General features: G+C 45.7%; 1 long non-coding RNA gene across 1 annotated transcript; it reads left to right on the top strand.

The window, feature by feature from the left end:
• The first annotated feature begins 30,738 nt into the window (after nucleotides 1–30,738).
• On the top strand, nucleotides 30,739–55,629 carry LOC119003232 (uncharacterized). The gene is made up of 3 exons (XR_005069908.1): nucleotides 30,739–30,839; nucleotides 53,767–53,780; nucleotides 55,619–55,629. It is a non-coding gene; the product is annotated as an uncharacterized LOC119003232 (long non-coding RNA).
• The last annotated feature ends 16,460 nt before the right edge of the window (nucleotides 55,630–72,089 follow it).

A 72,089-nucleotide genomic window follows, 5' to 3' on the forward strand; every position in this document is an offset into this window, starting at 1 on the left:
AATGACGTCACAGTGCACCTGCCAGTCTGACCAACTTCTCGAAAACTGGGCACGTAAAGCAACGACAGTCTTCATCACAGGAAAGGCTCCGTCTGTCCTACTCCTGAACCTCATTAACTAAGTCACGTACACAGATGTGGGCTGTAACATTGCCTCCCTGCAGACCTCTTACCGACCCACTCCTCACCTTCGGGGACTGGTGACAAATGTCTGTATTTTTTTCCCAACAACTTTCTGGAATGTAATATTTGAAAATTAAAGTTAACTGAAAACTATTTTCAGAATTTAGTCATCCAGAAAAGGAAAAGAGGATATCACTAAAAATACCTCCCGGATATTGTCAGATTCGGGGCTTAGTATCGCTGTGCTGACTCAGAGGACAGAGGTACACACGAGACACAAAGCCACTCTCTCAAAAGTTAACGACTTTAGACAACAGCAATCTACATAATCATATGGAAAAGTTCCAGACTGAGATAACAAATGTGGCTTTCGAAGGCACGACACAAACAGTAATGGTGTGTGACAGAGAGAAAGAAAGTTGGAGGGGGCTGAATTTGAGAACTGTTTGGGGACATCACAGCGTGGGGCCCAGAAGGAGGCAAGGACAGATCCGTTTACAATGATTTAAAGACACTTCGCAAATGGCACGGGAAGCATGATCGCATCGGTCCACCTTGGCCTTCCACAGGGCTGGACTCACAAAATTAGGAAACATCACCCTGTTACAGGGAAGTTTGGCTTACCACCGAAGTCTGGGTAGAACTAAACCGGATTACTCAAAACTCAAGTCAGCGAAAGCAAAATGCCATCGAAGGAGATGGCCGGAGTGACTGGGAAACTTTCACACAAGTCGTATTAGACAAGGGACTGGGAATCATTTTGGGGGGGGGCTACTTAAGTTTTCTACTCTTTCAAATTCTGTTGCTATTTAATCAGTTTCTACAAACAATGTGCTAGCCATGCTTCCAGTCAAGAACTCCGTCCTTACCAGAGCTGGCCCGTCTGCTCGTGACCTTGCTGGGCATCCCAGGGAAGCCAGCCATTGCCACAACTGGCCCAGACCCACCTCCCCCAGCCTCTGTGTTAGAGCCACATTCCCTGCTTTCGTCTCATTGGCCCTTTGATGCTCTGGCTTCTGCAGCTCAAGACTGGGCTCCAAGCTCACCACTCTGGAGATCTTCCTCCCATGAACCCTCCCCTGGCTCTCACCGTTACATTCCCTTGTTTAACGGGGCCCCTCTGCTGAGCCACCCTCCGGCCCCCAGCATATTCCTGATGCATCCGTACCCCCTGGGCTGGCCTCAGCCTGGCTCTTACAGTCAGGGGAAAGGATGGCTTATCAGATGGCATCCCTTATCAGATGCCCATGTGATCTTTCTGTCATCAACTCCATGATGTAGCAGGCTCTGTTTTAACAATTTAACAAGACATGAAAATCATATGAGTGAGGGAAACATGTAGCAAACAAGTAAGCTAATAATAAAGATGGTTTCGTGTTTTATCACAATGTGAAAGCAGCCACTATGAATACTGGATAATAATAATGCCTGTATGAATTGAATGGTTTTCATGCACTGTCCTAAACACTTTATGTGGATTGAATCTTCAGAACAATCCTACAGAATAGGGACAAAGGGACAATCAGGATCCCCACTTCCCACGAGGAAACGGAGGCTCAGGAATGGGAAGGCACTTCCCCAAGGCCTCACATCTGCTGGGGGCTGAGGCCAGGATTTGAACACAGGCAATCTGGCTCTGGCACCTATGCCCTCAGCCCACCAGGGGGAGCAGGTCTGGCTTGGAGGGGCTCGATCTGGACGGAGACATGACTGAGGTACAGTCAAGAGCTCAAAAGCTTTTAGCTTTTCTATGTCAAGTAGCATCTTGACACCCAAAGGAACCCCAAAAGTCATGGACATGGAGACCCTTTCTCTCCTCCAAGTCTGCTTAAGCCCCTCCTCCAGGTGGGATTGTTCCTACACTTGGCAAGTCTTGGGGTCTCAGTAAGTCTCCCTCCCACAGAGCACAGGTCCTACATGTCCAGGCTGAGGGTGTGGGCTCTGAGGGACCCTCCAAGAGCTGCGCGGGAACAGAGAGTTTCCTCCTCTCTTCTCTGCCTGGGAGGGTCTCTGGGGGCGACCACATGGCTCTTCTTTCTGCTCTTTCTTAGACTGGAGCAGTGAAAACCCACATCATTTCGTTCTCTGTTTGCAAACTTATATAAGCTTGTGACGCTGATTTTGGAAAATGCAGAATAATACAAAGAAAATAAAGTTGCTCAGTTCCATCATCCAGAAGAAGTCTTCATTCCTCCTGCTGTGCGTTTCCTTCCTTTATAAATGTGAATATGTACGGAGCTCACACTGCCCATTTCACACAGTACGTAACCTCGTAAGTCACACTTTCTCCTTGTCGAAGCACATTTAAAAGGTGTGTAATATTCCACAATGCGGAGTACAGATAATTCCCTCTGTGCTGGACTCTCCGATTGCTTTCATTCCGTACTAATATAAACAACAAAGAAGTGAACATCTCGGTGTATAAAACTGGCTCTACTTCAGATGCTTTCCTTAGGATAAATTCCCAAAGGTAGAATTCTGGGGTGAAATGGGTGAATGCAATAAGCCTATTGATGCATATTGTGAAAATGCTTTCCAGGAAGATCATGCAAACCTACACTACCACCAGCCTGCAGGCCACTGCCCGGGAGACCGTCATGCCTAGCACGGGAGATTTAGGAAGGAAACTGGGCAGGTCTGAGGAAAGTTTCCCCTAGTTTGTCATTTTTCTCCAGGCCCAGGCTCGAACCACCTATCACGGAAGTTCCATCTAGAGGCCTTGGAGTGAAGCAGAAGAGGGGTGTGGTTGGCTAGACAGCAATCCTGAGACTGGGCGAGTGGTCAGGGTCAGTCCACCGAGGGGGTCTGCAACAAGAAGAGCACTGACCCCTGGAATTTGGAGGAGTACATAGGCCCCCAAAGAAACCAAACATAAAGCAACAATATACAACCACTCGCCAATACAACCAACTCAAAATAAATCCCCGGATTATAGCGCTTTTCCCCCAAATACTTTGTTATATTACCTCGGGATGGTTTGACGCATCCCATCAACTTGTCTTCAGTTGTTTTCCATCTCTAAATCTTCTTCTAAATGTGCTTCTCCTCTGAGCCCTGGCCCCATGGAGCTGCTGTGATTAAAGGAGAATGAGGATGATCTTGGAGCTGGAGGCCTTTAGTCACTGCTGAAGATTTTCTTTAATGTGCTAATGCCCCGCAGATCCAGGCAAGATTTAGAAAAGGCCAGAAATATGGTTATCTCTGCTGAAGCAAACATCTTTATTTATTTTGCCCTTGGCAGCAAGACAAGTATATTTAATAACTACATAATTTATCACCGACTTTGAGATTAAGAACACCTGAAAATATCTCTGTTGCTTGTTCTCTGAATTAGCCAAGGGCAAATCAGGGATTTTGCTAAACGAGGCCCTGAGAGGGTGAAAAAAAAAATCTACTGGAAAATCATAAGGCTGTGGGTGAGTCAAATTAAAACCATTCCATTGTCCTCATAAATAATTTTGAAAATGAAATGAAATCGTTACCACTGTGCTGAGCCATGACAAGCTCTCCAAAAATTTGGAAGGCAAAATGCCAGAATCTGAATCACTCACGAGGGGAAGCAAGAAAAAGGCAAGGCCCAGCCAAGGCAGAAGAGAAACCGAGAATCACACCGGAGGAGGTGAGGAGGGAGAGCTCAAGGCCTTCTGACCACCCCCTCCGCCTCTAGGAAGAGCCAAGTTCTCAGAAGACATGAAGTTCCCAACGAGACTGGCCAGGAGGTAATGGCCTTGACAAAGGTCTACCATGGAAGGTCAGCCATCTACCTATACAGTGAAGGAGATGTTTTTCTTCAGGGACTAGAGTCCTGTGGTCACCAGGGTGGCCATAGGCCTTGGACCGAACCACAAACTAGTATTTTAACTTTTGATCTTGTAAAAAATGTGAAAAGAGGTCATGTTAGTATTATATTTTAATACAGTGCTTTTAAGGTCCTCATTTTAAGCTAGGCTCTAGACCTCAATATTTCTAAAAGTTTGATGACTGAAGGGAAGGACAAAAGGGCTATTCAAAAATTGCCAGGAACCCTCCCACACCCCCACCCTTTGCCTGTGAAAATGGACACAGGAATTCCCGGTAGGATAGCCTCTTCAGTTGCTTCAATGAGAACTCTTGGTCAATAAAGTTGTCATTATCCTCAATAACACCTCTGGGCTTCACTAAAGTACTCCAGATGCAAGTTTTCCTCTGATGATGTTGTGTTTTGTTTACTAACATGCCATGGGGGACGGGGTTCTGCAGAAAACTTGCCCCACAGTGCTAGCCAGAGGTCACGTATGAGAGCCCTAGTCCCCCATGTGGCTGTAAGCAGGACCCACCCGTGGAGAGGAGCTGAACAGGAAGTCAGCATTGATAGGCAGGGTGGAGAGACGAGACAGGTTGGAAAGCCCAGACAGGTGGCTGGGATGCAGACTAAACAAAAGAAGTCAAAGAAAATAAAAGTAATCTCGGATAGCTTGGGATCTGTGACAACGTGGTTTTTCTGGACTTTATCCTTTTGAGTTGTATTAGATTTTCATCTGAGGCAATTTGTGAGAAAATGGTAATATCACCCCAATTCAGACGGCACTGGCTCAAAATGAATAGGAATTGAAGGCCAAGGTCATGTTCAAAGATAGCACTTGGGAAATCCTCAGATCTCCGTGTGTAACTGGAAATTCACCCAAACGCACTCTGTTAAAATGGATTGCTTCAGAAATCAAGAATTCTTTCCATAGGTTTTCATAACTTTCACACCACAGTTGATTATGAATTATAAACATTTCATTTTCTTTTTTTGACTAAATAGCATCCATATTAGTATTTATGCATTATCTGTTGACTGGCTAGTAACTGAAATGATACCCAATTTATTTCAAAACTTTGTAAAATACAGACTGGCTACTAAATCACACCATTCTTTCCCAGGCTAAAACCTCTACCTACCAAGACAGCTACTGTCACTTTAAAACCCCATGCATCAGTCATTCTTTTAAGATTAAGGATTTTTTTAAAGGTTCCCTTTGTTTTAAATCTTTAAACTACTGTAAACTACTAATATTTCAAACAAATCATGGACCTAATCACCGACTTTATTCCCAAAGAAGTGCTTCTCACACTCCCTTAGACAAGTCTTCCAAGCCTGAAAAAGCCCTAACCAACCACAACCACATTCTGGCGATGTGTGCATAGGGCAGAGCGGTGAGTGGTGGCAGATTTTGAATCTGAAAGACCCGGGTTCCAGTCCCAGCTCTGCCATTTACAAGGTTCAGACCTTGGAAACTCTGCTAACGTCTCTGTGCCTCAGTTTCCCCATCTGGAAAACAAAGATGGTAACAGTACCAATCCCAGAGGCTCATTGAAAAGGACACAGGAGAAAGTCTGTGTAACTTGCGCAGCCAATGCTCCCGAGCAGTTCGTTATTCTTTTCTCACTGTGCATCTCCCATCAGGGCATCCTGGGGCCATTACTTGTTATTCATCATTTCAGCCACGAGATACGCACTGTCTTCCCCAGCTTTCCGGTCTCCTGAGGACACGCTCACAGATCTTCAGGATGTGGTTGGCGGGTCTTGCTTTCCTGCCTTTTGGCCTCTTTGCCTGACCTCTGGATCCCCACAGAAATCCAGGCTGGATCTGGTCAGGGCAGCACGATATGCAGACTGGTCCGTGGTACAGAGAGTGGGGCCTGGTAATCGCCGCCTTGAACTTCAGTTCTCCCACTGAAGGACAGAAATAACAGTGCACACACCTGGGGGTTAGGAATGAGAAGATCCGAGAACCAAGTGCTGTAGGGACGTAGGTGTTTATTATTATTTACGCGCAATACCCTCGTCAGTGAACCGTAGCAGGCTTGTGCTAGCTCTGATGTACAATAATAGCATAATTATGTAATAATAGGTTCCATATTTGGCTTATTATATGTCAGACTCAGAAATCTGTTTGTCACATGTGCCCATGGTCAATTATCCCTGTGTGTCAACGCAGTCCCCTTGACTCTGTTCCCATTCGCCACATGTGAACAAATCGCTCTCAATATCGCAGGACACAATTCTCTCTCCTTAATCTCCCCCCACAAGGCACAGCACGGTATTGAGATGGCACCGCTTCCTTCTATTTTGTTTGTTCTTCTTTAGGGGACCCCTCCTTCCAGTCCTTGTCTGTCAGTTTTATTGCCTAGTGCAAGTATGTCTCAGGTCCACTCAACAGTTCCCTCATTAATGAATGAGCCATCTCTAGGTTAAGAGGAGGCCTGTTCCAGACTCCTCAGGGGTCTTGCAAGAAGCCCGACTGTGTCCCCCGATTCGGCTCAATGCCATGGTGCGGAGGCTGCACTGCAGTTGAACTTGTTCACTTCCGTTCTTTTGCATCCTTCAATGTCTTTTCCCAGGGGCATGGCTGATGCTCCTTATTAGTTGTACGTGGGTCGCCCAACACAGAGCAGGATCCCGGGTCCAAATGTCCAAACTGAACCACTGAACCATTTTCTTATCAGAGAAGACAGTGAGAATTGGTCAGGGGAAATTGGTAAAGGCTTTTGAAGGGACCGGAAGGATTATGGAGCAGCTTTTCAAGGGGATGCTAGGCTTTGTCTAGTGTACCCTTCCAGGTTTACGATTCTATGAGTTCTGCACTTTTCATGGCCTTGGAGCTATTTTTTTTTGTTTTTTTAATTATTGTATTTTACTGTTTAGGTTATTATAGTTGTCCCAAATTTTTCCCCTTTGTTTCCCCCACCATTCTATATGTTTTAGAAAACTGGCATCCATGTAAATTATTCTTTTCTATAGAAATTCAAGTGAGTTTTGTTCTGTGAGGGTGAAATTGATACAACCTTGTGTCTGTGTCATAAGCTGATTTTGTATCTATTATACAAACTCATTTCACCCTCCCGGATTGCCTCTATATATGTGTCTGTTCTTTACATTTTACTTTGTACAAGTTTTTAACACCTTACTCATTCCCCCATTAACTAATGAGGTAATGAGACCTTTAACATGTGTTCGTTTTACGTTGGTATGAAAGTCAGAGCTTACCGCTTTTTCATAAATAAATGATCGTTTAGTAATTCTGTTTATTTTTTGTTTTCCTGTGGGTAACCACAGGACCCCCAGCTCTTCCTCAGGCGACCTACTCTGGCCTCAGTTACATCTATGTGGCTCCCAAGTTTCATCCTCAGTCGGCTTCTCTCTAAATTTGCAAAAATACCAAGGGAGGGGCTTGACTCTGCCCACTTGAACTTGACTCCGCCTACTTGAACTTGACTCTGCCCTCTTGAACTCATCTAAACATGGCTAAATTCTCAAGTTGCCATCTTTAAATTGCCACTTTGATCATCCTGAAATGGCCAGAGAAGCGCTCTTACGACTCTCCTACACGTATCCATCTCCCGTTCTGTTAATATCAATATTCATGTTTCGGATTAATTAACTGATAACATTTAGAAAGATCCACAGTATCTAATTCTACAAGATGGAGTCCGATACTGGGCAAACTCCAGGGAGGGAATCCTGTGAGTGGCAGTCTGGGAAAGGAGAGAAGCAGAGAGGACCGTCTGCAGGGCTTGCCCCAGAGGGCGCACTGGGTCTCTGGCAGCAGGAGACGGGCAGGGTGTACTCGGCTTTTCCTGTCTGCCTTTCCAAACGGCCTGTAACATCCAGGTGAGAGGAAACTAAGTCAATCAAGTTCATTACTATCTCCTTGGCACTTGACTCAGTACTGGAACCCAAGCGCTTTGTAAATATGAGTCAAAGTAATCAATGAAGCAATGAGTCAAAGAAAACAGACTGTGAGACAAGCGGGGATACCATTTTCGTGGGTAATCCAAGGGCACCCTAGTTTTCCAATGGGAGGGTCTCTTGGTCTACCACTTCCGAGTTCTGCAACCGTGGGCACGTCCCTCTTGTGAGCGCTCATGACTTGGCCTGGAGATGGGGGTCCTGGAGAGGCAGAGTGTCATTCGAAGCTGCACAATGACTGGATAATGACTCGTGAAGGTGGAAGCACCATCACAGATGAATGTGGCGAACAGAAGAAGGGCCATGGGCTCCTGTAGGAGGAGGAGCTTGAGTGTGACTCATTCTGCACAAATGAAGGTTCAAGGGAAGAGGGGCGTGGCTGAGCAGCCCCACTGAGTAGGCAGTGTGATCCGGGCCCATGAAAGGAGGGAAGTTGTCTCTGGAGTCAAGTTCCTTTTGAGATGGGATGGCACTCCCTTCCCCCTGTCCTTACACAGTCTTACAGAGGGCCTGCCCATATTCTGGCTGAGGGATTAAATCTGCCTGAATATGTCCACCTGACATCTAGCACCTTCCATAATACTGGCATCCAATCACAGCTCTCATCACTTATGACTCTCCTACACGTATCCTCTAATTCAATCACATTCAACTTCTTCCTGTTTCCACACTTGCCCAGCATTTTCCCCACCAACGTGCTTTCTATGCACATTGTACCTTCGTTTGAACACCTTCCCACCCCTCTTGACCATTTCAGACACAGAACCCCAACATATTCTTTAACTGTAACGCAAACTCCAATACGAATCCTTCTACTAGGTCAGTCCCCCAAGGGGGCCATCGCTCATATTTTCACCCCTGAACTGGGTACAGCTTCTGCTGTTTATCTCACTGTAACAGGTATTATTGTACTATCAGGCACTTGTGGAATCTCCCCTCCCAAGTGTGGAATAAGATCTTCCAGGGCAAGGACAACCTCACGTCTCTGCCCCTGCAAGTGCTGAGACCATTTTCTCAAACCCAGGAGGCTCTCTGCGAACCCGTCTCGACTTAATGAACAATACATGAACAAATGGACAACCCCATACCGTTAACTGCTGCAATTATCCCCGCCAGATGTAGAGGAGCAAATTTAGACCGTTACTAGAATTTCACAGATTGAGACAAACTTCAAAGGCCTCGGAGGAAACTGACGCTGAAGACCCAGACTTGCTTGTTCCTGGGAGTTTAGCCCTTGAGCTCTTTCTTTCCTGTTTATTTATTTTTTTTAACATTTCAATTCTCTCTGTTTTACTGCTGCTACACATGCAAGTCTTCAAAGACCTTGCGTAGGGTCTTCGAGAGACACGCCGTTGAAAAGAGCCTGCTCCCCCTTTTTGACCTCCGCCAGCAAGACTGCTGTAGCCAGTCACACGCTCCGGGGCCACCAGCCCCACGTGCTCCGCCCCGCTGGGTGGTGGTTTACAAAATGCTGTGAAGAATTTGGGGACGACGGTATTAGAACATTAAAGATGAGCTCGTTTCTTGGGCCACGTGAAGAATGAATGGGCTTATTTCTCAGTAAGGTCATTTATTTTTTAAAAAAAACCCTTAGTTTAAAGAATTACAATATTGGAAATGAAGGACACAAGTTCTTTGCTTCTCCCTCTCAGAACAACACACTTTCAGATTGCTTGCCATGCTTATTTTCACTATAGTTGTGACTGGACCATCAGGAAAGAGCACGTGGAGATTCAGAGACCCTACAACTATGGAACAGCATAGCCTGCCCCCCCCCCAGGCTGCTAAAGTGGAGAAGCCCCTCGCCATAGTGACAAGGCAGGGCTCCCACTTGCAATGGGACCACACCCTCAATTTTGCTGGAGCCTCTCTCTTCGTTGACTTAGAGTTGAAATGGTCCACACTGCAAGGGAACTGGTTGCTTCTATGCTATTTTAATCTGCTTTGAACAATAGCCAGACCTGCATTACCTCATCAGCTGTGTTATTTGTTACACCTGTCACCTTAGGAGAATATAAGTCACAAAGAAGCTTGGAGACGCAGGTGACATCCATGACTGCCAACACCCACTTGGAAAAGCCACCCAGCTTCTCTGGCACAAGATGCCCAGCACAGCACTCCTAGCAATGCTCTGCCTTCCCCGTTTCCAAACCTACTGGGTGCAAATGTGTCAGGACTCTGGCTTTTCAGGGAGCCAGACCAGGCACAGGACACCCAATGTGGGGGCTGCTGCAAGCCACCTTCCTGGCTTAGAAAACTCAGGGGGCAAGCAAAACCCATCTATAAAGGCCTTTTAATTCTTAACATAAGCTTCAGCTTGAGTTATAAAGTGGATCTCATCGGTCATCTTGATCTGAAGTCCACTCCATTCCCTAAATTTGCCATGTGTGACTGCCACAGCTGCTGAGCCTTTGGCAGCTGCAGGGGACCCCTGAGAGGGCTCTGCAGACTGATGGTTTTATAGGCAGGGAGCCTCATTGGCAAACATTTCCAGATTTGTTTTTCAAATAAGTGTATGTCAAGGGAAAAAAAAAGATGTCAGTGAGCCAGAGAAAGTTTCATTGTTTCAAAGGAGCCTCATGAGAAACCTGTCATACAGCCTCTGATTCAGAAAAGCAAAGAGCAACAGATCGACCTCGATCTAAGTGAGAGGCAGAGAGACACGGCAGACCACCATCTGCAATGTGCATCATACCCACATTCAAACCAAGGACCCTTCCAGTTGTCAGGTTGTTTCTAACAAAGAAGCACTTCTTCGTGTGGAGGCTGAGCCTCAGAAGTTGCTTTGGAGGCCAGAGCATCTCTGAAGTACAGGCGGTATGTCTGCCGACTGCGTTAAATCTCAGCAGGCTGTAAAAATCATGTGAAGGCAGGACGGGATTAGCAGAGCCGAGTCTGGAGCTACATTCTGCTGAGACGTGGCACCGGGGGCCTCCATTTCTGCTTCCTACACAGTTGTCACATGGGTTGGTAATAGGACTTCAGATTGGTGGCCCAAATGAGCAGATGCTGAGACCAAGGCTCTGCAGCAACGGGCATCCCAGCCATGGCTGCCACCACAGAGGAGGGAGGAAGGAGGAACATTCTACGCCTGGACAGCACGCAGCACGTAAACACATCTGCTGCTCTCCAACGCAGCCTTTCCCAGCAGCACACAGGATGCCTAAGCGAACTTTCTGGTAGTTTCCAAGGGTAAGAGGTCACTACGCTGTTCTCCCTTTATTCTTCCCAAATGTCCATGGCTGCTTATCTCACATACAGGGGCCCCTTGAGAGAGTTTGATGAAATAAACTAATATTATGAGTTTTTTTTCCATTTTGAAATTTCTATGTTAAAAAAATTGAGGCTATATTATGGAGTCAAATAGAAAAATTAGCGGGTTTTTGGTGACAAAGAGGATCCATTGAAGATTTTAGATCTTCCTTAGAAGGAGAGGCAAACCCAGCTTTGAAAGCCCAAGTTCCTTCAGCCACGGCTGTGACTCAATGCCTAGGAAGCAGATGGCAGCACTGCTAAACTCTTCCCTGCATTCTCGGCACCGACCTCCACGTCCATCTTTAGTAGGTGAAAGATGTAGTAATCCTCACATTGCAGGCGTGCACTCCTGCACACTTTCAGTTGGGGGCCACGCAGCGGAGTGTGCTCTGTCCCAATCACGTTACACAAGTCTCTTACCCACTTACACTCAGTTTTCTCATCTCTAAAATGGCTTTCCTGGCCTGCTTGCCTTTGAGGTTAAGGAAGATGAGGTGAGCTCCATCATCTGTCCTCTACGGGACACTGCGGTCGAGCCTGTGCCCCTCCCACAGAGCAGGCTGAGTGGAAGACTGGTCTGATGCTTCCTGACGTCCATACAGCAGAACACACTTGGGACGGACAGCAGCCTCAGCTGGATTTCTGCACACCCAGTCTCTATGCGATAAGCTTTTAGTGAGCTTACCCTTACGATTTACCTAATGCTGTATGAGGGCCGGAGTCCCCTGTGCTGTGAGCCCCCCTTCCTCCCACCAGTCCCCCATCGCCTCACAGGGGAGCCCACTTGTGAGCTGGTCGTCCCCAAGGTGCGCCCTCGATGCTGCTGATGCATCCTTTCGCTGAGCACAGTGAGTGTTCTGTGGGGGACGAAGCTCACAGCAGCTTGAAGTTGAGTCTAAAAGTCTGAAGGATCCTATTTTATCACTGATGTCAAGGTGAGGTTTCCACTTGACTCCATGGGTTTGTATAGCATGACTTTGTAAAACAAAAATTTCAAAGTGGGAAAATAAATCTTTGAGTAATATTGTGGGGTTTTTTTTAAACAAAATGAACCACATTTATGCTGTAGGTATCTCCTCCTCCTCCCCTCCCCTCCCCACAGCCCCTTAGAGCCCAAGGGTATCTTTTATAAGAATTAATTCTCAATATTATATCTTTCATCAGGGGCCTTGCAGTTCAATAAAAACTCTCGATGCCAAAATTTTAGAAAATGATGCAGGCGGGTTGGGAAGAGACTAAGACTTCATGCTTCCTCCCACCCGTGGGCATGCTCCCTGGGCAACTCACTCTCAGACTCAGTCTAGCCACTTTCTTGGGGGAGGCCGGAAAGCAGCTGTCTGTCTTTCCTGACCGTAAGGGACCCACAATGTGGCATTGCATCTCTGAAATGCAGCCTCCCACTGAGAGACGTTTCTGGTCAGCCCTGCCCACAGGAGAGGTGCCTAAGTGCAACCCCAGCTTCGCACAACAAATTCCTCGCTCCCCAAGGTAGAGTAGAGACTGGAGAGTCCCCAGACGTGCCCTTGGTCAGAAGGGGGCAGGGTGCCAGGTGCTCACAGCTCAGGCCTGCCTAGTGCCTCGGCAGATAAAGCAGCCCAACGTCTAACCATGGAGGAGTCACACGTGGTCTCTTCACATGCAAGAACTGGCCACGTGCAAGGTGAAGGCCGGCCCCCACCTCCCACGGAGGCACCACAGCCTGGGTCTGCCTGCACAATCCATCTCCAGGGCCTGGCAGGGGGGCGGGAAATTTGGTAATGCGAAACATTAAAAGTGCAGCTGAAATCCAGAACTGCAATTGCAAATGGCCCTTAACCAACACCAGGCCTCATCTGCCGGGAGTGTTTGAAGTCTGCAGACAGGCCTGGGCCGGCCCCTCTAACTCCTTGTGCTGGAGCCCATCAGCATGGAATGAGGGGAGACCTCTGGCTGGGGTCTGCTGTCGGGCATCAGGGCCAGGTCCATGGGATGTGACCTGGTGACCCAACTGTGTCCTGGGGGCAGGAGAGTCATAAGGCAATTGGTAGTGGTTCCTACTCAGGGGAGGGCTGTGACTCACCCATGCGTCAGGTGGTGAAATGCAGGCCAGGCCGTGAAGAGGGGAGACAGTGCCTTATGAGGACTCAGCGATGTCCCTAGAGCTCCAGCCCTCTGAGCGGAAGGGAGTCATTGTGTGCACGGAGAGGAACAGGCGAGCTTGGTGTCTGAGGGTGCACGCAGTGTCGTCTTCCTCCAGGGTCCTCTCTTGGGAAGCCGAGATCAGTCGGAAGGCTGCTCCTGCTGTCAGAGAACAGCACCTACCGCCTTTGCTTTTCTGCATCTCCAGAACTTCAGGAGCTCCAGTTCCTGGAGGAGCCTTAAAAACCGAGGCCTCCTGAAGTGACAGGCAATTAACACCAAGGTTTGACCCAAGCCCAGACCTGGACCAAATACCAAACCACAAGGGCCCCACGTCTTCCCCACGAACTCTGGATCGATCTTTTCTCATTCCCTCTTCAAGAACTTTCCGGTCCTGAGTACGACAAAGTCGCATTCAGATTTTCTCCTGTGGTATTATTTATAGATACACAGGGGACTCCTTCCATGCCCAGGATCAGGAAAATTAACCCTTAGGCAAATCCAACAAAATGTCTGTGATATTCACTGTACAACATCCAGCCCTTACTTGACCTTCTGGATTATTCCATGAATTTGGGAGAGAGGTTCTTTCATTTTCAGCCACTATTTCTTCCATTTAACAATTATTTATTGAGACCTACTATGTGTCAGTTCTGTCCCCACTGCAGATCAATGCCTGCAGTAAAGTAGGTTTTTTTTTTTCAGAGAGCGGTGTGTTTTTCAACAACCAGAACCTCAGCTCATTCACTACGAGCAATTCTCAATAAAGAACTAGGAAATTTACACGCTCCCACTACACACTCACTTCCTGAAAAAAGTTCATTGAACAAATAACCCATTTGTTTTTAGCCATTCTGTTTACCACACAAATTAAGGGCTTCTGGTCCAAGCAAGATGGTGTAGACCTGTTTCTCTCCACTGTTTCCCACTAAATGCCACAGCACCCTTAAAAACCATTCAAGGCACCAGAGCTTCCGAAGTGAATGTGCCATTGGAACCACGGCCCACGGAATAGGCCAGATCTGCATGCCAAACCGAAAAATGGGCAGAGGACTCGCATAGATGTTTTTCCAAGGAAGCTATAGAAACGATCAATAAGGATGCGAAAAGATACTGAACATCACTAGTCATCAGGGAAATGCAAATTAAACACAGGAAGGTACACTAATGAGGACGGCTATTATCGAAAGGGGAAAATAGTGAGGATGTAGAGAAACTGGAGCCCTCTCGCACTCCTGGTGGGACAATGCAGCTGCTGTGCAGCAGCCTGGGGGCCCCTCCAAAAGTCCAACAGAATCGCAGTTCCACATGCAGTGTCAGGACGCTGAAAACAGGACTCCGGTACCTACACATCAATGTTCACGGCAACACGGTTCACACAAGTCAGACAACCCAAATGTCCGTCAAGGAATGGAGAGGAATAGGTAACAAAGTCTGGATACGTGTGTGTGTGTGTGTGTGTGTGTGTACAAACAAAATATGATTCGGCCTTAAAAAGAACAAAAATTCTGATACATGCTGCAACATGGATGAACCATGATGACATGGATGAACCGTGACAACAGGGATGAACCGTGACAACACTATCTAAGTGAAAGAAGCCAGACACGAAAAGGACAAGCACTTGCGTGGTTCTGTGATTTCGCTTACGTGAGAAAGAAAGCAGAATGGAGGTTACCAGGGCCTGGGGAGGAAGGAATGAGGGGCTATTTCTCCCTGCGCACAGAGTTTCTCCTTGGAACCATAAAGAAGGAGTTCTGGAACTGGGTCGTGGTGATGGCTGAGCAGCACCGAATGTACCCATCGCCACTACACAGCACGCTTAAAAATGCTTAAAGGGGCAAGCTTTACGGTATGTGCATTTTACCATAACAAAAAGAGAGAAGAACATCCGCAGTGAGCGACCACTGCACACCTATTAAGTGGCTAAGTCATACGCCTGGAAATCACAAGTGTTGGTGAGGGTGTGGAGCAGATGGAACTCCGGTGGAAGGGGAAACGGTGCTGTCCTGTAAACCTGTTCGACAGTATCGTACAACGTCAAATGTATGCTGAGCCCTCCTTGGTCTTTACTGAAGGGAAATAAAAGCACATGTCCACTCAAGGACTTTTACAAGCATTTTTATAACAGTATTACTCATAACACCCCAAATGAAAACAACCCAACTATCCACCAACGGATGACAGGACGCATATTCATTCCTTGGAATACCGCCCAGCAATAAAAAGGAACAAGGTACTGGTCCATGGTACAACACGAGAATCTCAAAATCATTATGGTTAAGTGAAGAAGTCCGTTAGTAGTAGTAGTAGTAGTAATAATAATAATAATAATAATAAGTGCTCTGTGGTTCCATTTATGTGTGATTCTACAAATAGGCAAACCCCAGTGATAAAGGCCAGTCTTTGGTTGCTAGGCCTGGGAGTCGGGGGTACTGGATGGGGCTGGAGGGCACTTTTTGACATAAAAGAACTGTTCTATATATTGGTTATAGTGGTGGTATTCTCTGAAATACTAGAATTATAGTATTTCTTTTTATGGTAAAAGCCTTCTACTTTCAAACAAAGATAGTAATAAAAAATAAACCCATTTCACACAACGGCATAAAACTACAGAAATTCCTTCAACTGGATACTTTTAAACAGATAAACAAAATCACTCACCATTCCGGTGCCATATTAAGAACCCTGGACTCCAGAACGCCATGGCCACCTCCCACCCTCAGAGTCCTGGCAAGGTCACGGTCAATGTCGGCCTTTCTTACTTCCCTCTACTCAAACTTCCTAGCCTGCATGGATTTCCCTAACGGCCTACAGTATTTCTCTGAAACACCAGAAAAATGATAGTATTTCTTTTTATGGTAAAAACCTTCCACTTTCAAACAAAGATAGTCATAAATAATAAAACCATTTCATTTTGCCTTTGGCCCACCCTCACCCCCGACCCACTACTGCTTCTTCGAAAGCCCTGAAAACAAGGAAGATGCCCTGCCTGCGCCCCCTGCCTGCGCCCTGCCCCAGCCCACGCTAAGTTCCACAACTGTTATATAATGCCTGTCATCAGACGGTCTTTAACTAAGTCATGAACACATTATCCAGCCATGTTTAGCAACAAAAGGAAAATGGCTTCTAATTTTCCTGTGTCCAGCTTGGCTAGCAAAGAACAAGTTGAGGGTCAAGTAAAAGTGGGAAGTCTGGAGGAAGAAATTGTGCAGAATTATATGAAGCAATGTAGTCTCCACCATAGCATGCGTCCTAATATTTCTTTAGAGGATACCCATAATAATCGACACTCTCCCTGAAGAGCCGCAACACCTGCTACTGATTTCTCCTCGTCTCCAGTTGGAAATCGTTGGTGGAATTCCACAAACGCAGAGAACTCTGGCCGTTGCTTCGAGGCAGCTGGGAAATGTGCTTTCAAGATGTCCACGGGCACCCAGATGGGAGCCGGGACCCAGAGACAGTGGGGGAGGCAGGCCAGGGGACACAGACAAAACCGGCACAGAGAGGGACAGAAACGGAGAGAGACCTGGAAAGGAGGGGTGAGGCTGGGGGTCGGAGAACACAGTCCAGACTCAGTTTCTCAGGGCAATCTGTGCTATTAGCTTCCTTTACTGACTCTCCCACCGCGGACCTTCCAGTTCGGATTTTATAAAGCCCCAGTAAGCCTTTGGCTCCAAGAACCCTTTTGTGCTTAATTGTTAAACTCATATGCAATTGGAAGGAAATAGGATCCATGTGTTTCTGCTCATTTACACTTAAATCACTCAAATATGGTGTTTTAACCCCAATTTGTCATTCACAGCAACTTGAGAGAGACTTAAATAAGTCTCTGGAGATTTGTTCCAACCCTTCTCCCCACCCTCGTCCCCTTTGTGGTCCTCAAAATAAATACATACATTTGCATTTGAGAGTTGAGAATAAGTACAGGGAGTTGCAGGAAGTTTCAAAACAAAGTTTTCCTCCCTTTGTTGGTCCCCTCCAGCCTCTGGTGAAGAGTCCTTCTCAGATTCCTTTGCTGGCCCTTCCTTCTCTGTGCAAACTCTTAAAGATGGATGCTCCAGGGCTCATTCGTGGTCATTTTCTTCTTTAGCTCCACTCTCTCTCTCCCCTAGATTATTATCTCCTGCTGCCCCTGGGTCTATTGCCATCCATGTTAATATCAAGCCTAGCTCTGGGACCGACAGCCCCCAACCTTGGGCTTCTGTCTTTTATGTCCTGGTTTCTGTCAGATCTCTGCACTCGGAAGAATTCATCCAAGCCTTCCCATCTAACTTCCCGAAATGACACACAGACGGCCAACAGGCCCATGGAAAGATGCTTGACCTCACTCACCAGCAGGGAAACGCAAATCGAAACCACAAAGGGCTGTCAGCTCACCGCTGTCAGGATTGCTGTCATCGGGAAGACAGGAGAGAGCCAGTGTGGCCGGGGACCCGGAGGAAAGTGAACCATGGCGCACCGTCGGTGGGACAGTATGTTGGTGCAGCGGCTCTGGAAAACAGCACAGAAGTGCCTCAACAAATTAAAAATGGAACTAGCTTGTCTTGTCATCTACCAATCCCATTTCTGGGACTACGTCCAAAGGAAAGGATATCAGGATCTCAAAGAAATAGCTACATTCCCATGTCTATTGCAGCACTAATCTCAGTAGAATAATGGAAGCAACTTAAGTGTGTCCATCGATGGGTGAATGGGTAAAGTTCTGGTATATACATACATATATATATATATGCACACACACACACAATGAAATATTATTCAGCCATTAAGATAAGGAAATCTTGTCATTTTATGACAGACAACTTGGGTGAACTTTGAGAACATTACTGTAAGTCAGACAGAGAAAGACATAGAGTGCATGATTTCATTTACATGCAGGACCTTAAAGAAAAACCCTCAACTCATAGAAACAGACAGTAGAACGGTGAGTGCCAGGGGCTGGAAGGTGGCGGGGAATGAGGAGATGTCAGTCAAAGGGTACTAACTTCTAGGTGTAAGATGTATAAGTTCTGGGGGTGCAACACTCAGCATGATGACTACAGTTAACAATACTGTTATATATTTGAAAGTTGCTAACAGAGTAAATCTTACATATTCTCACCACAAAGATCATCTATAATTACGTGAGGTGATGGATATGTTAACTAGGCTTATCATGGTAATCAATTTACAATGGATACCTGTATCAGATCATCGCATTTTACACTAGAAACTTACGCAGCAGCCCATGTTAATTACAGCTCGATAAAGCTGGAAACAGATAAATACCCACTTTTGTACTTAACTTCATATTTGTAGTTCTGCTTTCTTTCTCCTAGAACTGGTCCCCCAATTTTACAAACTTCAGAACCCCCAAATAGCTACACTTACCCCTGCCTCTGCCTACCTCTCCAACCATATCTTGGATCGTGTCTTGCCTTACTAACTGGACGCCAGCCACATGGATTCTTATGTTGTTTTTTGATCAGCCAAGTTCCTTCCCACCACGGGGTCTTTGCACTTCCTGTTTCCTGTGCCTGAAAGGCTCTTCCCCTCTGCTCTTTGCAGGGCTGGCTTGGTCTCCATAGTCAGGTCTCAGCTTAAATCCAATATCCCTTCTAGCCCTGCCTCCTGCATTTAACATCTCTGTTCTGTCACGTGGTTCGTTTCTTTTACAGGGCATGGCACTCTCTAAAATCACCTTTTTCGTGATTGTCTCACCCCCAACCACAACCGCCCCCCCAAACCCTTTCAGCAAGGCTTGTGCTTTGGAAGTGGGGAGATCTCATTCAGTGGAGCTTGCCAGGGCCTGCAACAAGGAGCAGACACTGCTCAGCAGACACTAGAATCGGTGTGTCCCGTTAGAACTGATTCCCACAGCAAGGACTTTTTCCTGGGAGTCTCTACGGGCGGACACGGGATCAGGGAGTCTGGGGCTCTGGCTTGCATCTCTCTCCCACATTCTAGAGAGACAGTCTTGGCAAAGGAACAGAGATAGGAAAAAACATCAACAAGCGCTGTATAAATAAATGAAGTCACGTGCGTTCCCCTTTCCACCCTCACCTTGTGCTCTGCCTTCTTGTTCTCAATGCGGCAAACATTTTTCCTCCTGCCCTGTGGCCTTAGACAACTCTAAGCAAACCTTCCGGTTCCTTTCTATCCACATGCATCTCCAAGCAGCCAGTCCCCACCTCTGCAGGGCAGTACCCAGGCAATGTGGAGGCAATCATTTCTTTCAGAATTTTTTCACAGGTAGAGCCTGATTTTATCTTTATAAAATAACTACTTTCTATGTCTAAAACAATATGTATGAGTTCACAGACTATCAAAAAGGTTCTGTAATAAAAGGGAAACACATCTTTTTAAAGACCATTAGTTTAAATCCTCATTGCTCCTTTCGATCTATCTTCTGGTAAAGGAAGGGAAGCAAAGGTGTATTCTTTTACTAATTTTTCCCTGTTCATTTTTCTCCCTAAAACTAGGAAGTCAGCTAGAATGAGGCTCACAGAGATGTGTCCAGAGTCAACGTCTGCACCACATGGTGCCCGGGGACCCACGCACCTCCTTTGACAAGTCTCTTTCTGAAATGCACCGCATCTGGGAAATTTACTCCTTTAGTCTCACAAAACAAAATGATTCCCTCGTGTTCCTTCGAGAAAGTTCTCTGTGTGTGTGTGTGTTCAACAGCCCTTTGTCAGGGCCTGCTGTTTCCATCTATAAATCGGCACAGTTGCCATCCGATTGTAAGTCCTCCCGGGTTTGCATATGGTAGGTGGGTAATCGTTTTTACGACAGGTGCCTTCTGACAGTCAGCTGTCATGCCCTCAAAGCATCCTGCCTACTGACCTTCCTCAGTGCACTGTCTTCTAAAATCAGCTCCCTTCCAATGTCCTATCTCGGGCCTGATACCACGTTTAACTTTATTACTGAACCATTTGACACAGAGCAAGAAAAGATCACTTGTCACACATTTTGCAGCCTTTGCAGACTGTCACACAGAGGCATGGGTGTGTCTGGGCACTCAATAATGCTCATCGATTCCACGAGCAATCTGCAAGGAAATGCTTGAGTTTCTCTTTATCCACTTGCTCATCAGCTAGCCAGTGTGACCCTTCGGAATGTTGCAAATTCTTTAGCCTCAGTGATGACTAGCTGTTGATTAGGAAGATTAGGCAAGTTAGACAATACTGACTGCGGAGTCACATTTGGGAACTTTCTGTCAATTCCTAACCCTCTTCTTAGAAAACAATAGATTTTTATACAGCCCTAACTTGCCTGAACTGATCTGCAATGGGGAAGGGGAGAGAGTGGATTACATTTAATCGGCCATCGTCATTTAGTGAATTTCCACGTCATTCAAATCCTGGAGTCAGGTTCCATCCTGCCCTCTGGGTTAGGGAGACTATGGCAGTGTGGGGACTGAGGTGTCCACAGACACACCTGCAAACAGACTGGCCTTTCCAGCTTGACTGTAGGAGGAGGCTCTACTGTTTCTCCATGGACCAGGTTCTAAACGGAGCCTTCGAAACCTCTATTTTGAGCCAAAGCTGGATTTGACGGAAGTTTGTTCACAGTCTGACACAGCCAACTAGACAGAGAAATCTGGATTTCCATTTTGTGCCGTGGAAGCGGGGCTGCGCTGCATCACCACACACCGCACATGCGGTTGGGGCGGAGTAAGAAAAGCAAATACTTGCAGAGGACTGTGGGTTCGCCAGGACCTTGTGGGCGGGGCAGGGATCAGGAAAAGGGCTCCCAGGACTTTCTCCTACATGGGTTCACTTTCCACACAGCTTGGATGGTTACTAACGAACCCCCAATTGTTACTGCCAGGGGGAATGAGTGGATACCTAGACAGGCATCAGGAATCCGCAAATCAATATGCTCGGGGCTAAATAGCATCACTCAACGCCTGCACTTGCCTCTCGTCGTCGATGTTGTTTACAAGATCAACTCACACTGCTTCACCGTCATTCCAGCCCGGCTCCCAAAGCCTCTGAGGAACCGAAGTTTCAACATATGCAACATTATGCTTTTACTTTTAAAATGTCATTTACGTTAAAAGTTCCAAAGGGACATGGTAAAATTCTATTTTATCTCTGTTTACTAAAATGGTCAAATGGTCCATGTCACATTGTGTGAGTGAAATCTGGGTGATAAGTGACATTGGGCAATAGTAATAGACGTGACTTTCCCGCCCTTTAGTCCCCCATGTATATGTCTGCCAGGTGATCTTAACTCATCTTTTGTTTCCAGGCTGCTGCGTTTCGCTCTCTTTGCAATCCCACTCTGCTTTCTGCTTACCACCACTAAATGTATTGCTGTATGGGGCTAGAATCATTGCAATCGTTCATTTACATCTCTGCCCTCCTGTTGTGCACAGAGGGCATTAAGTGTGGCTTTTGCCAACTTACCCATAACCCCTAGCAGAGTTCCTGGCCCCCAAATCGACTCAAGCTGAAGTGTTTGTTAAATTTGCAAAGCACTTGTATGTATTTGATGTCATCTCATAACATCTACTACTACCTGAGGCAAGTATTACTGTCCCCCAGTTATAGATGGGGACATGAAGGCCTAGGGAGACTGAGTGACTGGGACAAGGGTGTGCAGTGAGCAAACGCCATGCAATTGACCCTCGCCAAGCTCTTCTAAATGCCGAAGTCCACGTTCTTTCCAAAATGCCACAGTTGCCTTTTGAGATGCCGTTTCTCTCTCCTCTGAGGACAAGACCATTATCACCATTTTGCAGGTTGAGAAATGCAGAACCGGACACTCTGCCAGCAATTCTCTGGCAGCGGCGGGAACCAAGAATGGGAAACGAGCATTACCACTCTCTGCCTCGCAGCCAACTCATTTGCATGTAATTAACACCATCTGTCCCTGGATCTAATGAGCCTCCAAACAAGATGAACACGGACCCGCACACTAGCCCAAATGCTCCTCACAGTTGGCAGGATGTAGTAACAAGCTGGACATAGAAGAAGTACTAATAGGAAGTATTACTTCCTTTTCCTTTTTACCTAGCACACTTAGGAAAGTGCCAATCACATCTTATAATCGCATCTCACGCCACGATATATCCATTCTCTCTCCATCATCTCCACTAACTCTACTTTCATATTCTTTTCATCTGGGCACAACCGGGCATGAGGAATCCCACCCTGAACTTCCAAACCTCTGAAACTAGCTTCTGAACTCCTTCATTCTGGGCTCAGAACTGGATTGGCAGCAAAGGCAGGTGCATTCCATTCAGTTCCTCGGCTGGGAGATTCAGAGGCAAATACTCGGGCATCCTGAAATAGTGAGGATGGGGTGCATTTTGTTTCTATCTAAACCCCCTGAGAGCCTTCCTAGGTAAGCCAGAATCCCCCCCGCCCCGGGATCCTCCAGAACCCAGGACCACCTTGAGTCCACTCTCACCTTAACTTTCTTAGCCCACCAGCAGTTCTGGCACTTGTCCTTTGTAGCCTGTCCCCAGGCTCACTGATCACAGAGGGCTGGTCCCGTTTCAGCTTACACAATGGCCCAGGGGGATCAGCCCCAGTCACTGCTCTGACGGTCTGCAAGAAACATAGGAGGCGCATGGTCCCACTAACAGTTACACATTGTAGCCAAAAGTTGTCTCACACACCTAAGATTCTATTTTGGAAATTAGACATTGATTCACCTCTGTTTCCGAAGAATCTGTTGGGCTTTGGCGTCAGAGAATCACCAGTGAAATTTGAGATGTGGTTTTCAAAACATAAGATACCTGAGTTACTAGTTATCATTTTGCAATAACAAGTTAATAAACACTGGCAAAGATTAGCCAGAATCTGGTAAGAAGGAAGAGAGAGAGCTGAGGAATAATACCATGTCCAACCTAAGAAAGAACAAGAGGTCATCCTGACCACGACGCTACATTTCACCAAAGACATTGCAGGAATCCTGGAATCCACTAGAAGTTTTATAATTCCCAAAATAGAAAGATTTGAGATTTGACCAAGAATAAAGTGACGGACAAAGACAGAAGACAGTCGACGAGTGCCCGGAGACTTTCTTCCCTGGGTGATGTAATTCAGAGTGAGATTATGATACTTTGAATGGGATGGGTGTGTTTCAGCGTGCCTCTTCTCTCTCCACCTTGGGACTGGCCAACACCAACGAAGATACGCTCATGTCCTGGCTGAGCTGCCGTTACTCAGAAGGCTGCTCAGGACGATGACTAGTCCTCGGAACAGAGCTGGTTCAGACGAGCCAGCTCCCAAACAGCACCTGTGCCCCTGGGGCCCGGCTGCGTGTGGCCAGCACTATCCATCATTCATCCCGAGAAGCCTCCCTCCACCACCAGGTTGGAAAACGAATCACCATTGCGATGTTGCCACTGATGAAAATACACCAGCAGGACTGACGAGTCCATCTAAATTTGCCTCCATTAAATTCACATGTGCAGCAACGCAGCTGGCGCCTCGTATCGGTTACACCATATGGACTTTGGAAAGTGAGAGCGCAGCGAAGGAAGGGGGCGGGTCATTGTAAATCGTCTTTGTGAGCAGCCCTAAACCACCAAGGAGAATTATTGCCCCACTGGGAATGTGTGCATGGGTGCAAATTCTCTTGTCGTCCCCCAGCCCTCCAAAAATTGTGTCTTTTACCTCCATCCTCAGAAAAAAATATATATAAAGGCAATGGTTTTTTTTTCCTTCCATTGTCTCTTCAGTTCAAAGATCCAAAGTGGTGTCATAGGGCAGGGAGGGACCCTCAGCACGAAATGAAAGATTCTGCTTTCCTGATGGTGACAACTGTCTCCACGAATGCTTAGGTGGTTGGTTAACTGATCCCCACTGTGTCAGCATGGAATTTCGCTTATGTCCTCTCCCCAGACCCTCATCGCCAGAAAACTATTCTATGTAATTGGTCCTGTTTTCATGAAGCCTAGAAACATGTACTTGTCTCACACTAAAAGAGAGGGCTGGTTGTGGTATGCATCAACAAGAAAAACAAATGCACCTACTCAAAAGGCCAAACGGTCCCCAGGTTTTCAGACCCTTGACCAAGAATCAGAAAATCCTGGTGACATGGGTGGAAACATGCTCATGGAGGTGAAAGGGACCCTGAGATGACTCTGAATTCGTCACCACTGTTAGTATATGTTTTATGTCCTCAATCTCAGAAACTATCTTCTCATTCAGTGTTCATCTTTCTGTCAATTCAATCCTTGTACATATCATAAAACATCAACATGATTAATAATAAAGGCACATTATTTCGAGCGTTTTGTGTATGTAAAACCCCATCGCTGTCATTCAACCGCACATTATCTCGGAATCTTCCCACTAACCCCATAAAGTAGATGTAATGGTCAACGTCTCACAGACCAGAGACATGAGGCTCAGACAAGCAGCCCTCCTCCGGCCGCACAGCTAGCAAAACAGAGATCAAATTTGGGTGCACAAATTTCCACCTGCAGAGGCTATGCTATTACCTACTGGGCAATTCTACCTATAAACACGTTCCCTAATGATTTGTGGTTGATCGCATATAGCAATATAGCACAGAAACAGTCAAAAGTTTGAAAGGGACGCAGCCCAGGCTGCAGCCGGGGCGTGGGTACCATGACCTCTGGCTCCATGATGACATGGTGACAGGCCGCTGTCAACCCCAAGGAAAGAGACTGGCCCCGTGCCGAGTGTCTGGGTCTGAAACTCTGGGGAGGAAACTGGCCAAAGAATCAAAAGGCAGGAACAGTCTGAAACCAAGCAGTTCGTTTCGAGTGTGTCACCCCTTCCCAAGGACCATCTCCCGGCTTGGGGTCACTTCCTCCGAGCAACAGGCCCACGCTCTTGTGACACCCGTTTCAAATGGCAAACCACCACTATCTGCCCCCACGCACTGACCCCAGAAAGCGAGTCACCCAAGGAATCTAAGCTTTGACCTCACTCACACTCCTCCTCAGAGGCTGGTTGCTTTGGTGTTGGCAGAAACTGGAGGCATTTCACAATTGGGCAAAGGCAGAGGAGTCATGAACGAAGATGGAAGCTGAACACACCTACTATTTAAATAGCCAGAGCCTGTATTTGTAACAAAGGCGCTGTCGGCACATGTTTTGTGTGTATATGTTTGGGGGTGGGCCGCAGGGGGTCGGTGCATTTTCTTGGTAGGGCAGGACTGGAATAGTTCCATCATTAGGCTGTGGCCAGAGGCAGCCAGGATCCACCGGAGAAATGTGAAGACCCAGGCAGGCACAGAGAAGGCCGAAGAAAGAGACGTGTATAAGCAGTTGGGACCGACTCCCAGTTCCCCAGCTTGTTGACGGAAAAATCAGTCAAACGACTCTCTGTTGACCTAGTATTTGAGAGGGAGGGATTAGGTGGCAGTTATTTCTAAAAAGAGGTCACTCTTAAAGATCAGGCGAGGCAGCTGGTTGAGTCATTATCCACTGTGGTTTCAGAGCCTTGGTATTAACACACAAAGCCTGGTGCTTCTCTCAAATGTAACCCAGAGTTCTAGGAAAGACTAAACAGTCTCTGGACAAAGTGAGAAGGTCCCGGCTGAAGAGCTACATCATCACAAATACGAAGGACGTTTTTTGCCGATGACAACTGTCAGCCAAGCAGCTCACAGAATATGCTTCTAGTTCACTGTCTTTGAGTACTTCTGAGCAGTTGGTAGCAGGCACGTCTGGTCTATGGAAGAAACTGTAACTCTAAAATAACTCTCTGTATCTCTTGGTGACTAAAGGATGCTCCTAGAAATGGCTACTGTGTCACACACAGGGCTTGTGGTGTCTACAAGAAGCAATCTTGATTTTGAACAGGAAGAAAAGTTTAAAAAATATTTTTGTTGAACATGAAACAAGCTTTGAACTCATTTTACATGTTGAACGGCCCCCAAGAGACAGCACCCATGAAAGAACTGAACGGGATGGGCCGGGCCGCTGTCATTCCCACACTGGTCCCTGGTTCCCCAGCACACTGACATGTCAGGAGAATCTTAGCTTTTTTCTGGATCTTGACACCAGAAAAAAAAATGGAGTGCCACACGGGGAACAGAGTCAAAATGGGGCGGTCAGAATGGAAAGAACTAATAACGTCTGGATCTGGAACCAACACCCTTGTGTTTAGGAGAAGGAAGAAAGATGAAGAGAATGGAGCACTCGGCCCACATTGGGACTTAATGAAAGGGGCAGTGGCCTCGTTTGCTGATGTCGCTGATCCCCAGCCCCAAACTGGGGATCGTTCCACATTTCATTTGTGAAATGACCCAAAATTCATACTGTGTGTGAGATAGGACAATTATTCCTGCCATGCCCGCCCCGTTTCAGCCCATGAAGGAACAGTGGTTCTCTGCCCCGCCCACTCCAAACCACCAAGGTGAGTTTTGGCAACAAGGTGGGGAGGGCGGCTGTTCCCTGAGAGCCTGAGCCCTCACTGAGACCCCTTCCAGCCTCCCAGAGAAGCCGCTAGAGATGGAGCACAGCCCCAGGCAAGTCCCCTGGGAGCCTTGTGGCCTCCAGGGTTTATAACTTGTTGTTTGTGTATCCTAGCTATTTTTCAAAGCCCTAACCCTTAGGCCACGGGCCAAACTGATTCATCCTGCCAGGGTAGAGCTTGTGAGAGAACAGTCCCTACAGCCAGAAAGGGGAGGGGCTGCTGCTGGTTACAACGTGGGGAGGCTTTTAACCTCGCTTCACTCTCTGCTGTAATCTCCATCCCACCACAAGAATGTGCTGGCTTTGATCCTCTGATGTCATCTCATCTCTCTCCCTCTCTCACTCCCTCTCATGCTCTCAGGAAGGAGCTTTCAGTTCTGCAGCCTTCAAGCAGCAGGGCTGGCTGCCCACCAGAGTGAGGTTTCGGTCCCCTTCTCTGTGCCCCACACCAGCCCCCTGATCCTGAGGTCTCCTTCAAAGCTTTCTGCACTCTGCCCAACCGCACTGCCTGGTAGACAAGGGCGAGGGCCGTGGGAATCTGCAGAGCCCTCCCTGAGCTCCAGAACCCACTGTTTCCCACCAAAGTTCTCTGTCGTGGAGGTCATGGGTCCATCGTGTTCCCTGCACTAGATGGGGACCATAGTAAGACAGGCCCATTTCCCCAGGCAAGAGCTGCTTCCAGGAAGAAAAGCAAAAGCAAAAGTGTCTGTATTTGGGAACTATTCCCCATTCAGACACCTGCTTCCCTGCTTGGGCTCGGGAGTGGTTTCTCTTCCCCTGGGAAGGCTGCCCTGCAGGCTGCCGGGGGCACAGGCAGTGGCAACCCCGGTTACAGAGGCCGGGGATCAGGACCGAGCAACACCCAGAGCCCATGTGCTCCTTGGTCTGTTAAAAGGGTGTTTTCCAATGGAATAAAAATGCCTGTCTTCCTTCCTTCCTTTTTTCCTTCCTTCCCTCCTCTCTTCCTCCCTCCCAACCTTCTTTCTTTTTCCCTCTTTTCTTCCCTCTCTTTAATTTTTTAAATAATTGCCACAAACCTGCGGAGCCCAAGTCTGACCAAGTATTCAAGAAACCCTCCCCCACCCCAGGAAAGCTAGCCCTGGAGTCTTAGCTGTTTGTCCAAATACTTGACACTGACTTCCTCTCGGCATGGACCCTATCTCAAAGAGAAGGAAAAAATAAACAAAATAGTTTGTTGCTTATAAGTTGGTAGGAAAAGGCCTTCCCATGATAAGCCTGGGCTTCTATTTTAAGGCTTTATTTTTCCAAATAAATCCATACAAACAAGGGTTTTGAAATCCCAACTAGTCACTGAAACGCTGGCTGAAGCCCAGGCTGGGGTTCCCTGGGCGGGATCCCAATGAGACAGGCTGTGAGCTGCAGGAAAGAACCAAAGCTGGGGTCCCTGTCTCCTCTCCCTGTCTCCTCGCTCTGGACGCTCCCCTCGGGCTGGCACAGAAGGCTAACTGAGCAAGAACGGAGGGGGTCTCGGATCTTTTCTTTGTGGATGTTGGTTCTGCACGAGACAGGGTGTGTGTGGCGGGGGCGGGGAACGGACGAAACGTGGGTTTCCAGAAAGACATCAATGAGGCATCCTGTAAGAGCGTGTTTACGGCATGGGAAAATATCCATGCTCACATATCTCTTTTAGTTCTTCCCTCCCTCCTCCCCCTGCCTCCTCACTCCTGTGAAGCTTTTAAGAATTTAGTTTGGGGAGTGACAATAACACAAGTGAGAAAACAATTCTTGTCTTCGCCCACTGACCTGTAAGGCTCCAAGGTGGCTTCGCTGCTTTCTAAAATCTGTGTTCATAAAGACATTTGCAAAAACTGACTCTTAAAATAAAATGGCAATTATCTGAGCCTTTTGAAATAGCATTGCCCTTGAGAACTGCCATCAAGGAGCTTGTCATCTTTTTAAAAAATTTATTACTTTTCATTATTACTTTTTTAAAACCATGTCCCAGGCACCTCACATGCATGTACTCATTCCATGTCCTCCACAGCCTCCCAGGCTCGTTGTCACATCATCAGAGGAAACTAAAGATGAGAGCGTGCAAGTCACTTGTTCAACATTACTCAGCTAGGACTCAAAGAAGCCTGAACCTCAAAACCACAGCTGTCTAGTTCCAAAGCCTATATTTTAATATTTTTAATCATGAGAAAATATACCTACATTTCATCACAATACTTATTTTGAAGTATAGAGTTCAGATTGTGGTGCAATTGTCTCCAGAACTTTTCGTCTTCCCAAACTGCAACTCTACTTATCGGGAACAAGTCCTGTCCCCCTGCGCCCGGCCCCGTGACCACGCTTCTGCTCTCTGTCCCTAGGAGTTCGACTACTCGAGGTACCGCCTACAAGCGGAGTTATAGGCTCTTTGCCTGTTTGTGACTTGCTGATTTCACTTGACATGACGTCTACAAGATTTATACATGTTGGGGCATGTGTCATACATATCATATGTGATGTTGCAAGTGTATACATGTTAACATATATTTATAATTATTTGATGCTTTTGTCTTCTAAGTCCTATGTAACAACAGAAAGTGCAGTTATAATCAAAGTTAAAACACAGGTTTTTATATTTGCCTATATATTCATCTTTGCCACAAAACTCTATATGTTGTACGGCTTTGAGTTACAGTCTAGCATCTTTTTGTTTCAACTTGAAGGACTCCCTTTAACATTTCTTCTAAGGCAGGTTTAATGGTAACAAACCACCCCAGCTTCTTAAAAAAATATGGGAATATCTTCATTTCTCCTTCATCTCTGAAGGACAGTTCTCCCAGACAGTAGAATAAATTTATTTGTTCTTTCAGCACTTTAAATATATCATCCCATTGCCTTACAGCCTCCAAGGTGTCTGCTGAGAAATCTTACTGGGTCTCCTCATTGGTTGCTCTTCTCTGACTACTTTCAAGATTTCCCTTTTTGACTTTGGCTTTCAACAGTTTGACCATCCTGTGTCTGTGTGGATCTCTTTGGACTTAACCTACTTGGCATTTGTTGAACTTCTTGTATTATTCACACCTTTCCTCAATTTGGGGGAGTTTCGGGCCATTGTCTCTTTAAATACACTCTGTCCTTTCTCCTTCTCTTCTCCAACTGGGACTCTCATAATAGGCATATGGGTCTGTTGGATGCTGTCCCCTAAGTCCCTTAGGCTCTCTTCACTTTCTCCGCCATTTTTCCGTTTATTTTCTTTTTGTTCTTCAGGCTCAATAATTTCAAACAATCTGCCTTCAAGTTCATTTATTCTTTCTTCCTCATGTTCCAGTCTCATGCTGAACCACTCCAGTGAAAAGTTTCAATTCCGTTATTAGTTTTCAGCTCCAGAATTTTGATTTGGATATCATTTGTATCATTTCTATCTGTTTGTTGATAATATCATTTTGTTCATGTGCCATTTTAATGGTGCCTTCTAGTTATCTGTCCACGTTTTCCTGTAGCTCACTGAGCCTATTTCAGACAGTCTTGTTTCTTTGTTTGCCTTGTTTCTTCAAATGCCTTGTGATGTTTTGTTAACACTTGGGCCTTGGAAAAAGCAGTCGTGACTCCCAGTCTTTGTAGACGTCCTCTGTGCAGAAGGACACCTGGTGTGATGCGTGCAAGTCTTCCTAGGCCTTGTCTGGGGACAGGGCTTCCCTGGGCCACCTACATGTGTTTTTTAGCCTCCCTTCCCCAGTCCCCTGCACAGGTGGTTGCTTTTAAATGTCTTTTTTAAATTCTTGTATAATTATTTTTATATAATATATTTTACTGATTATGCCATTACAGTTGTCCCATTCCCCCCTTCATTCCCCTCCACCCTGCACCCCCCCTCCCCCACCCACATGCCCCCTTTAGTTCATGTCCATGTGTCGTAAGTTCTTCAGCTTTTATATTTCCCACACTACTCTTGCCCTCCACGTCTATTTTCTCCCCACCATCTATGCTACTTATTCCCTGTACCTTCTTCCCCCTTCTCCTCCTCCCACTCCCCTGTTGCTAACCCTCCATGTGATCCCCATTTCTGTGGCTCCGCTCCTGATCTAGCTGTCCACTTAGTTTGCTTCTGTTTTAGGTGTGGTTGTTAATAACTGTGAGTTTGCTGTCCTTCCACTGTTCATATTTTTTATCTTCTTTTTCTTAGATAAGTCCCTTTAACATTTCATATAATAAGGGCTTGGTGATGATGAACTCCTTGAACTTGACCTTATCTGAGAAGCGCTGTATCTGCCCTTTCATTATAAATGTCTTAATTTCCCTGAAAGCCTCAGCCCTGCTTATGCCCAGGGTCTTGGATGCGATATTGTATTTCTCTGCCTGTAATCTCGTGATCCCAGGCACCCACAGATCTGTGGTCCCCCTTCAGTACTCAGGTGCCACAGCACCCACCGTGGCTTTCCGCAGCCTCCAATGTGGCACCTAATGTGACTACGCCACTGTTCCCATCAGCACTCTGAGTCGGGCAAAAGAGAACCCAGTCCCTTGGGCAGCTTCTAGACCAGCAAGAACACTGTTAAAAAGTTCCATTCCCTTCCTGCCACCCTGAAGGAAAAAATTGGGACTCTGGGTGACTTTCTCCTGACTGTGGTGCTGTGCGGGGGAAAAGGTGGCGCAAGAACGAGCCACAAGCCACAACATTTTCTACCCTTTTGAATGTATGGGTTTTTGGTTGTTAGTTTTTGCAGGGAAGTCAGGATTTGCTTGGTTGGTAACACACATGTGCATCCCTCAAGATAAATGTTTATTGCTGAGGATCTTCCATAAAAGAAGAAACCCCGAGTCTCCAGATCCTTCTAGGCTAATTCTGAAACATTCGACTGAGAGGAAAGGAAATGAGGAAAATGAGGAAAGGAAATTGGTTTGACCGTAATGAAGAACGGGACCGAGTTGTTTGTTGTTTTGCTTTTGTAGCCTGACAACTGATACCCAGAGGCAAGGTCTGGGGTCATTAGTACCTGTAAGGAAAATAACCCTTATGAAAACCATCACTCACTGTGCAAGAAGTGCTGTCATTACAGAGGCATGAGTGGCTGCCTTGTTGCTGCCTGGCGAATTTCCCAAGCCTGGATACCCTGCCTGGACTAAGGCTGGGCTGACATTTGGAGATGGAGAGGGAGCTGCGGTCAGAGTTTCATCGCTAGTGCAAAAGGCTTGTGTTTTACTTCACGTTGTTTTTCATTGTTCCTCTTCCCAGATGTGTGTCGCTGGATCCCTTCCCACAAAAGCAGGGGAACTCCTTTTGAAAACCTGCATGGCTCAGCTCCCTCTGGGCCAAAGGTTTTAGACTAAACTAAATAAGACAGGGAGGGAAAAGGTGCTTGCAATGCGTTTGAAGATTCTGAAGAAATCCTCTCTACAAAAACAACAAAGGCGGGACCAGGAAACAAAGTATTAATTTCACGTCCCCCCATTAGCTTACCACCTGTTCGTTCTGATCGTTACTCAGCAAGGAGAGGGGAAAAGGCTAATCTGTAGCACATTTATATCAACAAACTTGCACAGAACTCGGCCTAATTATCCCCTTGAACCTGTGTCCTCTCAATGGAAGGCAGTTTCCCGGCCTGGCTGAGAGCCAGCAGGGACAAGCTGGTGTCCATAAGCGTGGCTAACGACAGTCCGCACTCACTCCGGAACGCCATAATTGCCCAGAACAGTTTACAGGTCCATTACTTCACGGCCATATTTCAGAAGGAGAAATTGGGGCTGGGCAGAGTGGGAGTTCTGGGAGGAGTGTCAGCGTATGGGACCAACTTCGCTCTGGACCCCAGAGCATTTCCTGGTGAAAACCGCAGAGGCTTTTATACCCCAAATACTAGCTTTTCTGATACAAATCTATCCAGGAGCCAGGGAGATGGGGAGGTAGTGGGATAAAAAGAGCACTGGACAAGGAGTCAGACCCCCTGGCTGCCCCTCACCACCAGCCCTACACAACCTGGACCAGCCACAGAATCACAGGGCTCAGCAGCTTGCTGACTCCCCCACCTGCCCTTCCGCGGGCCATGATCCTCCTGGGTGAGGGACCTGCTAAGCAGATGCGCCACAAACATGTCTTGGGAAGTCCATTAGGCGCCAAGATCTCCATGGCCAGACTACAACCGGAAATAACACAGATAAAGTCCCTGTCACTCACGGAGCACAGAATCTCAACAGACCATCAATAAACATACACGTACACGCCAAGTACCATAGTGCTTACGTCACTAGTGATGTAAGAAAAAATAAAGGAGACTTAGGAAAGAGTAGGGAGAGGGGAGGGGGGGTGCTATTTTGTACACTCCTATGCGGAACACCTCCGGAAGCAATGTTTGCACAGAGACCCAAATGAAGGGCGGATGGAGCTGCTTGACGACACTAAGCGAGAGTGTTGTGGCAAAGGGAACCGCCTGCACGTGCGACGCCCAGCAAAGGGATCGGCGTGGCCGGAGCGGAGTGACCAGGGAGAGCGGTGGGGTGAGAGGGCAGGGAGCTGGGAGTAGGGCTTCCTAAGGCATTTTCGGAACTTCGGATCTACTGACTCGAAGATGGGGCCGCGGCAGGACCCTGAACAGGAGGATCCCACAGCTCTTACCTTGGCCGTGCAGTTTTACACTAGCCGCTGAGCGGGCTTAGATCACAGGGCGGGGCAGGAATGGCAGACTGAGTCCAGGAGGGTCTGGCTGGGCCGAGAGGCCCAACAGGATGTGAAAGGGCTGGGACCGTGGCCATAACCTTGGAGATAGAGAAACAACACGTGACACTAGTAATGGTGTCTAAAGCCACCAGAAACCCCTCCCATTATGCCAGGCAGCCTGGTTTTCTCTAACACGCTCTGCCCTTCTTAGGTTTAAAATTATTCAGGCGAAGGTAAAGCCATTTGTCTTTTAGCTGATTCTTAGCAGATGGATGCCTTGCCTTTTCCTCCTGGATTTTATAGAGATGCCAACTGAATCACCCCAGGTCCCTGACCCCCGGTATCTGTGGTCACAGTCACTTACCTGTTTTGCTTTTCCCCAGGAGCTGGCAGGGGATGGCAGGGGGATGGCAGGCAGCATGGTGGTTGGGGGTCTAGCGGCTGAAAGCCTGAGTTAAAAGTCTGGGCTACAACAATGTCCTCACCTGTAAAATGGAGATTAACAATAGTGCGCTCCTCCTTGGGTTTTGTAGTGAGGGCTCAGCAAAATCACATTTTATCTTACAAACTACCATAGTCATATTTCACACACGTGCGAGAGTCTTGAAAGGGCCTTAGGAACACAGCACATCTCAACAAATATTAACTATTGTTCTCATAAAATGAATGATTTTTCTGCACAAAGTCAGGCTCTGGTACCTCTGATCTTAGACACAAGGGAACAAGCCCAGTAAGTAGCCTTCCTGATACAGCCCTACAGTTTAATATCATGCACCAAATATAACACACCGAAGTCTTGATTTCCCCTGGCACCCATGAGAAATCCATTCTTCACTCATAAATACAGGTCAGCTTTTCTTCAAGGTGAGGTTAACATTCTGTAGGATGTTAGTCCGAGTTTGAGTAAAAGGCATTCTTTCATCAAATGAGTGCAGAAAAGGTAGGGTTAAGCCAAGTTAAATGTCTTTCTTTTCCCTGAGATAGCTCAGAGCCTATAACACCGTAATGCGGATTATAACTGCCCAAGAGTCAGATACCCGTGCAGAGTTTTCTAAACTTGTAGGACCATGGAAACTGCTTTTCTTGCTTTCTGTTAATAAATACCAGGTTAATGCTTTTAGAAAACACTTTTAGTAAAACAGTAACACCAATTACATCCAACATATTTTTTTAGCCTGTGTCCCTTTGAATTATAATTCATTTTAAAAGCTAATCGTGGCCCTGGCTGGTGTAGCTCAGGGGATTGAGCACGGGCCTGCAAATCAAAGGATCACAGTTCGATTCCCAGTCAGGGCATATGCCTGGGTTGCAGGCCAGTTCCCAGCAGGGGACACACGAGAAGCAACCATACATTGATATTTCTCTCCTCTCTCTTTCGTTTCCCTTCTAAAGATAAATACAATCTAAAAAATAAATAAATAAAATTATTTTTTTTAAAAAAGCTAATCGTGCTTGCTCTGCGGAAAAAGAATAAACCTATAAGATAATATTTAAAAGTAATAACTGTAAAGTACACTGATTGTTATTAGCCCCTCAAATTCTAGCGGGTGCCTCCTAATGCAGTTCCTTGAACATCACAGGAATTATTCATGTTCACTCTCTCCCAATACTTAACCCCTCATCCTATTTTGTCTTTCCCAATACACACAGTCAGTCTTTCCATTTTGTGCCGAGATGACGTTGTCTCCTAAATGCTTCCCATCCCCACTCTCACGAGAGCTCAGTGTTCTCCACACGCTTCCCAGACGCTTGAGACCATGTTGCCCAATTCCTGCCCAGTCATCAGAGAGGAAGATCTTATGGCCAGCAAAATCTGGGTCAGCAAAACTGCCACCCTGTGCTCTTTGTCACGAGTTGAAAGGAATGAGAAAACGAGGGTGTAGAGTCTGTGCCAGGGAAGCCGAAACCACCGGAAGCTGCTACCCTACTCTGGATGCGTGGGTCACATCCACGCCGTGGGAAAGGAGGGCAGTTTGACGCTTGGGCATTCGTCTTGGCATGTCAGGATGCGTCTGTGTTCTCTCCTGGTGACCTGGCTTCACAACGACATGTATTTGCAGATGTCTGTGCAGGTCCAGGGGCTGGGCACACAGCACTCATATCACCTGGAGAGTATGCACAACCCAGGACCTGTCGCCTCACAGTAGCAAACAGGACGGTTGGTCCGAAGCTTCGCTTCCCCTCTCCTGCCCCGATACTCTTTCCATCTATGGCTAATGGTCCTTGAATTGTTCAAGAAAATAAATCCAGGTTTCAGGGGTGTGTGTGTGTGGCAGGGGGGTCACTAATTCTTCTGGTGTCCACTGGGAACAAGCTCCACCCTCCCGCCCTTCAAGCTCCCCAGGTCATGGAGACTCACAGCTTCTCGCAGGAAGAAACAAGAAACATATCCTGTCCCAGGCTTGTGGATGTAGTCAGGGTGACTTGCTTTCTTTCTCTGGGGTCCAAAGATCATGAACCCGAGGTTCAAAGGAAGAGCTGAATCAGGAAGGCAGGGAAGAGTTTTTACAAAATAGGAAGTTGCTTTCTTAAGGTAACCCCCAACCTGTCACAACCTGTGTCCAGAAAGGAGAAACACAAAATACAAGGACCCCAATGGTTGAGGCAGACGCTCAGTAATGGTTTGGGCTGTCCCTGCACCCTGCCACCCCTCCCCTAGGGAAGCCAACCCTCTTGATAAGAATAAGACCCCATTTCTTGCTGTGTCCTCTCACTTTCCTGGCGAACCAAATGAGGCAGGGCAGCCAGCGAGCTGTCTCCTGCATTCTGGCTGCTGAGAGGCAGCCAAGAGGGAGCAAAGAACATCGAAGACATAATCCTTGTCTCAAAGTTTGGGTGAGGATCAGACTAAAAAATAGATGCCCACAATTTCAGCTTGCTTATTGGTCTAAAAATATTTTCAACATTTTCGACATCAGCCCTATGGCTCTACAATGCAAACAGGTAGGTAAAGCAAAGGCGATATTTATTCTAATCTGAGGTCTCTGCTCCTTGGGTTCATGTGGACAACGCTGATAACGTCCTGAGTTTCTTGGGGGATGGACTCAGTTCTCAGGCCTGTTGTTCGGCTTTCCCTCTGGCCAACCCGGGTCTCAGGTGCAAGCCAAAGCAGACTTCTCCTTGGGGCACGCTAGCAATAAACCGATCCTTTCTCTGGCTGTTGCTTGGTCAAGTTAGGTTTCGATTAACCTAGTTTCCACGAAGCACTCTCAAGGGTAATAGCAAACAAGATGGGAACCAACTGTCTTTTTGGTCTAAATCGCATCAGACACACAATACCCAAGTCACAAGCTTAACTGTGCCACGGGGTGCAAGAAAGTCTGCAAAATTCATCAAGATCCCAGGATATTTTTTCTCCTGCCCGGTATTGTTAGCCAGGGTTTCTAGAACTTTGAGGTAGAGCAAGGGTGTCATTTCTTTTTATAGCCCATCTTTTCCCTGAGGTTTCATTTCATAACGATTCTGGTGAATTTATAGCAGGTTTTCTGGTGAAATGCTTCAATGTTTCCAGGGTCCGTTTAAGTGTATATCATATGAGGCACCACCTTTGGGAATGGCAAAATGAAACATTATTTTCAATGGTGATGTATTTTGTTTTTTTCCAAAAGTCAGATTGCTTCGTGCGCATAAGTGTCTCCAACAACTTGGCCTTTAGTTCTCTGCATTTCAGTATATCTGCCCATGAAGTGATCTGTTTTATCTTTCTCAGCTGTGCTGGGATTACAGTCACTACAGTAAAACTCCAGGAGTTATGTACTGTACATAATAAAACTGATAGTTTATTAAGGTCAATAATAAAGCTCTGCGCAAAACAAAAGTGAACATATTAGGGAGGTAAACTATGCTGACCCACACTCTCCCTTTATAGAGTTTTAGCATCTGCAGGCAGTTACCCAGGATTTTACTATCTCCAGTTCAATATCGTCTTCTGATTAAAAACCCCACTGACTACTTATCTGGCTATTCTTTTATTAGCTTGCAGTCAGCATGCATCACAGAATGTAATTTAGTCAGACACCTTGTCTAGCAGCAGATGGGAAGAGGGCTTTGAAAAAACACCAACAGTTATTCCTTTAAAAATACACCAGAGAAAGCTGAGAAGCCGAGGGGAGCCCTGGTCCTCTGAGAAGCATGGCCGTAGGAGGAAGCTACGCCTGGAGTCAGGGGTCTGCACTCTGCTGGCTGAACAAGCCGTTCCAAAGGTGTTCTGCGGGAACTGAGAGGAGAGGGCGCTGGTGCAAAGGCGGGGCTGAGCCCGAGCGTGGGTTGGGTCAGACACCAGTCAGCGTCTCCCCACCTGTCCTTTCTCCCAGTGCTCCCTGAGAAAAACGAGGGGGACTCTGAGATCTAGTGGAAAAGTCTATCCCCCACACTAAGACGGCACCTGCGGATGGTAGAGACATGAGGGCCAATGTCAAGGTGGCCTTCAGTGACAAGAGCAAAGAGACTGGAGCGTGCAAAGACCCTCTGCAGCCTGGGGATTGTTACTTCCTGTGGGTGACCAGGCAGGGGGTGTCCATGGGGAGGAGGGGAAGCGGCTGGAGTGAAAGGAACCTGCTGTCCCTTGTCACATGCAGCCTTCTTCTGAAGGAAATGATTTGCAAACGCTTTGTTGAAATGGACCCCCAAAGGGTAACACTATTTATTCCCTCAATTTGGGGAGCATGGGCCGAATACTAGGATGTACAATAGCAAGACGGTGTTGAAGACTCTGTCCAGGAATAATGCCGGGTTTTTGGTGTTTTGGGGGTGAATTATTTGCCAGGAGCTCTTACGGGAATATACTTTTAAAACAAAACAAGAATTGACTTCTATCTATCACTTGTACCGTTGTTTTTAGATCAGACTGTGTAACTCCTTCGAAAGGCAAGCAATATTGAGTCACAATTTTTATCCACTTTAACTAAACCCTTCCAGTATGTAGGGGAAGGAGTGAGCCCAAGGCCATGGGCCAACCTTGCCAGACAGCCTGGGTCTCCTCGCAGCAAAGGAGGGGACAGACTTTATAGTGTGGAAAGGATTTCTGTTGATCTGTATGGCCCCTGTATGGGAGCCCTCCGCAGAAATGGAACCAACAGGATATCCGTGTGTGTACACACACATACACATATAGAGAGATTATGCTGCGCTCTCACAAGAGAATAAGAATGTAAAAGGTTAATAGCACTTTGGTATAAGACACTACTGACCTCACAGACCCCTTACAAAGGGTCTTAGGGACCCCCAGCAGTCCACTTTGGGAATCACTAAACTATTGCTCTCTGGAAAATAACGGATGAGTTTCCAAAAAGCATATTGAGCAAAAGACACCAGACGTGGAAAAGACATATTCTATCTTTATTCGTGTGACATTGTAGGCCAGGCAGAAGTCATTCATGGTGACAGAAGTCACAACAGCAGTGGCCTATGGAGGGGAGAAATGGACCGGAAGAAGCACTAACAGGATCTAACGGAAATGCCCCATATTTTCACTGGGGCGGGGCTACACTGGTAAAAACACTGAGCCTATGTCTCGATTAAAACAGGTAGGATTGTCCACCCACATCTGTTCATTTCACTGTACATTTTACCTTCACATGAAAAATACTGCAGAAGTGAAGTACTGGACGATGGTGGAGGACACACATACTCGGACTTCAACGTTTCCTAAGGTCTCTTAGGAGGGTAAAGACATTTGATTAACCTGACAAATGAACGGAGGGTAAAGGTATTAATCTTATACTTTAAAAGCTAAGCATGCAGGTGAAAATTTCTTCAGTAATCATTAAGAGAATAGAAGCGCAGGGTCAGAGAGCAGGGAGAATGGCAATGGTGGGGGAGGCGTGGGGGAGGGGTGGCGTGTTTGCGGCCTCGTGCTGGCGCACTATGTTCAAGATCGGCAGGGTCGGGGCGAGTGGGGGGGGGGCAGAGGGAAGGAGCAAGAGAAACCTGGCTGGACACACAGAAAGCACAGAGCTGCGTGCGAGAGACGACATCACTGAAGTGGCGCAGCCCAAGTCATCTCTTAACCAGAGGCTTCATTCATTTGTATGACCTTGGACATGTCACTTAACCTCCCTCGGACAATAAAGTTTGGACACACTGCTCTCCGAGGTGTTTTTCTTTTTTTCTTTCTCAATGTGGGGTTTAATTTAGAATAAATTCTTACTTAAAGGCCATGAAAACATCAGTGTGGTCAAATCCTAACCATCATTAATATAAAATATAAGGCTCACACTGCTTGTTTTTTTTTTTTTATGTAAACTCTGAGGTTCTTATTGTAACTGAGATTCCTTAATATAGGGAAAGATTTGCCTCAAAGCTGCTTCCAACCAAGACAAGGGCCCCTCACATCATTTAAGATCCAGATAAACACACCCTCGCACCTCCTTCAGGGCCCCCAGTCTCTAGACCTGCACACGCCCCTCCCCCTTGGCCCTCTGTCTTAGTGTTCGGCTCATTAACAGATTCATTGCACACTTTCCCTGGGACTCTGCCACCTCTGGTGGGTGACGTGGGGCCAACAGCTCAGAAGAACCCTGCTTCCCTCCCGGATGGTACCGGACTGCCTCGGCGAGCGGGCCCCCGAGGAGCCTGCTCATCCCTTGATCAGCGTCACCTCAGGCTGCAGGCAGGCCCCAGGGCATCGGGAAGTTAAATGAATACTTCTAGCGGCTCCCCGTGCAAGGCAAACCAAGGAAAAGGAAATGGGTGCCTAGAGGCCATTCGTGAGAAAAACCTTCATTGTGTTTGCGAAGAGCACTGTGGATTTTGATGGGATTTTTCATACAAATCAAGGAATCAAACGCAGGGCGACAAGAAGAGATCAAACATTTAATTTTCTTTGCATTTGCCTGGGAAAACACAACTCAGTCTTTCACGCCTGTTTTCCTACAGGAAAGGTTTACAATTGGCGTAGCTGAGACATTCCCCAGGGGTCCGCTATTGTCGGAGAACAGAGAACGCTTCGGAAAATGCTGGTGACCAGCAGAGTGGGTGCCCACTGTGGGTGGGCACCAGCCTGGCCTCTGGTAATGTCGACCTCATCTATCTGAGCACATCCCCCTGAGTTTTTCTTTCTGGTTTTATAGTAGAGTCACTTAACCAAAGCTGGAGGGCACGCTAACCTCACGGTGACTGCACCCGCCTGTTGGGTACCACCCCGGGCAAGGAAGAGTGGGGGCTTCCCGCTGCTGTGCGACTCCACGCCGTGGCGCCCCTCCCAGCTGCTCGGCCATGGCTGCCCAGTGTCCCACCTTCACCTTCTTGTGACATGCACGTCTGAGGGCTAATGAGGAGGACCTGAATGTATAGAGAGACCTCCACTCTCCCACCCCACAGGCCACAGGGGGCTTTATCTATCATTGCGTATTACCACACTGAAGAAACGCCCCTCCGCATGGGCGGGAGAGCCAAAAAGGTTGCGGAGCATCGTCTCCTTTCACAGAAGCCTTTGTCTCCCTGCACTGTGCATCCCACTCCACCACACACTCTCGTATTTTTATAAGAGGCAGTGACAAATAGAGCCCTGTCCAAATGTGTTCTTTTCTGCTCACATCTTCCACGGCTTCACCTCCGAGGGTGTCTTTCTACCGGTTGATTAATTTTGTGATTTTTAGCACCATGGTGCAGCGCAAAGCAACTCAGACCCATGATGGATCTGTCCACCCTCAAACCCACACTGACAGGCTACTGTTCATGGCTGAGCACAGTTATCAAGGCCATGAGAAGAAATCTGAATGCGACAGCAATTCTCTAAACCCACCGATCATAGCCACATGTGTCTGGCGAAGTCTGGGTCCTGGAGGGGTTATTTCTATCAGACCAGGGAAAACCACTGGGAAAATTCTTCCTGGGAGGTACAGATGGCTGTGTGCACTGGGTCTATCCCACGTAAAAGAGAATTGGCCAACTCCACCTCAAAGATAGCCCGGAGCCTTCTGAACCTCAGAACCCAAAGGTTCCATGCAACACACAGCACACAGACCGAAGTTCAAGAGAAATGGAAGCCTGGGACTGCCCGTCTCTCTGCACTGTCCCAACACCTGTCCCAGTTTCAGTTTCCCTTGTCTCGCAGCGAAGCCCCTGGGGTTCCATGCACAGAGTGGTTTTACACAGTTGTCTGTCTTATGAAGACAACACCATCCACGACAAGGCATCACCTTCGCTTACCTCCTCCCAGTGTTCAGCAGGCTCCTCCTCCCTCCTCTGCTTCTGAAAACACCAGAAGGCCAGTATTATTGTGCCCATTTCACTGATGAGAAAGGAGGACAGCATGATCAAGGGGTCTGCCTTCAGTACGCGTCTTCTGACAGACACATCTTGGGCAACAGTCCGCATCAGGCATCTTTTGGAGGCACCAATAATTCCACCGAAGCTGATGGTGCACAGGGTGAGAGCCCGGCACCCTTTGGGTGTTCTCACCAACAGCTCCCAAGGGTTCACAACCCAAGGAGGGCTGGAGGTTCCTTCCCAAAGACCCCAGGGTGCTTTTCATTCTAAAACTTAGCATGTTCCACTCACTCAAGTATTTTCTAGTCTTTCTTCCACGACCCTGTGACTCCCTCTACGTCAGGCAAACTTGTCTCACCCAGGGCTGCGTAGCCAAGCCCAGTGCCTGGCACGCAGGAGGTGAGCTTGTGCAGAGTGAGTGAGCGATGCCGATAAAACAGTCTCCAATTGAACTTGTGCTGAATCGGGGGCATGAACAAAGAACGCATCATGGGAACAGGAAGGGGAAAGTCTGCCCGAGAACTCAGCAGGCCTCGGGGGTGGGGGGAGGGAGGTGACAGAACCCGAATCTGGACTCCTTAGAAAGGCTTCACANCTTTCTTCCACGACCCTGTGACTCCCTCTACGTCAGGCAAACTTGTCTCACCCAGGGCTGCGTAGCCAAGCCCAGTGCCTGGCACGCAGGAGGTGAGCTTGTGCAGAGTGAGTGAGCGATGCCGATAAAACAGTTTCCAATTGAACTTGTGCTGAATCGGGGGCATGAACAAAGAACGCATCACGGGAACAGGAAGGGGAAAGTCTGCCCAAGAACTCAGCAGGCCTCGGGGGTGGGGGGAGGGAGGTGACAGAACCCGAATCTGGACTCCTTAGAAGGGCTTCACAAAATGGAGGACGAAAGACATTCCAGGTGTGGGGACTTTGGGAACAGGGTATCAGGTGTGGCCCTGCATGGCTGGACTGAGAGACAGTACCGGCTGGTTGGAGGGACAGCCCCTGGAGGTGGGTGGAGGCCAGAAGACAAGGACAGAAATGTAAGTATAACAAAGAAATTAATTAATCTGCACAAATGAATTTTAATTGGGTGAAATCAATTAAGACGACTGAAACAAGCGATTTAATTCACAGGAATCAATTCACTGGAGTCAGAAAATTAGCCTCACTTTATAGCTCCAAAGAATATCATTTGAAGCAAGACATTTCCTAAGAGGGAAAATCCACACTCTCTAGGGCTGGAACGCCGGGTGAAACTGGAGGCCTGTGGGCCCCGAGGTCCCAGGTTCTCTTCTGAGGCTCCGCCCCTGTCGCTGCCTGGGAGGAGCCGCCCTGGCTCCAGGCTGGCGCAGCAGGACCCCCACACCTGGCACGCATTCCTGGGCCTGCAGCCGCACCTTGGGGGCACGCCGGCCAGCGTCGGAGCTGCAGTGCCTTTAGGGGTCCCCGAGGCCCCCTCAATCAATAATCCTTGGGGTGTTTTACGAGGGTTGGATCAAGCGGATTTGGAAAGGGGACGATTAAGTGGTACTTCAAAGACAAGCCCCAGCTGCACCTGCAGCATTTATGAAGATCTATTAATAGAAAGCACACGATTCAGCAGTGATCCCCAATTCATAGAAAATCGATGATTTATGCCTTTGGGCCCAAGAGGCACTGAGGACTTTGGCTCGCTCACGGGCTGTGCTGGCCCTACATCTGGCCAGGGTTGACATCAACCGTGGGGGCTGTGTGGGACCTCTGGGTCCCACCGATGAATGGAAAGTAGCCCTGCAGGCTGGCCCCGAGTCCTCCGGACCTGGTCTCTTTTTCTATCCTAGGATGTCAGCCTCTTGGTACAGGATCCAAGTAAGTCACTTGTTGTAGCAGGTCTGACGCCAGATTGCTGAGAACTCACAGCCAGACCCAAGCTCCTCCCTCTCCCTCTTCCCTGCCTGGACCTCCGTTTTGTCCTCTTGAGAATGGTGGCAGTCACCCTGACAATCGTCAGAGTACCTTGTGGGAGGCGGGGGAATTCTAGAATCCGTCTGGGGCCTATTTGATGCTCATGGTTTATGTATTTGAATTTCTCATTAAAAGAATCATGGAACAGCTCCATTAATTAATGTCTTAGTTCACCCCAAAGAGGCAAAGACCAGCTGCCCTCTGGGGATACTTTGGCTGAATATAAAAAAAAGAGAACAACGTCTAAATCACAGAAGGAAGGATCCAGGTTACATGACCCTAAAAAGAAAACTCCAGAAACAGCAAGGAGAGAAAAATGATCTTTTGTCAGTTTACGAAAGTAGCATTTCTCAGAAGGCGAGGGGTAGCAGGGTGGACATTCTTGTACTTAGCCGGCTGTATGATAATCGGTATGCAAAGACCCAAAGACACATTTCCTCCTTGTCCATCAACTCTTTATAAAGGAACAAGTATGTACAGACATGTCTGTACTGAATGACTTCATATTCCCTTTTCTTTCTGGCTCACATATAAATATATTCCCTACCTGTTACCACTTAGGTGAAACCCTTTGATTAAATCGTCATGCCTAGCGTAATTACCAGCCCCCAGGGGAGGACACCTCTGTCCTTGGAGCAAGAATGGTACGCGCCACACCAAAAGTTCAAAGCATCACCATTGAGGAGTGAGGAACCTCTTGGAAAAGAGGTTGATGCCTCCCAGAGTTCCTTTCTCCAGACAGAGGTGAGTTTACACAGCGCTACCCTGGAACAGGAGGGGACGCGTTCCGGGGGATGGTTTAGGGGTGCAAATGAACACCCCCGCCCCACCAGGAAGAGCAGCCAGCATTGAGAACAGTGGTCTCAGAACTGAGTGCAATTAGCGGCAAAGAAGAAATCAGATCCATCCCATCATTTCCCTACATAGTGAATTTTTTCTGTCATAAATACATGGTGTGCACGTTGTTTTTTCAAAAGCGGCAAGTACGCCAAAGTATAAAGAAGAAAACGAAAATTGTCATTCATCCCCCCTGTCTGGAAATAACCATTGTAGATATTTGGGTACATTTCTTTCTGTTTTTTTTCCCTATGCTTACCTATTCAGAGAGCGGTGATACAGATGGAGGTACGAGAGCTTTCATCGTTAAACAAGGACGGCCACACTGTAGGTTAGTTTGCGTTGTGCCTTTTCTTTCGATGCCCTCTCCAAAAGACTTTCCTATGCTATTAAACATTATTTTAACACATACATTTTCACACCTCTAAAATGAAGGTTACAAGTTAATTTATTTAGCTGCTTCCCCATTTCACTGAAAGTCTATAACTTACTTTCCACTCTCGCAGCTAACACAAGCGTAGGCATTCTTGCTCAGCCCAGAGAAGTAAAAAAGCGTAGTGTTAGGTCAAGAGCCCCCACGGTCAAGAGCCCGGTGGCCTGAGTTTTAACCCCAGTCCCTTCGCTGTGTGTCTTTGGGAAAATTGCACAACTTCTCTGCACCCCAGTTTTCTCACCTGCAAAATGGAGCGATGAGAGTGCCCGCCTGAAGAATTGTTACTTGGAATTAATGAGTTAAAATATGTAAAGTACTTAAATTGTAAGCTAGGGGCTGATATGTCACTAGAGCTGAGAGATGGTTGGGTGTCACTATGATCCTGAGACAAGCCTGCTTGGCTCTGCTCAAATTTACCGGGGATTCACCCAGAGCTGCCCCCATGCTGGTGCCCCAGAGTACCAGTCACCGCTCATCCCCTGCGCTGGGTGCAGCCGTGGGTACGGATGGGTGGCAACTCTGGCGCTCAATTACCTTGACACCCCTCCCCACGGCAGAGTCATCCTTTTGGCGTTCAGTGGCTTCGCTATCCAAAATAACATCACTGAAGACAGAAATCCACACTCATTTCTTTCTCCCCTTCCTCTCCCCACTGTCTCTCCCTCGCATCCACACCCCACACCCTCCAACACAGGCCTCCCTGTCTCCACCCTGCACCGAGACACATCCTCAATCCCAGCAATCAGAGGGAGGAGTCACTCAATCCTCAGTTCACAGCCTTGTCTTTGGAGTCATTTTTAACCATGATGTCCAACAGTTTTGTTTCTTCCTTCTCTGTGTTTTGTTTTTCATTCTCCTCAGGACTATGATTTACACGTTAGGCTGAATTCTATTACGAGGGCATCACTTCTCCTTGTATTGAAGACATTAGAAGGAGGAAAGGACGCAGTATATGAGCGTATACACAGGAAATGACGCTCTCTTCCTCTCTCTCGCTATCTCTCTCTCTCTCTCCCGAGAGCCACAGTCTGGCAAACACCTCACCTCAGGATTTCTGACATTAATGAGGTAGCAGGGAGTAGAGAATTGCCTGCTGAGAGACAAACTCCGGGAAGATTGCTTGGAGCATCTTGCTCAGCAGAACTGATAAGATTAAACCAACCGTGACCCAGTAAACAAACCACAGGGGAAAGACCAGAAATATTTCAGGGTTGTGCTCCAAGCAATGTAACTTTAGTGCCCTGTGTATTGGACAAATTGAGTTATGGGGAAGAGGACTAGGTCAGAAAAGGAACCGAGGGCTTGTTTTCCTGTTTAAAAATCTGTGGCCTGGGGTTAGCTTTTATAATCTCATGGAAGACAAGTCACAGGACAGGAGACTCCTAAAATAGTCTTTGCTGAGATCACCCCTTCCCTCTCTGGAGCGCTAGCTTGCTCTCTCTCTCTCTCTCTCTCTCTCTCTCTTCTCTTTCCTTCCTTTGCCTCCCATTGAGGTCCCTACACCTCTCTACAGGCCCGAGACTAAATCTCCAGCTGGACCCTGTCCAGACACATATATTTATAGGGTAATTCTACACTCTGGGTACTCCATTCTGTCTAAATGAGTCAGCAAGGCCTTTACCAACTCCGTGTTTGTTTGCTTGCTGATAAGGGAGGTCGTGTTCTCTCCCAGGGAGATTGCGTGGTTATCTGTGGAGCAGCAGAGATGTCTGTGTTTATGGACTGTTTCTGCCCCGTGCCAACGATGTGGTGAGGGGAAGGTACCAAGCCTTGATGTACTTGTCTCTGAAATGGGACCCCTGCCAGCTTGGCTTAGGCAAGGATTTTCCTTAGCCAAGGATCCTTGGTAAGGATTAAAAAAGATGTTTGCGTGAAGCACTTCATAAATTGGAAAGGCCTCGCCTACCTTCCTATCAACTGGTCCCACACCCAGCCTCGTCTTTTAGGGTAAGACAGTCCTAAGGAAGAATTTAAGTTACATTCCACTCCTGGCCAGATGACATGTCCCAGTCCCTCACCCAGTCTCGGTTTTAACTGGCTGGCTTCTCCCTCGTGTTCCTGAAATTGTGTGTCCTTGTCCCTTTGCAGAGACTTCTTTCCCTGCTTTGGACCAAATTAAAAAGTCATCAGAAACCAGTTAGGTCTGTATTAGCTCTGATGGCAAGTGTGTTGGTTCACTGACTTCAGATGACAATGGTCTCCATACGTACCGGGGAAGGAAGGCTGGGAGAAAAGGTGGCCAGCTGTGAGCGGCTAATTTGCAGAGGGGTTTCAAGTTCTCCTCTTGCCTGGGATAGTAAACGGGTGCCATAAAAATTGGCAACACTGGCCCTGGCCACTTGTCCAGGTACCAGAGGATGTACGGAAACTCTCTGGGGTGGCAAGCTGATGAGAAACAGGAGTTGCCCGACTGTTCAGCCTGGAGCATTCACTCCTACGCCTCTTCCCCACCTGACACCTGCCCCACCTTCACCGGTTATAAAGTCACGTGATGCATGACTAATGGCACATCCAGAAACAGAGGCTGTGTTTGCTGGCATGGAAGCAAATGAGGGAGGTTGGGAACGTTTTCACAGTGCCAAGGGCTCCCCGAGTGGATCTCACTATCTTCCCTTTCTTTTAATTTACAGGAAGGAGGAGACTTAACCTTGACCTGTCTCTGAAAAACGCCACCTGCTTGGGAAGGTGACAAACCCTGGCAAAGATGAATTTGTAGTCTGATATGTTTATGTACCTGAGGAATGTGCCCACTGTAAAATAAAAACAACCAACCAAGGAACACAGGACTCCTAAAGCAAGATTGGAATGAACACACCAATTATGCAAAACAAACACAGTGTAAAATACTCCAAGAGATAAAGATATTAATACCATAAATCAGAAACGAGAGATCACAGTAAGAACTGAACAGAAATACTAAGTACAAAAAACATAATAGCTGAAATAAGGAATCCGATAGATGAAATCAATAATAGAACTGATGAGGGCCCTGGCCAGGGAGCACAGATGGTTAAAGCATTGTCCCAATACACCAAGGCTGAGGGTTTGATCCCCGGTCAGGGCACATACAAGAATCAACCAACGAATGCATGAATGAGGGGAACAGCAAAGTGATGTTTCTCTCTCTCTCTTCACCCACCTCTCTTCACCCCCTCCCCCTCTTCACCCCCCTCCCCCTCCTGTTCCTCTCTCAAAAATCAATAAATAAAAATGTAAAAAAATAATAGAATTGATAAAGCTTTGAGATTAATCAGACATTTGGGTTAACTAGAGGGCAATAAGAAAAAAATTATTTCTTTTTTAAAAATATTTTATTCATTCTTTTTAGAGGGGAAGGGAAGGAGAGAGGGAGAGAAATATCAATGTATGGTTGCCTCTTGTGGGTCCCCTGCTGGGAACTGGCCCCTGCTGGGAACTGGCCTGCAACCCAGGCATGTGCCCTGACTGGGAATCGAACCGCGATCGTGTGATTCGCAGGCCTGTGCTCAATCCACTGAGCTACTACTCCAGCCAGGGCAAAAAAATTCTTTCTTTTATACAAAATATATTTCAAAAAGCTAAAAGATATGGAGGGGGGTATATATAAGCAGGAGTATCAGTGTGCAGAGGATGAGGGCGCCAAAATTTAAAAAATGAATAAATGTGAGAAACATGACAAAAAATCTTGATAAACTTTTCAGAATGAACAATACAAGATATAATTTAGATTTAAAAGGCTCATAACATGCCTCCATGCATTCTAATGAAATCTAAGAATGTCAAAGATAAAGGAATTACTCAAAATGCTTCCAAAAATAAGAAAAAAAAACTTACACAGGAGAAAGAATCAAACTCATTCCATCTTCTTTGGCAGCAACTTGGATACAAGAGGTAAAAGAGTTTTTTCAAATGCAAATAACTTAAATTCATAAATTTTTATTTAGGGGTGTTGTCACTTACATATGAGGATTTAATAAAAATATTTTCAGCCCTGGCTGGTGTAACTCAGTGGATTGAGCACGGGCCTGCGAACCACACAATTGCGGTTCGATTCCCAGTCAGGGCACATGCCTGGGTTGCAGGCCAGTTCCCAGCAGGGGACTCACGAGAGGCAACCATGCATTGATACTTCTCTCCTTCTCTCCTTCCCTTCCCCTCTAAAGATAAATAAATAAAATATTTTAAAAAATATTTTCAAGCATATGGGCTTCACAAGATTTTTTTTCTTTTTTTCATACCATTTATCCCCTCTATACCCTCCTCCACATTCTGCCATCCCTCTTCTCCCCAGCAATCACCATGCTGTTGTCTGTGTTCATGAGCTCTTTCTCTCTTTTGTTTTTTTTTTCTTTTTTATACTTTGTGCTCTAAGTCTATGGCTGGCTTTATTTGCAGATGATGGGACCATTTGCATAAAAGGAAAAGGAGCACAGCCAAACTCTTAGAAGTAATCAAGGAATTTGGGGTATAGGATTGTTTTTTTAATCAATATAATTTATCCAAATTATCAATAATCAATCAAAGATGTAAAATGGTTCTATTTTATGAAAAAAAGATATTATTTGCAAAAGCTAGCAACATTCCCAAGATTTAACTTAGCCCAACAGACAAGGCCTCTAGAGTCTATTCCAACATCACAACAGACATTCTAAAAGAAAATCTGTCAGTTTAATTTCTTGGGTGAACAAACAACTATAAGGGTAGCAATTCTCCCCCTAATTAACCTACAAATTTAACACAGCCCTCATTATACTCTTTGGTTGAGTTTTGAAAAGGCACTTAATAAACTTATTCTAAAACAGTATGCAAAGAACAAAGGTCTGCGGATAGCAAAAGCAAGTTAGACAAAAGTGAAAATTGGCCAAAGTAATGACAACCAAAACCAAACCCAGACAAACCAACCACAGAGCCATGGAACTCAACAGAAAGTGCAGGGAGAGGCCCACATGTAACACAGTGTGTGCCGAGGTGGGCCTCTGAAGCAAGGAGGCGAGGCGAGGCTTGGTGGATGGTGTGGGGGGAAGCGGTTCATAATATGAGGGAAAAATACTAACCCCCAATTTCACATGCTGCACAAATGAACCCCAGGAAGATCACAACCTTCCGTTTGAAAAGTAAAACAGTGACATTCATAGAAGATACAGGAACACAGCTAGCTTTATGGGCACAAGACCTGCAGGGGCGACACCCCAAAGGGCCCACCCAGTCTGGGCGGAACATTCTGCTCTTGCCAGCTTGGAATTCTTAATGATTCTTAAACAGAGGGTCTCATATTTTCATTTTCCACTGGGATGGCAATCTATGTAGCCAGTCCTACGTACAACTCTCTCTGTGACCTATGGGTAGGAAACCCTTGTAAATAGCCCAAATTATAAGGCATAAATGGATTCTGGCTCAATAAAGAATAACACGGATAAAGTAATCAGACGTCGTGACAGATTGGAGAGAAGTTATTTGTGAGGTCCAAAACTGACCCAACACTGAGACCCAGAAAGTGCAAGGAATAGGGTAGCTACCTCCCTTCGTTCTTTCCAAAGTTCCAACCTAGTTTTCATAGAAGCAGTAATTCTGTAATTGGTTTACACACTGCTGAATTAAATTACCTACTTTCAAGAACAATCACACCTGACCTAAACACGTTTCGGAATAAACACAGCCACCTCTTGGGGGCCACGGCACTCAGTTGGTCAGAACAGCAGTGACAGAGAGTTCTGCAGTGACCACTCCCTCCAAATTCAGCGTGCCCTGGGCTTCAGAAGTGAGAGTTTATAAAGCCGCTAGAGCCTCAAATAATGCCATGATTCAGTTACGTGGAAGTCATTTAATACCACTTCAGTTATAGGTCAAAACGTTCTTCGATGTCTTTAAGCTTGTGCTGGTTCACAATACTTCCCCTTAGAGACTTGGATTCATTTTGAATTTTCCACCACAGTGTGTTGACTCCCAGTCCAATGAGTACATTAGACTCAGGGCCCCGTGGCCACTGTCCATGGCATGGTGTCCATGGAGCGTAAGAGCCCACAGAAACATCTGAGGATGACCTTGAAGTGTTTTCCTGCAGTAAGACGGGCACGTGAAGCCAACTCTTAAATGTATTCACTCAGCTCACGTCTGCCCTATGAGCTATGCTGCGTAGGAATGTGTCTAGCAAATTACAATTATGCAAAACAAAAGCATTGCCTAAAAATAGCTTTCCTTCCTTAGAAGGCAGCATTTTTAACAATGTCACAAAAAACAGGTGATTACTTGGGTTAAAAAGTATGCACAGGTCTCATCTGGGAATTATGCATGGAATAAGGATGCTCAGGAGAAATACTGGCTGACTCAGTGCCTTTTCTTTCCCTGATCAACAAGTCGTCTCTTCACAGTGTCATTTTGGTGGCCTCCCCCGTGCCTGACCCTGTTCTACTTGTCCATGAGAAAGCTCCTGAAGTTTCCCTGTGTAGTTTGATGTTTGCAGTAGTTTCCTGGAAAATATTGTTTATCACCCCGAAGCTGATTACTTTCTATACTTAGTAGGCATTGGGTGTCCATTATGACTGTCCTATAGTTTTATCTCTTTTATGTGCAACATCTCATGAATAGCTTTCCTCTGTTGAGCTACTCTTGCAAACAAATAAAAAACAACATTCTTTTTCCCTGGCTGGTGTAGCTCAGTGGATTGAGCACGGACCTGCAAACCGAACAACCACGGTTCGATTCCCAGTCAGGGCACATGCCTGGGTTGCAGGCCAGTTCCCAGCAGGGGACACACAAGAGGCAACCACATGAGAGAGAGGGATTATTTCTCTCCCTCTCTCCTTCCCTTCCCCTCTAAAGACAAATAAATAAAATCTTTAAAAAAACATTCTTTTTATAAGCTGCTGGATTTTACATGCATGTATTTATTTATGATTTTTACATCTGTGGCCACGAGTAAGATTTATCCTTAGCTTTTTAATATTCTCCTGTTCAGTTATAATGTCAGGATTATGCTAGTCTTGAAAAATGAGTTGGAAAATGTTCCTATTTTCTATGCTCTGAAAGAGTATAAGTAACAGAGAAATGACAGGTTTCTCGAAGACTGATGGGACCCACCAGGAAAATCACTTCAAACTCTTCTATAAAGACAGGCAGGTCTTTAAGAATGACTTCAACTTATTTTATGGTCATTGGGGTTTTTTTTAGGTTTTATGCATCTTCTGGAGTCTGTTTTATTACTCTATGTTTTTCTAGAAAGTTATCAATTTCATCTGTATTCCAAATTTGATGATGTAAAATAAGTAAAGAGAAAAAAAATTTCTCTATCTAAAAAAATTTTTGTCTGCTTATTTTCCCTTTGTTGATTTATAATATAAGTTGTATTTTAACTTTAAATATTTAAATACTTACCTATTTTACTGACCTTTTCAAAGAAAAAAACTTTTTACTTCCTTGAAGGTTGTATTATTTTTATTAAGTTTATTGTTTTATATTCCATTAATTTCTGCTTTATCTTATTAACTCCATTTACTTTTTACAGGTTTATTAGTTTTTATATTTTAATTGACTGCTTAATTTTATTTTCACTCTTGATTGTTAAGAAGTATGCTTAATACATAGTCATTTGAGCACTGATTTACATTTCAGTACTGTTATATCTTAATGTGATAGTTTCATTTTCACAAATTTCTAAATGGTCTATAATTCTAACCTGATTTCCTCTAAACCCTAGATTTAATTACAAGAGCATTTTATTCATTTCTAAGTGAATGTGACATTTGGCTATCTTTTTTCTCAATATCTAGTTTTACTACAGTATACAGTATTCTCCCTTTACCCTCAGGGGGTACATTCCAAGAACACAGTGGATGCATTTCCTCTGAAGCCAGTTATATTTCTCATTGTGCGTTTCTTATATACTATAGACTGTTCTCAAATAATCTTTTTCTGGTCCATTCAGGTTGATGACTAAAATGATGAGCAATGATAGCTGTGTGGGTTTTTTTGCCTCGTCTCACCAACCTGTCCAAAGTGAGGAAGACTTCAGCCTTTGTGTGAATGGGCACCTATGCTAACAAGTACATGAATTCCCTCTAAGGGTATGAATGAGAAGCCGGAAATCCCCGATTACCAAAACGGAAACAGCCTCTCCATGGAGTGGAGTGTTTTATAGAGTATGTCAGCTGGGTTTCCTTTCCTTACCCTCTGCATCGGTTTGGATTTCTCAAGTTCATTCCAAAAGTTCCACTTTTCTCCCTCTGGTGTGGGCACGCTGGGCCCTCCCCGGATGACATGTGATACTAATCATCATGATGAAAATAACTTTTATTGAGTATTTTCTCTAGAACCTGTGCTATGTGCTTTATTTGGGTTACCGCCCTTCAGTCTCAATACCACTCAAAACAGAGGCGCTCTTGTTGCCCCTGTTTTACAGACAACCAGGCTCCGTCTCTGGGTGATAATGAAACCAGTGAAGATTAAATACCTCGCCCCAGGTTACATGCAGCCTTACAGAAAGGATGGAGCCAGATGGGCTGATTTTCAACACAGGCGCACCCTGCCCCTCTCTGATACACTGCCACTTTTCTCTACAGCCGTGGGGGACGTGGAATCCTCCGTAACCCTTGATCGGGTCATGGGACTTGAAGGAGAATTCCAGGAAAAAATAAAACAAGTCTGGATCCACAAGTCTGGACAAAGGCAGATGTGCCTTCTCTGCTGGGGCGTGGAGTTCTTACACCTGAGAAGGCAGCCTTCTTGTAATGGCTTACCCAGGCCACACGACGAAGATGGCAGGGTCTGGGGCAGGTGTCTCAGGCTGCTGTGGCTCCGATTTACAGCCAGGACCCAGCCCTGCCTGGAGCACTCCTGTGCCATCCTGGTCAGACTCGAGTGCACTCCAGTTTGCCCCTTGTCATTCCAACCCCAGTTTACTAGGAAACACAGGCCACCACCTTCGGGCATCTGCTGGCTGGATGCTCACCCCGGCTCTGCAGAACTTGAGCCTTCTATTTTTAGAGAGATCCAGCTGAAGCCACGCCGGGTGAGCTCTGTTGAAGGCTTCCTGCCAGATCCGCCTTGCCGCAGGGACCAGCCCGAGGGGCAACAGGGCAGGCCAATTAGCCAGCAGCTGTCTGTCAACGGAATTAACGAGGTGGCTGGATAGCAAGGGGTCGTCCTGGCCACAGACAGTAAGCAGAACCCGAGGATTAGCTTTTCTGGTCTCGGAGCTCTTTGGGGGAACCTGCCATTTATTCTGTCTGTCTGGTCACATTCCTTGGTTTTCTTTGTAGGAACTTGACCAAACGACCTTCGCCAAAGCAAAGAGAGGACACCTTACCTGCCACGGAGGCACTCTGTGTTTTAGGTTGTCCTGGGATAACGCTATCAAAACTCTGGTCGTGAGAAATGATTTTCATCAAGAGACACCTAACAGCTGTTAATATTATAGAACAGACGCTTCAAGAGCAGTAACTCCACCGTCCGTCTGCCTGGTCGAACATCTCGGCTTCCTTCTTCCTAGGTCTGTGGTTTTGGACAAATCACCAACCTCTCTGGTCTTAGTCTTTAAAGCATGAGTTTGTAAGTGGGAATAACAGTATATGCGTAGCAGACTTGCTTGGAGAATTAAGCCAGATAATCAAAGCAAAGTGTTTAGAACAGTGCCGGGCACAGGAGAGGAGGTGCATGGATACTGAGTATTGTTAGTAAACATTCTGAACTGACCTGTGGGACCAAACAGGGAGTATGATCATCAGTTTTCACAAATGATCAAACTAACAGAGAGGAAGTCACAGTATCGTGTCCACGGTTAGTGTTTAAATGAACCAGGACTCGAACCTCAGCGGTTTGATTCTAAAGCCTTGGAATTTTCCATGAGCTTCACTGAAATGTACTCCTGGTAGAATGGCTTTCACTGACTTGCTCTTTGGCATCATGCCAACGACCCACAAGGAAGGAGAGGATGAGACGCAGGACTCATCCCAGCTGAGACTGGCGCTCTCCAGGGACCCCACCAGGACCTCGTCCACCCCATCACGTGGCCGCGTCTGCATTCGGGGGAGAAATTCCTTGGGAATCAGTTTTCAGCGAAACTGTGCTCCTTCTGAACAAGAGGTTTGTTTTATTTTTCTTATGGAGAACTGTGACTAATCATGATCCTTCTTTGTTTTGGCTGTTAAGAAGTTTAGAGTCAAATTTGTTGCTTTTTTCAAGTACTTTCATGGACTAATCTTACTCCAGATTTATGATATTCCTTCTACTTCCCCTTTACTCTCATTCCCTTGATACTATGCTTTATCCCATTGAACTATGTAATTTTCATACACTTCTCCAGTGTCTTTTTTGGAGTGAAACAAGAATTAATGTATTTTTAAAAATCTAAAACACATAGTTCAATACATGTTTACCTCTTTTCTTAGGGTGGGCCTTGGCTCGTTCTGTTGGGTCAGATACTAGTATTTTCCCAGGGTTGGAAAAACCTGTCTAGGACACATAATACCATTACTCAGAGCTTTATGACATCTCATATGTCAGTGACAGGCAGAGGCTCGTTTAAAGTATAGGAATTGGCCCTGGCTGGTGTGGCTCAGTGGATTGAGCATGGGCCTGTGAAGCAAAGGGTCACCGGTTCGATTCCCAGTCAGGGCACATGCCTGGGCTGCAGGCCAGGTCCCCAGCGGGGGACACCTGAGAGGCAACCACACATTGATGTTTCTCTCCCACTTTCTCCTTCCCTTCCCCTCTCTCTAAAAATAAATAAATAAAATATTTTTTAAAAAGTATAGGAATTGATTTAAAATTTTCATAAGCAACCATATGTTTATTTATTTCATAAATAAATGATTGATTGCTAGGTGCAGATACAATCAGGGGTAGGGGACTAGAATAGCAAGCAACTATGTGAATTTATTTACCAACCTGCTCAGAAAGCCCTCTCTGTTCATTCAAGGCTCGTTCAGATGGCCCTTTTTTGAGCTCTCTGATATTTTTGCATTTATTAAACTGTAATGTAATAAAGACTATTTCTTATTTTTATTACTTTCCTAGTAATGCCCAGGATAGTGCAATAACGCCAGATAGAGATAATACAGTCTCAATACATATTTCTTGACTGAATGAATCAAGGGTGCAGAGAGAGAAAACTCAGCAGGGTAGGGTAGGTAGAAGACTTGGAGGATTTCTGGGGAAGTATTAACATATGGTGTGTCTATTAAATAAGAATATATAAGCCAGACAAAGAGAAGAGGAAGAAAATCCTAAGCAAGCAAAAGAAACATTGTGTGCAAAGTCACAGAGCTGTAGAAAGCCCACCACGCTTGGGGAATTGCAAATATTTCCACGTATTTCCCATCTGGGTTAAGTGGGGATAGAAGAGATGAACTTGGAATGTGAATTTTATCTTGAGCCTCATAGAGAGTCATTGATGAATTTTAAGTAGGGGCAGGTTATGGGATGATCACATATGTGTCTCAGAGAGATTACTTTGACTCGGGTGAGGACTGTGGATGGATGGCAGACATTTAGGAGTCTTTTACATCAATCCAGCAGAGAAATGATGAAGCTTTTCATTAATAAGGCACTGGGAGTTGTGATGGATAGGAGGGGTCCACTTGAGAGCTTTTTAGTGGTGGTATCAACCAACTTAGAGATCAATTGTATGGGGCGGATGTGGGAGAGGGAGGAGTCTGCAGTGTCTCCCACATTTGTATGCTGGTTGGCAGGATGAATGTTGCTGTCATTTTCCCAAACAAAAAAATTAAAGGAGAAGGTGGGGGAGGGTGATTAAGTCAACTTTGGACACATTGCACTCGTGAAGTCATGGGTAGAGCCGAGTAGAGCAGGCCTTTCCATGCAAGGGTCTGGAGCTCCAGACACTGCTCTGTTGGGGAGGCACCAGGGCAGAGTTGGGAGCTGAAGGCACGAGCAGGTTGTACATTCCAACCCGATTAGGAAAAGGTGAGGATTAGAACGCTGTGGGACGCTGACCTAAGGGGGTGAGCAGAAAAAAGGGGACCCAACGACGAAGGCTTAGAAAGATGGCTGGAATGGGAGAAAAAGATTGTGAGCTCTGAAGCCAAGGGAGAAAAAATATATCAGGGAATCAGTTGAGTCTCGCATGTCTAGCAATTTGACTGACAAATTATCCTGAACAATCCTTCTTCTCAAAACAAATGGTGGATAAAATTGAAGCATATTTTCAAATGAGTTGTTGAGCTGGTAAATGGGTAAGTAAGGAATCCTTGTAATATACGTATGAATTCAGAGAGGCAAGCTGGTACCAAGGCCCAAATTCTCAGAGAAGTAATGATCGAACCCCAGAAAACTTGAGCTTTAGTTGTGATAACCATGCAGGACACACAAAGGAAGAGATAATGAGGTAAAGAAGCTAATAGGATGTGCAGTAGACATGTGGGAATTCTGATAGAAAAGTGAAAAATAGATAAATAAACCCAGCAGAGAGGAACCAAGAATCTTGCCTACTTAGACTTGCTTCTCTTGAGTAAATAGTGGGGGGGAAATTTTTCACCCTATGAAAAAAGGTTTCCTTAAAAATTTGGAACCACAAATTAGACCTTACATGGCTTGAATATAAAATCATAGTTCAAAAAAATAAAAATAAAAATACTAAAACATAAAGTAAATGTTGCACTGAAATAATAATCAACAGAAATAGCAAAGGTCTTAGTATGTCAATAAACACTACAGCTTTTCAATTATCAAGCAAACGACAACAACCAAACATATGTTTAATACATAAAACATATGAAATAAAAGAGGGTATTAAAAATAAAGTAAAATGTCCAAAATGTTACTAATCAACATTATGGAAGGGGACAAGGAAGGGACTGAGAGAGAGGCAATATTTAAAGACACTATGGATAAAATTTTACAGAATTGATGAAAGAACCCAATCTTTTATTTCAGGCAACCTATACATTTTAAGCAGGGTATACTTCAAGATATAGTAATGACATCCAATACACCAAAGAAGAGGGGGGAAATCTTAAAAGTAGACAGAAAAGAATTCCCATAAGCAAAGTGTAAGAGTAAAGGCCAGTAAAAATCTGATTTTTCATCCAAAATAGACAATAAAAGAATATACTCAGTGTGTTGAGAAAGCAAAACAATCAATCTAGGGTAGTTTATTTTCTTTCAGGATGAGGACAAAACACAAAGTTTTCAGATAAGCAAGAAAAGAACTTGCCACTAACAGAACTCTATTGAGCAGTGTGTAAAGTAGATGCTGTAGAAAGAGGGAGGAAGTGGTTCCAGAGGGAAAGCATGGGATACAGAAGAAACAATGTACAAAGAAATAGAAAATTACATGGGTGAACATAAATGACTGGTTTTTGAAAACCAACACTATTATCTATTTATATGTCCTTCAAAAAATCACACTGAAATAAACGACCAAAACATGCATATACATTTGAAGGGACTGAGTGGATGGAGTGTTCTAAGGACCTTGTGATATCTGACAAAATAATTCTATTAATTATCTTTACAGTTTGCTAAGTATATATATTAAATGCTTAGATAAACCTCTAAAATAGTTTACAATTTTATTTCATCTTTCCTAATTCTTTGTACTTTAACAGGATGCTTTCAATTATTTCTAGAACAATCTAGGTAATACTCACATAAACTAATAAATATTCCTTAAAAATAAGGGATTGGCCATTAGAGTCAAATGTACAAGAAGGTCAAGTAAGTTAAAGAATAAAGGACACCGTGAATTTTGGAAACTCAAAGATCCTTTGGTAACTCGAAATTTTGGTTTCAAGGAAGGAAGGTATGAAAATGGATGTCTATGAGATGAGGTCATTGTTGGTAAGGAAATGGAGATGGTGAATGTCCAATGTCTTTGTAAAAAATTGTTGCCCGAAAAAGGAAAATGAAATAGGACAGTGATTGGCAGTAGATGCAGGATTAAAGAGGAAGTTTGTTTTATGTTTAGAAAAATTTGAGTTGATTTATAGACTAAGGGCAACAATCAATTGACTAGGAGTAGTTGAAGATGGGAAAAGAAAAATATAGAAGGATTTCTGTCCCTAGGGCAAGACACAGAGCATAGGTATAGAAGACGGGCTAGAAAAATGACACCTCTCCATTAATAGGAATATACAAGGAAAAAGAGAACTCAAATAAATAAAATCAGAAATGAAAGGGGAGACATAAATGATACCACAGAAATACAAAAGGTCATAAAAGACCACCATGAACAACACCAACGGATTTGACAGCCTAGCAAGAATGAATCCATTTCTAGAAACATGCACACTTTTGAGAATGAATCACGAAGACATAGAAAATCTGAACAGACTGATGACTAGTAAGGAGATTGAATCAGTCACCAAAACCCTCCCAACAAACAAAAGTCCAGGACCAGGCATTTTCGTTGGTGAATTCTGCAAAACATTAAAAAAATTAATACTGACCATTCTCACATTCTTCCAAAAATAGAAGAAGAGAAGAAGGAAAGCTTCTTAACTCATTTTATGAGGCTGGCATTACCCTGATACCAAAATTGGACAACAATGCCTCCAGACGGGAAAAGCACAAGCCAATATCCCTGATGAACACAGATTCAAAAATCCTTAACAAAATATTAACAAACTGATTTCAACAACACATTGAAAGGATACACCTACACCTTGATCAAGTAGGATTTATTCCAGGTATACAAGGATGGTTCCAACATCCACAAATCACTCAATGCGTTATACCATATTAACAAAATGAATAATAAAAATCATATGATCATATCAATATGTGTAGAAAAACCATTTAACAAAATTCAACATCCATTTACCATTTTTTAAGATTTTTATTTATTTATCTTTAGGGGGGAAGGGAAGGAGAGAGAGGGAGAGAAACATCAATGCATGGTTGCCTCTCGTGTGTCCCCTGCCTGGAACTGGCCTGCAACCCAGGCATGTGCCCTGACTGGGAATCGAACCGCGATGCTTTGCTTCACAGGCCCGTGCTCAATCCACTGAGCTACACCAGCCAGGGTGATTTACCATTTCTAAAAAAGCTCCCAACTAAGCGGGTATAGAGAGAACTTACCTTAATATAATAAAGGCCATATAGGACAAGCCCACACCTAACGTCATACTCAGTGGTGAAAAACTGAAAGATCAGGAAAGATACCAAGATGCTCACTCTTACCACTTTTATTCTACATAGTCCTGGAAGTTCTAGCCAGAGCAATTAGAAAAGAAAAAATAAATAAAACACATCCAAATTGAAAAAAAAGAAGTACAAATATCACTATTTGCAGATAACATATTTTATATAGAAAACCTTGAAGACTCCACCAAAAACTGTTAGAGATAATGTAAAAATTAAAAAAGTTTCAGAATACAAAATCAATATACAAAATCTGTAGTGTTTCTGTATACCAAACACTTATCAAAAAGAGAATTAATAATCATATATATACCAAATGAATAAGAATAAAATACCTAGGAATAAATTTAACCAAGGAGGTAAAAGACCTATACACTGAAAATTATAAGATATTAATGAAAGAAACTGAATAAGAAAGAAAGAAATGGAAAGTTATCCTATGCTCATGCATTGGAATAGAAGAATTAATGTTGTTGAAATGTGCTTACTACCCAAAGCAGTCTACAGATACAATGCAATCCCTCTCAAAATTTCAGTGGCACTTTTCACAGAAATATAGCAAACAATCCTAAAATTTGTATGGAACCACGAAAGATCCTGAATAGCCAAAGCAATCTCGAGAAAGAAGAACAAAACCAGAGGTATCATGCTCCATGATTACAAACTATATTGCAAAGCTATAGGCATCAAAACAATGTGGTGTTATCCTAACAATTGACACATAAATCAATGGAACAAAATAAATCCTCACATATATGGTTAATTAATATATGACAAAGAAGCCAAGAATATACAATGGGGAAAGGACAGTATCTTCAATAAATGGTATTGGGAAAACTGGACAGCCACATGCAAAAGAATGAACTGGACTACTATATTATACCAGACACAAAAGGTAAGTCAAAATAGCATAAAGACTTGAATGTAAGTCCTAGAAGAAAACATAGACAATACATTCCTTGACATAAGTCTCGGAGACGGTTCATTTTAGTCTGAGACCAAAAGCAAAGATGAACAAGTGAGACTACACAAAACTATTTCTGCACAGCAAGGAAACCATCAACAAAATGGAAAGGCAATATCCTGAATAGGAGAAAGCTGTAAATTATATATCTGAATATTTTGAATATTAAGGAGTTAATATTCAAAATGTAAATATATATGAAGAATTCATACAACTCAATAGCAAAAGACACCAAAACATAATAACACTCTGATTTGAAATACCAGCAGGAGATGTGAAGAGACATTTTTCCAAAGAAGGCATACAGGTGGCCAACAGGTGTAGGAGAAGATGCTCAGTGTCATGAGTCATCAGGAAACTCAAATGAAAACCACAATGACATGTCACCTCACACCTGCTAGAATGGCTATTATCGCACAGACGAGACATAACAAGCATTGGTGAGGATGCTTGTTATAACAATCCTTGTGCACTGTTGGTGGGAATGTAAAATGCTATAGCCATTATGAGAAACATGATAGAGGTTCCTCAAACCATTAAAAATAGAATGACCATATGACCCAGCAAGTCCACTTCTGGGTATGAAACCAAACAAGAACACTGACTCAGAAAGATACACGCTCCCCCGGGTTCACTACAGCATTATCCCCACAACAGCCAAAATGTGGAGAAAACCCAGTGCCTATCAACAAGTGAATGAATAAAGAAAATATTACATATATTGATGTACAATATATACACACAAATGTATATATATACACACATACAATGGAACACTAGTGAGCCATATAAAACAAAGTCTTGTCATTTGCATCAACATGGATGGAACAGATGAACTTTCAGGGCATTATGCTAAGTGAAATAAGTGAGACCAAGATTTCAACATGTAGGGTAGGGTGGGGCACACAAGTCGGCCCACAGCCCCACGAACGCCCCCATCCCTGTGTCCATGCCTTTCGGTGTGGGAGGCAGGAACCATTCCAGCCTCAGGAAGCCCTTGGAAACTGGGCTGGGACAGCGGGGTGCCCTGTCTCCTGAAGGGTCTCAGATAGGACTGTGGAACCTCTAGTTAGTCTCTAACTCTGCTGAAGCAGGAGTAGAAGGGAGTTCCTAGAGATGGCCTCAAAGCCTAATAAGGAGCACCCCGACCCCGACCTGGGAGTTGTCTCCTGGGCTGCAGTCTGCGGCTCCTTGCCCCTGGTTGGCTCTCCAGGTGCTCGGCCACTTCGGAAACAGGTGGGGCCAGCTTGCCAGGCAGCGATCCATGGTGAGGGGCCACACACGGCAGAGGGCCACCCGTGGCGGGGAGGTCCGGCTGGTGGGTGCAATAGGCCCACGCCATCTGCAGCTGTCTGGGGATCGGGTTTCCCAGTCACCTGCTCCGGGCCAGGCTGCAGGAACTGAGTTGTCAGACGAAGCCTGCTAATTGCCCCAGACTCATCCACACCTTCCTTGTCTATGTCCTAATTGAGGTTTAATGGCTTTGGTCACAGAAGGGGGCTTTTCCTGCCTTCGAGACTTGGACTCTTTCATCTGAGCATCAAACCAATTAGTTTAGCATCTGGGGTAACTGACAGAAGTTAGGCATGCCGGCAGCGAATTCCCAGGCCAGAAAGGCCTTTTGTGGCTGCTGGTGGTGGTGATGTGCATGGTTCCAATGTTTTGGGGATACACTTAGAAGACGGGGAGTGAGGTGGAGGCGGGGGAAGCAGGAGGCAGTTGTGATCCAAGTTGCACGTGACCTTTATTTACACCTTCCGTTTCCATCCTAAATGCTCCTTCTCCTAGGAGGCAATAGCTGTGCTACATAAAGCTGGGTATGGTGGCAAATCTGAGTCTCCTCAGATCTCATCCTTCCAGCAGAATGTATACCCTGTGCGGAGATGCATGTCAGAGACTTCTCACACTGAGCGGGCTTTTTCTTTGCAATGACACACCTTCATTCCTCAGGCTCCTTGCATTTCCTTTTTCCACTCTCCCCTCTGCTGCTGGGCGGCAAGCCCAGCAAAGGCAGGTTAGCTAAACACACTCCGGGAAATGGGAAACGGCCTGGAGACAGAGATGACCTTTGCCTCCTCAGTTCTCTTATCTGCCAGCCAAGAACACTGGGCCTCCCAGAACCTTTGCTGGTGAATGGAGAGGTCACCCGAGCACCGGCGAGCACACACGAGTGGCCCAGGCCCATCTGCCGGAGCCCCTTCATCTGGGTTACATTGGTGAAGTGGGCAACAGCTTGGGAGACGGATGACTGCCCCGTAAAAAGGTGCCCTGCAGTCACATCCTGATGAGACTGTACCCCTGCCCTAGACTCCTGGGACCACACCACCACTTTAAGGAGCCCCTAAACCAGTCTCAGCAAGAGTGAGGTGACTCTCGTGGTTAGAACTTGGCTGTGGAGCAACTGCTTAGCTCAGACTCTCCCGTAAGTGTGAAACAGAGGATGAGGCCCTCCGGAAACACTGTTGTGAGAAGGTGAGGCATGCACGAGTACTGAATTATTGGGTGGCGCGCTAGCACTGAGTGGAAAAGGGAAGTAGCAGGTGGACTCTGGGAAACCCACGAATGAGCGCGTCTTGGGCCGATTCACACATTTCTACTTGGAGCCCAAGGTGGCTGGTTCACAGGTCATGTTACAGGAAGAAAGTCACAGGCAAGCACCAGGTTTGTTTTTAAGCATTCAGACGTAGATGAGTAAAACACCATAGGGTCATGCATAGTTAATGCTTGAAAAGATTCCAACCAATCAGTCTGCAAGTATTTCCAGCCTCACTGTCATTCAGTTTCTGCCACGCCAGGGACCCTCGTCCTTTCCCAGGCAGGCTGGACCTTTCCTAGCTCCGGGATTCGCTCAGACGCTTCTCTCTCCCCAGTACGTCCCCCACTTCCTCCATCACGTGCAGCAACGTTACATCTCAAGGTACAAGTCGGGTAGCACGCCCTCTGTGACATCTTCTCGTACTTCCTCCAAATCAAATGAACTTCTCCCTCCTCTGGGACAAATCTCTATTATAGCATATATCCTATTGCATGGTAATTATTAGTCCATGTGTCTGCACAGCTAGACTATAAATTCCTCAAAGCAGAGATGTTATGTCTGACACACCTGGTAACAGCATACAACATGTTACACACTTATTTCTAGTTAAACATCGTGATGGGTAATAGGGGATGTATGTGGCCTGTTCTAGGGCAGTGTTAAAGAGGTTTAGACATACATCCACAGTTGCTTGCCCACCCTGCGGTCTACTCCAACAACAGCCCTTACGGGTGGGCCCAGCTTTGGAAAAGCAGGGCCGCAGCCTGGAAGAAAGCACTATTCACAGCTGCATCTCTGAGTGTATGTGTCTGCCAACTGATGTGCAGACCACACCCACGTGCCCCCCCCCCAGACATGACTGGAGTGCAGACTGTCCTCCCCCGAGTCAGTGCAGCACGAGGGAACTATGTTCCAGGCTGGTGTTCACGATTCAGCTCTAGAAAGCCGTAATTCTGATTCTATAGAATTCTTGTGAAGACCTGAGATTTGGTGACAGAAAAACGCCAGCAAACCACACTGAGGCAATGAACTTNGCACTATTCACAGCTGCATCTCTGAGTGTATGTGTCTGCCAACTGATGTGCAGACCACACCCACGTGCCCCCCCCCCAGACATGACTGGAGTGCAGACTGTCCTCGCCCGAGTCAGTGCAGCACGAGGGAACTATGTTCCAGGCTGGTGTTCACGATTCAGCTCTAGAAAGCCGTAATTCTGATTCTATAGAATTCTCGTGAAGACCTGAGATTTGGTGACAGAAAAACGCCAGCAAACCACACTGAGGCAATGAACTTGAAAACCAATCTGTGTGTGATGTCAAGCAACTTGTGCTGTGCACCCCTCACCCCCCAGAAAAAGATCCAGTTCTTGGAGGCCCTAGATGTGGCCATAAATTCTTAATTTTTTCAAGGATGAAGTTTTCCAATGACAAACATCTGAGACCTTCTTGGTGGCAATGGCGCTAGAGAGCTGTAAAATGGGAAGTCCAAGGTCCCTAGACTACGGACCGCCTCTGATGGACACTGACCCCAGTGAACACTGTGGGAGCCATGGTACCCCCATTTTATTCTCTCCACCCTCGCTCCACCCATCCCCGACCTCCTCTTCACTATCTCAGTAGTAACTCCAATCTTGGAGTCCTCCGGGACGCGAAGGTGGGGCGGTGGGCTGTTTGGGTAGATGGGTGGATTTCAATCACAAAATTTTGTCTTTGCTTTCTGTAGGCTTTCACGGGTGATTTGGGGGAACCTGGTCTGGACTTGTAGCAGTCTTTATTGGATGATGCCTTTTTTAGCTGCAAACTTATGGAAGGCTTATAGGACAACCCTTTCAGCACAACCCATTTCTAAGCCTGCGTGCATCTAACTCGTGTTGAGAAACTACAAAGGAAGATAAACTCACATGTCACCTGCATCCCACACTGAAGGAAGCCTTTCGTAATGGGACAGGAGGTAGCTGACTCTGCAGTGTATTCCTGGGTGACAGATACTTGTTCATCTTAATAGCAGGTAATACTTCTACCCAAGCATAGATCTTTGTATTGCTAATAAGATCTATGATGCATTATTGAGATTTCCAGCATTTCAGCAAGTCAATGACTTATTATAAGGCTAAATGTAGAGTAACCAGCCTCGAGGAAGGATTCTCTGTGCTACTATATAAGATATGCATCTTCAGAGGAAGATAAATGGTCAACAACGAAAGGATGGAGACATCTGGGAATCTGGTTCCCCTCAGGGAGGTTTATTTACTTCAAAAATAAACATGCCTTTTAATTTTCAATTAGCCAATAATTTTGACATAGCTTCATCTGTGAAGGTGAAGGACTTCACCTGAGGTCCTTCAGATAGGACTTCACCCATATCTTCATCTGAGGACTGAGATCATGGGTTCAGAACTGGTCACTCTGAATATCACTCCCCCCACCCCCGTCAAAAATCTTCCTGGACATCAAGGGGAAGACTGTCCACAGACTCAGAGTTGCTTATTGGAGAGGAAGAGAGCGCGCCAATAAAGCTTCTCCAACCATCACTTCCAAAAGGAGAGATTGCAGTTGTCTTGCTCATGGCTTCCTACATGCGACTCTACAAATGTCCCACCAAGAAGAGACAGACAAGGAGAAGGAAAGAAGGAAAAAACAGGAGGAGGAGGAAAAATAGAAGGAGGCATGGTAAGAGGATAAAGAGAGAAATGAACACCAAATTAAAATGTTTCATCACAAACTACACCTTTCATCTGAAAGATGTTATTAAATAACAATGTTCTTCATTTTTCAGGTCTTATTTAAAATACTTCTTTGAGTTTATGATTTTCTTTATCATTCTCAGAAAGATATATATGTATATATAGACGCATATATATCTTACATGTGTATAGGCACCTTATATATGTATATATAATCTTTGCCCACTAGATAATCTTGTTTGCATGTTTAGTCTTATTCATTCCTCCCTTACCAATTGAGAGACTGTAAGTGACACAGGAAAGATTCAAAGTGGAGACTGGCTCCAGCCTCTGTGGCTCCCGATCTCTGGGAGATGTGGCCTCTGTTAGTCGGTCTGTAATCTGTGCCTCTGACTGACCGGCGGCGCCACCCAACCTCCTGGAGCCTGAGTTGTCTCACATGGGCCGTGTGGGTGGTGAGGCTGCTCCACCCTATTGTTGGGACAGTTACATGAGACGAAATGGAAGAGCAGCCAGCACGTCAGAGCCGCTTGACAAATTTTACTGCTCCTCTTTCTGAATAAGGCCCATGACATCCCTGAGGACCTTGTTTTGTCCAAGTGTCCCCTTCCGTCTTGCTTGCCAAATCCTCCTCCCAGGAAAAAATAAATAGGACGAGGGTCTTGATGAGCTTTCCTTCCACCTCAGTTCCTTCCTCCAATGGCAACTCAAAGAGACACATCTAGTCTTTTGAGAAGTCCCGCCTCAGCCACAGAGCTGAAGCAGAGGGTCCACGACCCCATCTCATCGGAAAGCCTCGTCATTCCCAACCTCAGCAATTCAAGCAGAGGGTCCTGACTCATGGGCGGGTCACTGAACTCATTTACTGGGTTGCAACCAGCATTTTTAAAAGACACAATAGCATAAACATAAAGCCAAAGAGATTCTGAAATGATTACACTACACTGCAGTGTCATTCTTATTTCAGCCCGTTGGTGGTCTCTTGGAGATGCGCATCAAAATCAAGGGACTCTTGGGGAACTTCTTTGGCTCCTTAGGCCAGTACAAGTTGGCACCCCAGTAATAATCTGGCTCGGAAGTTCCCAAGCCTTCTTAGTATGATCTACCTGTGATGGGGTTTGAGACTCAAGGATTGGCATCCAAAGGCCCAGGAGGCTTGGGCCGGACGTCTCCATTGCCGGCTCCAGGTACAGTCCCCCTCTGTAGTTCCTGTCGCTTCATCCTCAGTGTCACTCAGTAAATTTGAGAGGCCTTTATAGCTGGACGAGCTTGACAAGGGTGCTATGGGAACCCGACACAGGTGTCTTTTTAAGCAATGCTTTCAAACCTACAACCCCTGCATTTCACGAGGACACGGTCGATGTTTTCATCCACGTTTCCTGCACGTTCACTCCCCTTCATCATTCTGCATCCCCACGGCCCAGCACCATACCTGGGGCAGTGTAAGAGCAAGTTAATACATTTTGAATGAATTAACAGTAATTCCAGCTCCAGGTGGCGAAGCAAGATGATTCTTCTTCCTACGAGTCTAATCCCTTTAGCTACTGAAGTCTGTTTCTTGCTCACTTTAAGAGTGAAGAACTCAGCCAAAACTTTCTCTTCCAGAAATGGCCCCAACAGTAGAAAAACAAGTTCGATGACACTATTAGAAAGCAATCGGTCAAATCTGAGGTGTAGGACATGGCTACAGAACACAAATCGGGGTGTCACCAACGAATCTATGGCATCAAGTTTAAAGAGAGGAACTGCTGCAGAAAGAAAGGGACTGAAGGACCGAAACAATAATGCCACTAGGGGACCTCGCTTGGATTCTGAACTATAAACAGACACGTACAGGGAATCCAGGAAAAATAAATATGTAGTGGATATTAGCTCACTTTAAGGACTTAACATTCATGTTGTCATGTGTAACAGTGACAGGGCCATTGTGCTAAAAATAGAAAGCCCTTATCATGCAGTAATGTATGCAGAATTGTTTACAGGGGAAAAAAGATGTAAAACCCATAATTTGTTTTCTAAATCTCCAAGTAAAGAAGATGTGTATGAGGCAGAGGAGGATTATATACCGTAAAATTGGTCCAACGTTGATTATTGTGAAAGTTAAAGAATGGATACACGGAATAGGAACAGGAAATACCAGAGGGTGCACGACTGTCTGACCACGCAGGAAACAAATGCAGAACAACACTGAATAAAAACTGTAACTGAACATTTAAGAAAAGATACACAGAGGTCCATTATACTGCCAACTCCACTTTTGAATAGACTTGAGCATTTCCATAATAAACAGTTAAGTACAGGTAGTCCCAGCGGAATAGAAATGACCCTGTAAGACTTGGAGACTACAACCTGACCCTCTCTTGTAAAGCCATCTCCCAGGGGGACCCAAGAGGGCACCGACTGGCTTTGTGCGGACTTTGAACACTCTCCAACTGTGATAATCCGGTGCGAGTTGCTCGTTCCCTTTGGAAAATAAAAGATCAGATGCAACTGTTAGAAGCATCAGAACCTCCTTCTATTCATCTTGAGCAGAGGGCCTCTCGCCCTCCCCAGTACAGCTTTTTCCTTGACAGAGGAGGAGGGCAGAGAGAGGCTGGGGCGAGAGGTCGGGGAGGAGGAACGACCACCGAGTTTTTCACTTTCCGGAGAATGGCAAGATCCTTGGGGAGACAGTCAATTGAAATTAAGGCTGTTTCGGGCAGGCTACACAGGATGTGCCTGCAAATGTAGACATGGCGAAATGGTGAAAAAGTCTGTGTGCGCCCATTGAGATGAAGCGAATGGCTTGTAATGTGCGCCAGCCCCTGGGGACGGTGGCTGGGTGGGGGGACGGAGGCCGGAAGAACGGGATGGATTTGGCAGAAGGGGTTTTAAGTGCTCTGAAGTCTGGGCTCCTCCCTGCGGTTTAATAGCAACGTCCCCCGGGAGCTACAAGGAAGGAGCCGAGTGAATCCCTACAGCTTTTCGTTTTAAGGATAACAAATCTTAAAACAGGTGTGAGCTCAGAAAGATCCTTTTACTCCTTGTTTTCAGTCGGCTGCGGCCAGCCGGCTGGCCGTGTATCATCGTCCCCCAGAATGAGGTCTGGGGTACGGGAAGGGAGGAAAGGAGAGAGAAGCTGAATAAACAAAAATGGCTCCGAGTGACTAATATTCATTAAGTCCTCTGGTCATGGGCTACGAAATTTATTAAACTGTGGTTTCCAAGAGAATGTATTAGTGGAGCTAATGAACACAAATAAAAATGAGGCCTCCAGGAAATGGTTTCCTGGGCCCCGATGAGACTGCTGAGTAATGTGACAAGAGATTATACCCTTAAAAGCTTCTATTATAGTCTAGAAGGCCGGTTATGGAAGGGGTTGCCCTTGGTGGGGGGAGGGGAGATAGGCGGGAGTCTACAAGTCTGACTTGTCTGAAAAGGGGCCTAAAGCTCCTCGTTTATATTCATTAAGGAGGGAGGCTCCAGCCCAAGGCCCCTGGACCTCAGTGCTGCCATCTGGTGGAGCAGGTCCCTGAGGCCCCAGAACAGAGACTGCAGCCGCCATGTTTAAGACGCCAGGAATTTCAGGGTACCCTTCCTTGTTTCCCGAGAGTAGGAGTGTGGGAATCCTTTGTAACTGTGGTGTCGGCAGCAAAGAGTAAGACTGGCCAATTCACCAGCCATTCATATCTGAGTTAAATACTGCATAGACCGAACTCTGTTATCCCATTCCACTGGGTTTTTTTATTTTTTATTTTTAAGAGAATGAGCTGGAGGGAGAGAGGGTAAGAAGGATGAGGAAGGAGGGAGAGAGAGAAAGAGACAGATCAACTTGTTGACCCACTTATCTATGCCTTGATTGGTTGATTTTTGTATGTGCCCTATCAGAAGTGTCCAACTCACGGCCCACAGGATGGGGCCCAGGATGGCTATGAATGTGGCCCAACGCCAACTCATAAATTTACTTAAGACCTTTTCTTTTGCTCATCAGTTTTCCTTAGTGTTTGTGTATTTAATGCGTGGCCCAAGACAAGGCTTCTTCTTCCAGTGTGGCCCAGAGATGCTGAAAGGTTGGACGCCCCTCTGAGTGAGTATTGAACCCACGTCCTTGGCGCATATTTGGGATGATGCTCTAACCCACTGAGCTACCCTGCCAGGGCTGCTGTCCTGTTTTAGCAAGATCATAACCATTATTTTTACACGGCCCTACCTGCAGTCTTTGGCTAAGGCGCTCCTCTCCTGAACTCATCCGTCTCAGAGCCTCACCCGTATCTTCTCGCTAAAAACCTGGGGTCACCCTTAACACTCCTCATTCCCCACAGCGTCGGCAAATCCACTTGGCTCCACAGTCACAATATCTCAGGACCACTTCTCACCACACATAGCTTTCTGGGTATATGTAACTTGTATGTTAATTCTAGTGTTTTTGCAGATTCTCTGAGATTTTGTGCATTCATATCATCTGCTTTGAAGACATAGTTTGCCATACACCAGGTAGAGTGTTCTTTAAAAAACAGAAGTTGTGTTGGTTGAAAGTGTAGTACAAGTCTATGCGTTTGCTGATTTATTGCCTGACAGTTCCTTCCATTTTTAAGAGTTGGGTACTTGAATCTCCACCTATCACTACATTATCAATTCTTTCAATTCTGGCTGGTTTTTACTCACTTATTTTGAGGCTCTGTTGTTAGGTGTGTATATAATGGCTTCATATTTGTAGGTGATTGGCATTTTTACCATTATGTAATGTCTCTGTGATCATCTATCTATCTTACACCCAATTTTTTTTGTCTGATGTTAGTACAATCTTGCCAGCTTTTTTACAGCTACCATTTGCTTGGTATATATTTTCCATCTTTTACTTTAATTTATTTCTGGTCTTGAATCTGTTGTGTATTCCTTGTGGAAAGAATACAACTGGATTTTGGTTTTTGAACCATGATGACCAACCTCTTCCTTTTGATCGGGGGTTTAGACCTTTCACATTTAACACAGTTATCGATGTCATCACATTCACACTTTTCATTTTGCTGTTTGTTTTCTGTGTCCTGTAGTTTTGGTCCTCTGTTCCTATTTTAACTCTGTCTTTAGTGTTAAAAATACTTCGTAGTGTAGAATTTTCATTGCTCTGTTGCTTTTTTTGCTGGTATTATTTCATGAGTTACTATTTTAAAGACATCTTAATTTACCACGATATACTGACAGTTTTTGTAAAATAGAAAACCGTGACTATAGCCACATTCCTTATTTGTACCACACGGTGTCTCACTTACAGCTTCACATAACCGTGACATCAGCTGATGGCTAGTAGAGACAGAGGCCCCTCACTGCTCAAAGCCTCACCTCCACTATGCTTAGCAGAGTCTTTGCCCACCTCGCCAAACCAGATGATGGCCCCTCAGTGGTGGCAGTGCACCTGCATGTCCTCTTGGCCTGCCTGGCTCTGCAGGATCCTCCAGGCAGACTGAGCGGGGCGCTGTGTGGAGCGGAGTGGGTGCAGCACGGGCCAGAGCATCACTGACTCCCGCTGTTCTAGAAGTTCGGCAGCGCTCCAAGCGGGAAGGATTTGCTGATGGGTGCATGCTTGGGGGTGAGTTCCAGAAATGGTTGTTTTTGGTAATTTTGTCCAACTTTACAGTTGTCTTTGGAGAGACAATTCATTGAACCCCAACCATGTGTGTGAATTCTATAACCCAGCTGAACTCAAAGCTCCAGGAGACACGGTATTTCACACTATGTTTGTACTTATTAAATAATGTAAATTGCTTTTCCCTATCACATCATGCCCTGAGACAGAGGGGATTTAAGGCACTTTAGTGACCCTGGAGAATATAGTGCTTGGAGACATGGCAGGAAAAACTGCAAAACAAGCATCCTTAGCACTGTAATCTTCAGAAAGAGAGGAATTTCTGACAAGCTTCACTGGCGAAAGTTGGGCGAGGCCTGGGCAAGAACAGTCTTGGATCTATCAACCCACTGTTCCAAAATTTGCCTCCCTCCAGGAGAGGGAAAAAAGCGAAATAAATTCCTATAAAATGGAATCTGCTTAGTTTTATGGGAACTTCTACAGAGGAGAAAACACAGGAGTATTTTTCTTAAGCCTCTTGAAGAAAATTTATCTAAGGCAACAGTCAAGAAATGGGTCTACAACGATGTTTCTGTCATGTTTTATATTAAGATACGTCTGAGGCTCGAGAATGGCTGAGGGGCCTTTAAAAAGTCTCTCTTTGAAGAAT

Source organism: Sturnira hondurensis, unplaced genomic scaffold (genome assembly GCF_014824575.4).
Source record: "Sturnira hondurensis isolate 20B ecotype Veracruz unplaced genomic scaffold, ASM1482457v3 Scaffold0018525, whole genome shotgun sequence".
Lineage (NCBI taxonomy): Eukaryota > Metazoa > Chordata > Mammalia > Chiroptera > Phyllostomidae > Sturnira > Sturnira hondurensis.